We start from the raw sequence: 72089 nt of genomic DNA, 5'->3' as shown, positions 1-72089 counted from the left end.
TCACAACTAACTCCTCTTGTTATACCACAATTAAACGGTGTGTCAGAGAGGAGAAATCAGACTCTATTAGATATGGTCCGATCACTTCTCGTCCACTCAGAGTTACCTACATCCTTTTGGGGTTTCGCATTAGAGACTACGATTTACGTGCTAAACCAGGTTCCAACCAAATCCATTCCTAAGACTCTATATGTGCTAAGGACTGGTAAGAAAATCAAGTGTAAGACACCTGAAGATTTGGGGTTGTCCAGCACATGTTAAAAGAACTAGTGCTGATAAATTGGAATCCAAGACCAGTCGTTGCCTAATTATAGGTTACCCCAAAGGCTCTATAGGTTACTTGTTCTATGATCCAAAAGAGCAAAAAGTGTTTTATAGTCGAAATGCCCACTTCCTAGAAGAAGATTACATCTTGGATAATCATCATCAGGAAGTTGTTCTTGATGAGGAGAGCCCAGGAAGTTGTTCTTAATCGAGGACAAGGACATGGATGAGGTGTGGAGTCCTTACCTTGACAGAGAACCTTTCAGGACAAATTGGATAAATTTTGAAACTAGTTCTATGTAATTACAATAATGCTCCCACATTTATTGGGCAATTTTCAATTTTTATATTATCTAGATGATTAATGATGATAGTTATGTGTTAGACCAATTTAGATTACTGCATTTTTCTCTCTTTAAGGTTGTGTTTGGAAACAATGCAAATGGAGTGTAAATCCCGGTTCAGGGTAAATTTGCACTTTGGTTCACTTTTGCTTGTGTTTGGCAACATTACGTTTATGCATTGACAAATGACAGAAAACACATTTTCCAATGCATATTTATATTGATAATAAGATGTAAAAGTACATTATATTTTGTATTATTTTGTATGTATTATTTTGGAAGGAGTACAAATGCAAATATGTATAGTGCAAAACCTTATATTTTGTATGTATTTACGCTATACATATTTGCATTTGTACTGCTTCCAAACTGCCTTAATAAAAAAGGAGTAAATTTGCATTCAAGTGGGTTTTTGATAAAAAAAAGGCGTATTCTTTATTGGAATTCATGTTTGCATCCATTACAGCTAAAAGTCTGTTTGGTAAGAAGGTAAATTTGTCAGTGCAAAACTAACCCAACTTTGTAATTTATATGGACCGTTTTTACACTCTACATATTTGCATTCACGCCTATTTGCATCATTTCCAAACACAACCTAAGTAAATGTTTTTCTGAAAGCAAGTTTTTAATTAAAAAAATCAGGGATTTGAGTAAATGGAGAACCCATTGCCATGGGAGATGGTAATTCATTTTCTCCCTTACAAGAATCGGGGACAAGAATGAAAAATTACTTAGAAACTAAGGACAACGATGGGAAGAATGGTCTCCACCCTAAATGCACCCCTTTCCATTCCTAAATTCTACCATTTAGTATATTAAATCAGGGAAAATATATTATACCAAAAAGATATGGTACTAAAAGATTTTTTTACCAATCAAAGGAACCTATGAATTTTAATGAATACTGCCTAATGGGTCACCTCTTTTATGGTACTGGTTGATTGGCAATAAGTTTTCCAATATCATAGTTGAATCCATTAAATTAATAAAAAATTAGATATATAATAATAGTAAAAATTAATAATTAATAGTATATAATACCAATACATGAAGTTAGAAAAACTTAAATTTTATTATGATAAATTAGAAAAATTAAAATAAGTATTAATAATTAATACTAAAATGAGATAACGAGTAATATTTCATTAGATGTTTTGAATTAGCCAATTAAATTGAAATTATTATTTGTATGGTTAACCTATATTTAAGTTCCACTTAAAATCAATGAAAATGAACAAAATTTAATAAAAATTAGTAAAAATCAAAACAAATTTATCTATAAAATAATTAAAATTAATAAAAAATAAAATTCATTTAAATTTAGTTTAGAATAATAAAATTTAACAACATTTTATATAACCATAATAATAAATAATAAATAATAATAGAAAAAATGAATACAATGCAAGTTTATCTAATGATACATAATTCAAAAATGTCTGAGTTGGAACTAGTTTGGCTTTTCCCAATTGAAAATGTTATAAGGGTCCTTCAAGTTGGATTTTGTTTAATGGAGTCCCGTGCATCGCATGAGACCCCACTAGTATAACACATATGGGAAGGAATATTAGAAGAAAACGAAATAGAGAAAAAAAAAAGACAATTACTTGCAAACGGAACCTAGAGACACAAATAAAAAAGGCACAATAAAACAAAGGAACCTAGAGACATTCTACAAGAATTTAAGGACTTAACATGCCCCACATTGGTGAGAACCCAGATTTCCTACTCACTTTCTCTACTTGTGCCCTACCCACAATACACTACAACTGTCATCTCACAATAGAATATTGCAATGTGGCTACAATTCAAGGCGGGTAGAGTGTGGGTAGAGAGTAGTAGATACGACATCCAGTTTGCATTGTTGAGCCCATCAGCTAAGAAGTTGGTCCTCCCTGTATACATGCACGTACAAGATAGTGAGTCTAAAAACATAGCAAATTTTGTAACACTCTTCAACACCAATATGATATTCTACAGTGGTACTTCAACTTCATGCTATTCATAACCACACTCGAGTGACCTTCAATAATAATAGGATGACTTTTAAGGCTGCATTTGGCATTCCTTATTTTAAGGACTTATCTACCTTTTGTAGTCAAAAACTCAATGTTTATAGAGGCATTTTAACTACAAAAAGGAGATAAGTCCTCAAAATAAGAAATGCCAAATACAACCTAAACCTAGTAGCATCTCAATGAGCTTAATTTAAGGGCTTCCCACGCCTTTGCAACATTTGATCAAGTACGAACCATTGCTTTTATTGGTTACAAAGATTATTTTGCCCTGATGATCACGAGCAACAACACCAATTGCACAGCAATTGTCTTCTCTTCTCCATGCATCATAATTGATTGTTGTAGTATGTAGTGGAAATATAATACATTTGTGAATTAATAATAAGGGTTTGGTGGATTGGGGCCTAGTTGCTTAAGATCCTAACGCTAACCCAATCCAACCCAACCCAACTTTTTTGAGTTGGAATTAGGCTAACTGACCCAAATTATTACCCTAAGAGTGACTTGTCTTTTATCTTAACATGTTGGATAGAAAGGTTTTTACTTAGGCTCAATTTGGAAGGAGTACAAATACAAAAATGCAGAGTGCAAAAGATTGTATTTTGTATTATTTTGTATTGTACATATTTGTATTTGTACCCCTACCAAACTGAGCCTTAAGAACATGTTGCTCTCACTCAGTGGGAGAACACATGAATGATAGCTAGGGTGATCATAAAAAACCGAAAAACTGAACTAAACCGATAAGACTGAACCGAAAATTCTGATTAATCAAACTAGTCAGTTCGGTTTTGGTTAACCAACCGACCAGTATACATATATTTCTATATACTAGTACGTGTGCACATGCTTTGTACATGATAATTCTATATGATGATAATGATAGTAATAATACACCCAAAATTTTTTATAAACGTTATGTATTTTTTATTTTTTGTATTTTATTAGTAATCAGACGCAGATTGCAAAATTCAAATCTGACTACATAATCATCTCATCCAAATATGTGATAATCGGACCAAATTGTGAAGTTTCAAGTATCATTGATAAGGCTACCTGCTTGGCTAGACTTTTCTTTTTGTTAGGGGTGTTCACGGGTCAGGTTGGGTTAGTTTATTGGGGTTTTCCCAACCAACCCGACCTGGTCGGGTCACCTGAGGTGGAAACCGAAACCGACCCACTGATAGGCCAAACCGACCTGGTCGGTTTGAGTCAAGTTGGGTCGGTTTGGGTTGGTTCCGGTTTTGCTCCTGTACAAAAGGACACCTAATTGAATTCTAATTGTAATTGCCTAATGGGTTGCCTATTTGGTGTAAAAGACTAGAGAAAGTTAGAAACTAGGATAAATTGCCTATTCTAATTGTAATTGCCTAATGGGCCTTCTAGTTCTAGTAGAAGACTAGTTATAGTTAAGTAGGAAACTACTCAAACCAGGAACTACCGAACTAGTAGAAGACTAGTTCGGTTCGGGTCGGGTCGGGTTGGTTTTGGTTTTCACACAAGAAAATCGAAACCGACCTGATATATCGATTTATATATTTGCCCAACCCGAAACCGACCGGTACTGATGAAAACCCGACCGACTCGGGTTGGGTCGGTCCGGATTGGTTGGTTTGGTCGGGTTGGGCATTCTTATGAACAACTCTACTTTTTGTAATGTTTTTCCTCTTTTGTGTCTCTTCAAGAATAAGTGATATTTTTTATAGTAGTTCATTGTAAGGTTTTCAATAGTTGAAGGATCTGAAGTTGGATTTATCATATAGAAGTTAATTCTTACAAAGATGACGAGAATTCAAATAAAATTCTAATGAAGATAACAAATAAAAATTATTAATTTTATTAATAAACCATAATAAATAAAAATAATAATTTGTCATATGCAAAGAAGTATACAAATACTAGTATTTTAAAATTCCAAAAGTACTTTTCTCTTCAACACCTCTTGTCCAACCAAAACTACCCTTCTTCAGTTGCAAAACTCTCTGTCTCTCTAATAGCAACAAGAGAAGATTTTATACTACATCATACACAAGGAGTAGTACGCCCATCTCTAATAGCAACTCTCTTTGTCTCGCTTTCAGCTGCCACTAGACCTGTTCATGGGCCAGGTAGCCCGATGACCCGGCCCGGCCCAGCTTGCACCCCGGTCGGGCTTGGTCATGTAATTAGACCCGTGGGCCTGACCTCGGGCCTAACACAATAAGCCCGATTGTGTTTCAGGCCAGGCTCGGGATTTGTCAAAAAAGCCCGGCCTAGCCCGACTCAGCATTATATATTTTATAAAATACATAATATATATTTTATATATTATATAAAATATATAAATACTATAATATTTATTAAAATATATATATATATATTTATAGTTTAATATATACATTTTTTTTCTTTATAATTTATCTCTCTCTCTCTCTATTCAGCCGCTTTAGTAGTAGTAATAGCATGGGCTAAATTTCGGGCTCGGGCCTAGGCCTGGGCTTCGAGCTTTTTATAAGGGCCAGGCTTGGGCCCAAGTTTAGGCCCGATGGTCGGACCCCTGTGAGCGATGATTAGTCACTATAGCTTGGGGATACCTGTCCCTCTCTTCTTGGCAACGAAAAGAGGTACGTAGCATACTGGTATCAAAGTGGAGAGAACCAATGGGTGGAAGAATGGGAGACATGGAGGAACGAACAAGCAACATGGAGAGATCCTAGGAGGCAATTCATGCTCAGTTGGTAGATATCTTGAAAAGACTTGACTGGCTCTCACCATAGGGGTCACTATGAGAGGAAGGAAGTAGAAAGGCTCCAACCACCGGAGCGAGTCTGCGAGCAATCGAGTCTGTAGCAGCTTCTGGCAGAATCATGGATGGGATGCAGCGCTATGCAAAAATGGGTCTAACTTGATGTTGGGGAAGATGGGGACACTGTAACTTTGGAGGAGAAGCTCTGAGGCGCGTTTGAAGACACTGTCTTTAGAACGTTATTTGCCCCCACTCAGTTTTACTGAGTTTGCTGTTGGGTTATAGGCAAATTCGTTCCCAGGATACAACAGAGCCTTGGGCGAGAATCTGCAACCAGCAAAGTTGAGCAAAGTTGAAGAGTCTCCCAAGAAACCTTCTGTGAGACTATAGCAGACCGGACTGGGAGAGAGAGAGAGAGAGTGAATTTCGAAATTGTGTGTTTTGAAGTCTGATTCATGCTCCTTAAATAATTTGTAAAGAGGTATGAGGAAAAGGTAGGTGCTGGTTTAGAGAAGGCACCTTGAACAGTCACAATTTCAAACATTGTGACTGTTTAAAAAGTAGTTAACAGTTGGCGACTGTTTAACTTTGAATTGTGCCTCTTAATCACACCCAATCGAATCGTGACGGTTGATCTCATCAACGGTGATCAATGGTCATCAACGCACCAAAACCAGAGCCGTCCATCGCGAGCCACGCGGGTGCACGCAAAGTGCGCCTCTAAAGCGCCTCATTGCGCCGCACACACGCGCGCGTTGCACGGTATCGAATCCCCATACTCTCCTCTACTAATTCTAAGGAGTGTAAATCAGCTCCTATTGAAATACTGAAAACAATCCTTATAATTTTCCAATGTGGGACAAGTTCAAAACTAGGTTTTTGTAAGAGAAAAACTGATTTTTCAACTAAGTGTGCAGGTGCAATTTCTCATGTAATTGACCAATCAAACCCATTGGATTTAATCTCTTATGAGATTAAAATCCAACAATCCCCCACATTGATTGATCAATTACATAGTTCTCTCTCAATCCAAACTACTATGACACAGTTATGCATACAAAAGGTGTTTATCAACTTAAACCTCTTGTTAGTATAGTTATCTCAGAGCCTTGTCAAAGTTATTGGTGGTAAGGCCTTAAACCAATTACTCTCAAGATAGACCGGAGACACCTATACACACAAAAATGTCCAGTCTCTGCAAGAGTTTCAAGTTTTGCTCAGCACTGTTATGGCCATGTGCTTCTTTCCTGGTTTCATGAACAATTCCGAGAGCAAACCCAAACCGTCATGAGAAGCGGCACTACTTCTATGTTCACATAGGTGAAGTTCCACTATGTGCTCCGTTATTTGACACATTTCAGAACTTCATTAAGAGTTTATCTCAACCTCTCATCATAACGGACAGCACTGTTTATGTTGTGATGGGAAATTTCTCAATGTTAGTGCTAACAGTCACATTGCTGTAATTTGTTGTTACCCATTAAACCCAGTACTGATGATTTTTCAGTTCAGGTTGGGTTACCATTACAGGTGACTAAGTAAAGGGTTTTAATCTCATCTCTTTGGTTGTCATTCTTACCAATTCTCTGGCCAAGCCCTTGGTAAGAGGATCAGCCAAGTTTTTACTTGACCTCACATAGGTTATAGTGATGACACCATCTTGAATCAATTGCCTAATAAATTCATGTCTTAAACTTATATGTATGGACTTACCATTATAGGTACCACTATAGGCCCTTGACAGAATTGCCTCACTATCAATGGAAATTGGAGGCATAGGACTAGGCCAAAGTTTTATATCCAATAATAAATTCCTAATCCATTCAGCCTCTTTTCCAGCAGCCGCTAAGGCTATGAATTCGGATTCCATGGTCGAGTGAGATATACAAGTTTGTCTTTTGGATGCCCAAGAGATTGCACCCCCACCAAGGACGAAAATTCATCCAGATGTGGACTTGTTATCTCCATTACTGGTAATCCAACTTGCATCAGTGTATCCTTCTAGTACAGCTGGATAATCACAGTAAAATAAGCCAAGTTCCAATGTTCTCTTGAGATACCCAAGAACTCTCTCAATTGCCTTCTAGTGCTCTGGACCAGGATTACTTGTAAACCGATTGAGTTTACTTACTGCAAATGCAATATCAGGTCTGGTACAAAGCATAGCATACATCAAGCTTCCTATTACACTAGCATACTCAAGTTGTGCAATTGCTCTACCAGTTTTTTCTACTAGCTTTATACTAGAATCATATGGCGTGCTATATTCTTTAAACCCTAAATGCTTAAATTTCTCAAGTACTTTCTCAATATAATGTGATTGGCTTAATGCATAGCCCCTACTATGCTTTTTAACTTTTATTCCCAAGATGGTATCTACTTCTCCTAAATCTTTCATCTTGAAGACATTGGATAAATAGTTTTAGTTTCATTTATGCCAACCATATCTGTACCCACAATAAGCATATCATCAACATAAAGACATACAATTACTTCATAATTTTCAGTGAATTTGAGTAGATGCATCTATCAGCACTATTATGTTTAAAGCCAAAAGCTATGATGCAAGAATCAAATTTCTCATGCCACTGTTTAGGTGATTGTTTTAATCCATATAGTGATTTAACCAGTTTACAGACTTTCTTCTCGTTTCCAGGAAGAACAAATCCTTCTGGTTGTTCCATATAAACATCTTCATTTAAATCGCCATTTAAGAAAGCGGATTTAACATCCATTTGGTGAACAAATAAGTGATAAATGGATACTAATGCTATGAGTGTTCTAATGAAAGTTGTTCTAGCCACTGGTGCATAGGTGTCAAAGTAATCAATCTCTTTCTTTTGACTAAATCCTTTGGCTACCAATCTAGCCTTAAAAGTTTGTACAGTTCCATCAGTGTTGTATTTTCTTCTAAACATCCATTTACATTTTATTGGTTTTGATCCTGGAGGTAGGTCTACTAGTACCCATGTGTTATTTGACATTATTGAATCGATTTCATCATTTATAGCTTCCTTCCAAAAGGCAACACATCTAGAGGTCATAGCCTCACTGTAGGTTTTTGGATCATTTTCAATGTTTAAGACAATAGGTATCTTATTTAAAATCTTCTCTCTATTAGCCTCAACCAAAAATACAATTGATTGAGTAGAGATAAAATCTGAACGTAAGTGTTTCTCTGTTCTTTGTCTTTGACTTCTTCTAAGTCCTATTGTAGGTGTTACAATTGTGTCATTTCTTCTTTCAGTCTCATTATTATCAATAGGTATTGAGATCTGAGTTTCTTTGTCTTTTCCTGTAGATTCAGAGCACGGCTTATTTTCAAAGAATTCAACATCTCTAGTTTCAATTATTATATTGGACTCTAAGTCTAAAAGCCTATAGGCCTTGCTATGTTCTGCATATCCAACAAACATACATTTCTTAGCTCTGAATCCTAATTTGGTTCTTTTAGGATCTGGAACTCTATAATATGATAAGCACCCCCACACTTTTAGATATGCTAAATTAGGCCTTCTTCCTATCCATAATTCATATGGACATTTGTTATTAACTCTAGAAACAATTATGTTATGTAAATGGCAGGCTGTTAGGAGTGCTTCCCCCAACAGGTCTAAAGCGCCTCATTGCGCCGCACACACGCGCGCGTTGCGTGGTATCGAATCCCCATACTCTCCTCTACTAATTCTAAGGAGTGTAAATCAGCTCCTATTGAAATACTGAAAACAATCCTTATAATTTTTCAATGTGGGACAAGTTCAAAACTGGGTTTTTGTAAGGGAAAAACTGATTTTTCAACCAAGTGTGCAGGTGCAATTTCTCATGTAATTGACCAATCAAACCCATTGGATTTAATCTCTTATGAGATTAAAATCCAACACTTGATTCAATGGTAACAACCACAATGAAGTCCCACCAGAGAACTAGGTTGTAACAACCACAACGATGGCAAGGTCGTTGAGTGCTGCAGCTAATTTAGAGAATACCAACCTATTCAAGGAGCTCTCCTAACAGCTTAAGCTTTTAGGTTGAATGGTTCTTTAAGATGGTATCAGTCTATTAGAGCCACTTTGACCAAGTTGTCTAGTGTTCGATCCTCATTACCCCCACAATAATTAATTAAGTTTCACAAGGTATGGGTGGGCATGTGCTTGTTCACACTTCAAGTGCAATGGGCTTTCGTGTGAGGGGGCGGGTTAGAGAATATCAACCCATTCAAGGACCTCTCCTAACAGCTTAAGTTTTTAGGTTGAGTGGTTCTTTGAGACCAACCACTGCCGATGTGGTAACAATTTGTTGAGGCTCTAGATGCTAGGTTCAACGGACCTTAAGGAGGGAATCATGCCGGTCACCTGTCTAAACTCACTCAGACCAGCATGGTTCAAGAATATCTGGAGGAGTTTCAAAGTTTAGTCATGTTAAAGGCTTCACAGAAGATTATCTCATTAGGTGTTTCACTATAGGACTAAAACCATGAGTTCAAGGTTGGGGTGGAAAAACTAGAGCCAAACACCCTACTACAAACCTTTAGGTTGGCCTAGTTGGAAGAGGAGGAAACCAACATTCATCATCGAACCTAGAGCAAAGAAGTGAATTGATCTAGGCTGCCGATAATGACTATCAACCCAAATACTAAACCCACTTCTAGAGGGAACCCAATGCCTAAAATCAAGAGGCTATCGCCTACGAAAGCCAAGGAGAGATAGGAGAAGGGATTGTTTTTATAGCGATGAGCGCTACACCCCTAACACAAGTGCAAGGTGCCAAGTTGTTCTAGGTAGACGCGTCTCTTGAAGAGGAGGTTGAGGAACAGAAAGAAAGAGAACGCAACACAAAATAAAGGATGGAGGCTACTCTAGAGATCTACTTCCACACCATCATGGGATGCAACAATCCTCAAACCACAAGGATATAGGGAACCATGAATGGGCAACCAGTCACCATGTTAGTTGATAGCATGTCGACTTACAACTTCTTCAATCCCTTAGCCTTGTACTAGGCTCAAATTTTTCCTTCATACTCCAAGAAATTTGAAGTACTAGTGGCGAGAAATGAACATCTAAAAGGATTTTTGGGAAATGTGAAAGAATCAGCATCAGGTCGAAAGGAATAGATATCACCATTGACTTCCATGTGCTTTCCCTGCTCGGATATGATGCAATATTGGGAGTTAAGTGGCTCCAAACTTTGGAACCGGTCACCTAGAACTTTGCCTCCCTCACCCTCCAATACATGGACAAGGGAAAGACCCATTTACTGAAGGGGATTAAGTCAAGAGAACTGCAGATCACAAGTGCTAACAGGGTGACCAAAGGGCTTCAAAAAATGGGTGAAATCTTTATCCTGTAGTTGCATTCTTTAAGCAGTAAAATTATGAGTTTTACTATGTTGATTCCCCCATTGACTCCCTTTTAGAAGCATACAGCAAGGATGTCTTCATGGAACCACAGGGCCTTCCCCCTTCTAGGCCATCAACCACACCATTCCTTTGGCTGAAGGAGCACAACCATTTAATGTAGGACCTTACCAATATCCATTCTTTCAGAAAAATAAGATCAAAAGACAGGTCCGCTAGATGTTGAAGTAGGGAATTATCAAAATGAGAAAGAACCCTTTCTCCTCGCTTGTCTTGTCGATTAGGAAGAAAAATGGCAGTTGGATGTTGTGTATAGACTACAGAGAACTGAATCAAGTCACAATGAAGGACAGATTTCCATCACCAATGATTGACAAGCTCCTTGATAAATTGCAAGGTTCCACCATATACACCAAGTTGGATCTTAGATCAGGCTATCACCATATCCAAATTAAGGTAGAAGACATACTTATATATAGTAAGAGTTTAGAAAAACCATATATTCTGGAATTATCTCTGTAAGTTTGTTCTCGTATTCTTCAATTACATACTTATATATAGTAAGAGTTTAGAATTAGATCATATCCATGTTTTCACTATGCTAGAACTACTTCCAACTAGCAGACTCTCTATCAAGATTCAAGAGGAGCAAGTGTAGGTTCATAGAAGGAAAGGTGGAGTACCTTGTTCACCTCAACCTCATATCTACTGTAGGGGTAGAATTAGACACGATTAAAATAGTGTATGTTATGTTGCAATGGCCACCACCCCAAACATTGAAGGAGCTTAGAGGATTCCTAGGTTTAACAGGATACAACTGGAAGTTCATATGATTACGGACTAATTGCTTGACCCATGAATAATTTCCTGCACAAGGGGATGTGGAAATGGAACGAGTAAGCTAACATGGCTTTCCAGGCACTGAAGAGGGAAATGACCACTAGGGGTGTAAATGGTATTTGAAAATTCAAGTTCGAATTCAATATCCGATGTATCAATTCGAATGATGCAAACAATCAAATTCGAATATATGTTTTATACCGATGAAAAAATCGAATCGAATTTGAATACATGTCGATTCGATTTGATAATTATCCAAATTCAATTATTATAATAATATAATATAATATATACGTGTTCTAACATTCCTTTTATAAAAGAAAGATACGTGTCTTAAAAGTTATAACCTTGGTCAAGTGTCTTTAACATTTTATATTATATATTATTAAATACTCTTATTTTAATATGAAAAAAAAAAGAACTAATTGCTTCTGCCATGATAAGACCACTCGGTTCAGACTTGTTTTCATTAGTTGACAAATAACAAAAGTGCATTAATTACTTCAACCTGCTCCATCTCATCTCCCCCTCATTTCCCTCCCTTGTATCTCTCATTTTTTCATTCCCCTATAATGACTTCCTCCCCGGCATCTGGTTTTGCTAATTTTCATGGAAGAGATGTCACAAAAAATGAATAATGTATAATGAAAGCAAGGATTATGTACCAATGAAGCAAAAGAGAGTTTCACAGTAAATGAATAGCACAGTTGTAGATACCATCTACCATCCATTTGTTTTATGGTAAATGAAAAAAAACGTTGCAATCTCTCCCTCTTGTCCTCTTTCTCTCCCTCCCTTCCTCTCTTGCCTTCTCCTTGTTCTTTGTTCATCTTCTTTGTTCTTTTGTTCCAGATTTTATTAGGTTTTTTCTTTTTCTTTTCTATTTTTCCCTTGTTCATTCATTTTATTCATTTACAAAAACAATGCATATCCTTTTTTTCATTCAAAGAAAACAAGCTAAGACTTTCTCCATAATTCATTCAAAGGGAACAAGAGGGCTCATTCTTGGATTTCAATAATTAGGATGTAATCCATCGAATATTTGATTATTCGATTATCTAGTCTCGTGATTTGGTTCGAATTCGGTCCATTTAAAGGAGTGGGAGCAATCCTGGAACAAGAAGGAAGGCCCATCGCTTTCATGAGCAAAGCTCTAAAGAGAATAAATCTGGGTCGATCAACCTACAAGAAGGAACTCCTGGCAATATTGATGTCTATTAAAAAATGGAGACTGTACCTCCTCGGCCATCGGTTTTGTAACAAAAGGGACCACCAAAGCCTCTCCCACATTCTTCAATAGAGAATCACAAATCCCTTTCAACAGAAGTTATTGAGCAAACTGATTGACAGGATATGATTTTGAGGTATGGGGTGCACTAGTGGTGATAGATTGACTCTTGAAGTATGTGAACTAAATCAAGCAAAAAATAAATCATACCTGTAGATGACAACCAAAAGCTTATTTGATCGCAGTGTTTACACCCTAACTTTCTTATACCTCCAATGGATTCTTTAATTTAAATGATATACATAGAGCTGATTTGCATGCCCTACAAATAAGCCCATAAATGTCTAGCATTTATATTTAAGCTTTGTCACCCTCATTCTAAATACATTGGTCCTAGGTGACCAAGTGGTTCTAAATACATTCTTTAATTTGAATGGTTCTTTGAGATGGTATCAGAGCCACTTTGACCAAGTGATCTAGTTTTTGATGCTCATTACCCCCATTATAATTAATTAAGTTTCAGCACAAAGTATGGGTGGGCCTGTGCTTGTTCACACTTCAAGCCCAATTGGTCTTTCATCTGAAGGGGCGTGTTAGAGAATATCAACCTATTCAAGGACCTCTCCTAACAGCTTAACCTTTTAAGTTGAATGGTTCTTTTAGACCAACCACTATCGATATGGTAACAATTTGTTGGGGCTCTAGATGCTAGGTTCAATGGAACTCAATGAGGGAATCATGTCAGTCACCTGTTTAAACTCATTCAAACTAGCATGATTCAAGAATATTAAGAGGAGTTTCAAAGTCTAGCCATGTTAAAGGCCTCACAGAAGATTATCTCATTAGGTGTTTCACTATAGCACTAAAACCAAAGCTCAAGGTTGGGGTGGAAAAACTAGAGCCAAACACCTTAGTGCAAGCCTTTAGGTTGGCCAAGTTGGAAGAAGAGGAAGTCAATATTCGTTGTCGAACCTAGAGCAAAGAAGTGAGTCGACCTAGGCTGCCAACAATGACCATCAACCCAGATACTAAACCTACTTCTAGAGGGAATCCAATGCCTGAAATCAAGAGGCTATCGCCTACAGAACTACAGAATCCAAGGAGAGATAGGAGAAGGGACTTTGTTTTTACTGCAATGAGCGCTATACCCCCTAGCACAAGTAAAAGGTGCCCAATTCGTTCTGGGTGGATGCGTCTCTTGAAAAGGAGTTTGAGGAACAAAAACAAATAGAAGGTATCACAAAAGAAATGGAGGCTATTCTAGAGATCTACTTCCACACTGTCATGAGATGCAACAATCCTCAAACCATGAGGATATAAGGAACCATGAATGGGCAACCAGTCACCATGTTAGTTGACAACAGGTTGACTTACAACTTCTTCAATCCCCTGACCTTGGACTGGGCTCAATTTTTTCCTTCATACTTGAAGCAATTTGAAGTACTAGTGGCGAGAAGTGAATGTCTAAAAGGCTTTGGAAAATGTGAAAGAATCACCATCAGGTCAAAAGGAGTAGATATCACCATTGACTTCCATGTGCTTTCCTTGCTCGGATATGATGCAATATTGGGAGCTTAGTGGCTCCAAACAAGGGAAAGACCCATTTACTGAAGGGGATTTAGTCAAGAGAGCTACAACTCACAAGTGCTAACAGAGTGACCAATGGGTTTCAAAAAATGGTGAGATCTTTATCCTACATTTGCATTCTTTAAGCAGCACAATTGTGAGCTTTACTGTGTTGATTCCCCCATTAACTTCCTTTTGGAACAATACAAGGATGTCTTCATGGAACCATAGGGCCTTCCCCCTTCCAGGCCATCAACCACACCATTCCTTTGGTTGAAGGAGCACAACCAGTGAACGTGGGACCTTACCAGTATCCATTCTTCCAGAAAAACAAGATCAAAAGATAGGCCCGTTAGATGTTGAAGTAAGGAATTATCAAAATGAGCAACAACCCTTTCTCCTCGCTTGTCCTGCTAGTTAGGAAGAAAAATGGCAATTGGATGTTGTGTATAAACTACAGAGAACTGAACCAAGTCACAATGAAGGACAGATTTCCAATACCAATGATTGACAAGCTCCTTGATAAATTGCAAGGTTCCACCATATGCACCAAGTTGGATCTTAGATCAAGCTATCACCATATCCGAATTAAGGTAGAAGACATACTTATATATAGTAAGAGTTTAGAAGAACCATATATTCTTGAATTATCTCTGTAAGTTTGTTCTCGCATTCTTCAATGACATACTTATATATAGTAAGAGTTTAGAAGATCATATACACCATGTTCTCACTATGCTTGAACTACTTCCAACTAATAGACTCTCTATCAAGAGGAGCAAGTGCAGGTTCGTAGATGGAAAGGTGGAGTACCTTGTCCACCTCAACCTCATATCTGTTGTAGGGGTAGAAACAGACATGATTAAAATAGAGTATATGTTGCAATAGCCACCACCCCAAACATTGAAGGAGCTCAGAGGATTCCTGGGTTTAACAGGGTGTAAATGGTATTTGAAAATCCGAGTTCAAATTCGATATCCGATGTAATCAGTTCGAATTCAAATAATTCGAATGATGCAAACAGTTAAATTCAAATATATGATTTATACCGATTAAAAAATCAAATCGAATTCAAATACATATCGATTCGATTTGATAATTATCCGAATTTGATTATTATAATAATATAATATAATATATACAGGTTCTAACATTCCTTTTATAAAATAAAGATACATGTCTTAAAAGTTAGAACCTCCGTCAAATGTCTTTAACATTTTATATTATATATTATTATATACTATTATTTTAATATGAAAAATGAAAAAAAGAACTAATTACTTATGCCAGTATAAGACCACTTGGTTTAGACTTATTTTCATTAGTAGTTGATAGGTGATAAAAGTGCATTAATTACTTCAACCTACTCCATCCCATTTCCCTCCCTTGTATCTCTCATTTTTTTCATTCCCATGGATTGACTTCCTCCCTGGCGTCTGGTTTTGCTAATTTTCATAAAAGATATTTCAAAAAAAAAAAATGAATAGCGTATTTTGAAAGCAAAGATCATGAATCAATGAAGCAAAAGGGAGTTTCACAGAAAATGAAGAGCACAGTTGTAGCTACCATCCATTTGTTTTATGGTAAACGTAAAAAATGTTGCAGCCTCTCCCTCTTTTCCTCTTTTTCTCCCTCTCTCTCTCTTGCTTTCTCCTTGTTCTTTGTCTGTCTTTTTCGTTGTTTGTTCCAGATTTTATTAGGTTTTTGTTTTTCTTTTCTATTTTTCCCTTGTTCGTTTGTTTTCTTCGTTTACAAAAACAATGCATATCGTTTGTTCATTCAAAGAAAACAAACTAAGACTTTCTCCATAATTCATTCAAAGGGAACAAGAGGGCTCATTCTTGGATTTCAATAATTAGGATGTAATCCATCGATTTTGAATTAATCGAATATTTGATTATTCAATTATCTAGTCGAATTCGAATTTAGTTTTTAATTTTTAATATCTATCGAATTCAAATAAGCAGTTTTATAATTGAATTAGAATTCGAATACGAGATGATTTGATTCGAATTCACTCTGTTTAAAGGCCTAATGACCACTGCCCCTATTCTAGCACTACCTGACTTCACCAAATCATTTGTGATTGAGTGTGACGCCAGCGACCAAGGAGTGGAAGCAATCTTGGAACAAGAAGGAAGGCCCATTGCATTCATGAGCAAAGCTCTAAAGAGAAGAAATCTGGGTCGATCAACCTACAAGAAGGAGCTCCTGGCAGTATTGACTCTCCCACATGCTTCAATAGAGAATCACATATCCCTTTCAACAGAAGTTACTGAACAAACTGACAGGATATGATTTTGAGGTATGGGGTGCAGTACTAGTGGTATGTGATCTAAATCAAGCATAAAATAAATCATACCTGTAGAAGACAACCAAAAGCTTATTTGATCGCAGTGTTCATACCAAACTTTCTTATACCTCCAATGGATTCCTTAATTTAAATTATATACATAGAACTTATTTGCATGCCCGACAATTAAGCCCATAAATGTTTAGCAATCCTTATGTCATTAAAATTCAACATTAGAATATATGGACTTGTTTCCACTTGTACAATGTCAATGTTATGTTTCTTGCCATAATGGATTTTGGGAAATCACTGATCTCAAACCAATTTGAAATCTTGTTGTTGGCAAATTTAGGTATCCATTAGAGAAAATATAAATAAGGAGTTTTCTCTTTGAATAAAGAGAGTGGCAAATCCTATCACAATGTTCATTTGTTGGAGCCTATAACTAACTACTCCAACATACCTAGGTATTGATCCCGAAAGGATCGCACTAGTTAGTATATCAAAAGTAGAGAGATCAAAAGCTTGACACATACCATTATCAAATTAAAGGACTACAAGCAACAATCCAGAACACTCCATCAATCACAAAGTCCAAGATTGTATCGAAAGGGGTCCGGTTCATCATTTCATAAATGCCTACACTGATACTTTGTCTTACCATAATAATTAGGGGAAAATCTATGATGCAGAAAAGATATGATATGGAAAGAGTTTTGACCAATCAAAACCCACCCATGAATTTTGATAAATAACACCTTGCTTGCTACCACGTTTGTGATTTCATTTGTGATTTCAGTTTATTGGTCAGTTGTTTTCCCATATCATAGTCAAACCCGTATAGTTAAGACTAGCAAATTGCTTCTTTACACAAGGTAGTACAAGTGTGCCAACCTTAATTGGATAAATTGCCTAAATCAATCCATCGGTTGGGAACACTTAGATTGCATACCAATCATGGAAGTCTCAAATAAATTATTATAATCCTAAAATGTGAATCAAGGCCAAAACACAGAAACACAAGTAATGACACATATAAAAACCAATTTTATTCATTAATAATCCCAATATTCAACAATATTGGTCTCTAAGGGCATACACTACCCAACACCTACAACTTCCCTCATGCCTCCTCTTTCCCTCTTCCTATGAAATGAACAATGTAACAAAAAAATAATAATTTAACTATGTATATTCATGTAATAAAAGCTAATTTAGTGGAATTATCCATAACATATGATAATGTCGAACCATCTGTACTCCTTCACTATTACCAAATCTGTAAAACAAAATTCATAGAAGCATTACCTTAAAAGTCGTTCTAATAATTAATATTTTTGGTAATTATTGAGAAACTAAATTTGATAATTATTGAATAATTAATTCTTATTAAATTTTTATAATTATTGACTATGTTTTTAATTATATTCAATAATTATAAATAAATATTTATTAATTAGTTTGATAGCTATTTTTTTAGTTATGATCTATAATTATTTTTTGGTAATTATTGTTATTTTGATTATTATTAAATAATAATTGTAATTGACAATATTAATAAATGATGATTTTTAATTATAATTGACAATTTTCTATAAATTTTGAATAATTATTGATATTTTAAATTTCACAATAATTGTTAAGAATAAATATTTATTGACAATTTTTAACTATAATATTAGCAATAAATATTTTTTATAATTCTCAATTTTATAAAAATTAATTAAAGAGTTTTAAACTTCTATAAAATAATTGTTGTAAAATATGTCATCATTGTTTTCTTATCTTGAACAATACTAAAACCGGATGTTCACCCCACAGCACATCCGAACCGTGTACTGGGAACATCTCCCAATGGCAAGTATGGGAGATGTCCCTGATGTGATCTCTTCTAACTGTCAAGGACTCAAGGCTAGTTGATGTATGATGGAACAAGACTGTAGTACAATAGACCCAAAACTAAAAATTAAGGTTTTCTCAACATAGAAAGTAAATTTCACTTTGGAACTACCAGGAACTATTAGCATTTGATTAGTGTGTTCTTAGAAGGTTTTCTTCTAAGAAAATGTAAGGGGTTTTTGGTACAAGATGCAAGGATTAGAAAGGGTTAGCTGAATGGGCGTAATATTTGAGAACTACTTCAAATCCTTAGGGCTAGAAGATCTAGGAGTAGGGACAGACCCCAAAAGGACATGGATAGAAATGATTCAAGGGCTCATAGTTTAACAATGGATATGAAACTGAGGCTCCGTTTGGTTTATAGGAATAAGGATTTGGAATTGGAATTGGAATTGGAATGGGCTGTTCCGATTCCAACTGTTTAGTTGGATGGAATCGGACTGGATTGGCATTCCCCCATTTGAAGGAATTGCCATTTCCTGCTCCTTTCTTGGGAATGAAATCTCATTCCTGTTGATTCCAATTTTCATTCTCATTTCTGTATGAACCAACAGACTGAGAATAAATCATTCTGATTCCAGTGGAGTAGGATTCATATTGTTGGCCCCATATAGATGGGGGAATGCTTAGATGATGATATACATATAGAAAAGGCCATAATTAAAGAGTCCAACCTGCCAACCTGCTCCCTGGGAGCACTTAATAGGAAAGGATGGAATTCAGAGTGTATGCCTGATGTCCATTCATGTCAGACAAGCAAGAGAAGAAAAAGGAAAAGGAAACATATGTTCAAGAATCCATGAAACAGAGGAATCTGCCATGTATTGACACAGACACCTCATCTAATTTAAGAGAATCCATGAAAATTGTGAAGAGGACAAGAGTTGTTGGATGAGATATGGTGGCATAAGGCACCATGCCATGAAACTTGTGCACTGCTGCAGTAGATTTCTATGTGACTAAAGCTTTTTAGTAGGGGGGAAAGAACCAGTACGGGGGATTTCCAACTGACATAGGACCCTGAGAAGCAAAATCAGGTTAACCTTGAATCTGATTAGGTTTCTAATCCAAACACTTTGGAGCAAGTTACCTTATTGATCAGGTGGAGCTCCAGTTCAAGTTGAGATCTCAATATTCATATTGCTAGTAAAAGGCCCAATTTAGACGGCTTTTCATATCATGTCCTATTATATTTTGGATATGCTGGAAGGAGATTGTGCTTTATCGATGCCACAGATACTCCCTAGCCTTTCTTTTTAAATTAATGTTAATTGATTCAGTTATGAGTCTATACTTCCTAGTCAATACCTCTGTGTATCGTATTTAAATTAATACATATATATATATATATATATATTTATTTATTTATTTTGATTTTGATTTTAGGGCATGTTTTAACCATATTTTTTATTAAAAAAAAAGAATGATTCCCAAAACACCTTTAAATAAGTGTATTATAAAATCACCGATTCCATACGATACGCCCAATACAGTACAGTACAGGGCATATTGTATCAAAGTTTTAAACCTTGCTTCCAAGTGATCACTCTCCAAATGTGATTACCTATCAGCCCTGTCTCATCAATTGGTGACGATATAATGTTTTATTATATTCTAACTTAACAACTTCTGAAATTTTTGGCAATTTAAGAAATCTGGATTTTCCCATCTCTCATCTATTTTCAGCATTGTTTGGCTGGGCTGGGTTTGCAGTTGACCAATGCCATCGAGAACTTAACTACAAGGTATGGCTGTTGGAAACTTTTTTATGTTACAAATCCCAACGATGGAGGGCTAAATAAATGCTATGTTAATCTCTTAATTATTTCTATATTCCATTGACTTACATTGATTGCTTCTCAGGTCATTTCCAGGGTAGCTTACTTCTTGAATGATTATGATTAGAAAATTGTGCCAGAACCACCTACACAGAACAATTTCTTCAACAATCACTCCTTTTGTCCAGATTCTGGATCATCGAGGCTTCAACTTCTCTTGTTTTGTTGCAAATTTCTCTCATTAAACAAGATTGCTGGTCCCCATCATGCATGGTGAGAGAGGGAAGAATAAATAAACAGCACCCTCTCATTATTTCCTTTGGATGGATTGGACGGACCGATAAGACATATGTTGAATTGGATCAATCTAGATTGGATCCTTAGTGAATTTACATTGGATTGAGCCAATATGATAAAAGATAAAATATAAGAATATAGGTGTCAATGGACCAAGTTTGAGTAAGAATTAATCTAACTTAAAATAAATTTATAAAGATTGGACGAGATCCAGACAGTGAATTGGACCAGTACAAAATATTCATTAGATTGGATTGGATCTTGTCCTTCACATTGAACTGGATCAGATTGGACCAAATCCAGCCCAATTGAATCCAATCATGAACCCGATTGTCAAATCAATGGCTGAAATTGTTTCAATGCATTTTCCATACTAATAACAACCAAAACTCAAATCCAACAGCTAGAATCTACAAATAAACAAATCTGACGGTTCAGATTTGTTTTTCCCCTATGCAACATATCACCTAGACAAAATAATGCACAAAAATGGCAGATGGCGAGAGATGGAGAAGAAATACGGCGGTTTGAGGGAGGTGGAAGAAAGCCTAACGTTAGGGTTTTAGTGCATACCCCATTCATACACCACGAAGCGCCATAACCTTTTTTATGCAAGCCACAACATCCGCCAGATAGGATCCACGTCATTATGCCATTGGAGGCAACGCAGGAGCATTGCGGGACGTTCTCTTTTTTGAGATAAATACACCCAAATAACTCCCATTTATCAAAAATAAATGTACAGGGACCCGCACCAACCCTTGTCAGAATGGAGAAATGATTTCTGCCATCATGAACATGAACCCATAGTTGGAACTTGGAAGCGCCATTATTGGTTGCTTGATTTGTGTGAAAGTTGAAGGAATGTTTGTCTAAAACCACGGGCCAAGCCAATTGAAAATGGGCACCTCTCTTTTCAATCGTATCCACTTGAAGCTCATCTCTACAATAAGGACAAATGGGCAAATGGCATGTCAAGGGCCCCTCACTCTAACATTTCTTATTATTTCCCCGTTCCCGACAGCTATCCGGGCTCCTCAATTCATAATAATGCCCAATCCGACCAAACCGATCAACCCAAACCGACCCAATCCGAGTTGGCCGGATTTTCATCAGTACTGATCGGTTTCGGGTTGGGCAAATATATAAACCAATAGATCGGGTCGGTTTCAGTTTTCTTGTGTAAAAACCAAAACCAATCCGATCCGAACCGAACTAGTCTTCTACTACTAGTTCGGTAGTTCCTATTTTGAATAGTTTCCTACTTAACTATAACTAGTATTCTACTAGAACTATAAGGCCCATTAGGCAATTACAATTAGAATAGACAATCTATCATAGTTTCTAACTTTCTATAATCTTTTACACCAAATAAGCAACCCATTAGACAATTACAATTAGAATTCAATTAAGTGTCCTTTTGTACAGGAGCAAAACCAAAACCGACCCAAACCAACCTAAGCTGACTCAAACCGACCAAATCGGTTTAGCCTATCAGTAAATCGGTTTCAGTTTCCACCTCAGATAACCCGACTAAATCGGGTCGGTTGGGAAAACCCAAATAAACCGACCCAACCCGACCCGTGAAGACCCCTAATATAAGGAGTGTTTTAACAGGGTCAAGGTCGGGGATGGGGCTAACACGCAATCCCCCAATTGGATTTGGGGATGGGGAATGCAATTCCTGCCCCCCCCCCCCCCCCCCGGCTCCGATTAATATAATATTATATATATTATTTATATAACATTTATATTATAATAACAATTAATTAAACATTATACAAATTACAAAAACTCAAAAAGAGTAAAAAAATAAGACTAAAGGACAAAAACTTAAAAAGAACTCTCGAGTCTCTTGCCTCTTCTACTATTACTTGACAGACAAAGAAGATTAGAAGAAAGAAGCTGAAACTCAAAACCCTAGTACCCTATTCTTCTTCCGTTCTTCCTTCTTCGTCTATCATCGCCAACCACCGTTGCCCGTTCGTACTCTGTCTCTCTCTCTCAGGTGAGGCAAGGCCACAACTCGCAGGCCCACAACAGTCCTCTCCCTCTCTTTCTCTCTTTTTGAAATCTCAAATACATCTCTCTTTCTCTCTTTTTGAAATCTCAAATAGATTACAGATGTGAGATGTTACAGATCTGAATCTACTTCAGTACAGATCTGAATCTACTCACAAGCCGCAAGTTTGAAGAGTTCCTATAAAACAGATTTGAGTCTCTCTCACAATCGGGGATTCGGTCTCCATAGAAGAGAATTTTCTTCCCCGACGGAGATCAGGGACGGAGAAATTGGAATTGGGGAGGGCAATGTAATCCCCGCCCAGAAACCGCCCCATTGCCATTCCTATTCCTAAGTAGGACAAGGGACGTTGGAAGCTTGACTTCACCAACACAGCCAAAGTTAATTCATTTACTACCATCTCTTTACAACATTCACTGCACATAAAATAATCTTTGATTGGAGAAACAACAACGTTGCACTCAATCAACTGCTACAAGCATCTATACCAATGACCAGGCAATCCAAAGAATTTTTAGGCCTAAAAAGATTCAAGCACCAAGAAATCTAAATCTAACCACAAATAACCCTTAAAAGTGACACCCATGCACCTAATCTGGACTGAAGACTGGTGAAAGAGCTCCAGAAGCAAACCCCAGAGAAAAGGTTACTACATTCCTTGGATTGACATTGAACTTCCCACCTCCCAAAGATGTCATAGAAGTGGTTTGTCCCCCTAGTACTCGTTACTCAATTGTCAACAAGTAAAGGGTCTTTTAGGTTTTCCCATTCTCTCTTGTATTTTAGTATGTAAAAACAGACAAGCGAAATTCCAATTACCATGCATGGTTTCTCATACAAGGATTTTGGCTTGCCACAAGGTGGGAAAAACATACTACAGTCTCTAGCAGATTAACACCATATTAGTTAGTCTGAAAACTTCCATGTTTGTTGCCTTTGTGCTGATACTTGAACTTATCATCAGTTACCCTTTCCATAGGTGGCAAAGAAATTTGGTAGGAAGCAATCATTTCTCCACTAAAGATCAACAAGGCAAAAAGTGGCAAACTTAGCTAAGACTGCTAGAAATTAAAAATGTAAGGCACACGGTTCACTTAAGAACTAGGTCCACAAAAAGCTTCCTGAGAGAATATCACTAACTACTTCCCAAAGCAAAACAGTGCATCTACAACAGGAACTTCAGAATAGGATACCCATAATGGAACAAACTAATGTTTGTGAACCGAACCCATCGGTCATACTGCAGTAACTTAGAAACTTGAAATAGAGAGCCTCGAAAACTGCACAAGGAAAACTCACAACACCAATCCCACATCTAATCTAAATGTACCAAAAGCAAAAGGCATGATTTTTCACTTGCTCTGCCTTAGCTAGGTCTTCTACATGAGACATTGTCTCCTCACTGCCACAAGAAAGAATTCAACTAATATGATTTCTGTTCTCAACTCAAGAACCATATAATATATTCCACCATGTTGAACTTCGCTGCAATGAACATAATGTCAATTCGATTAAGCCCCTTCAAGAAGATACACCCCTCACAATCATAGTATGTCACTGAGAAACAAATTCTATACATTTTAACCTTCATCCCCTTGTACCTTAGAACAAACCATTTCTCCTCATAACCAACAGACTTCTGCCCATTCTGTGAGCTTAGAAGTTACATTCCTACTCTAGGAAAGGAAAACCCACAACTGTTCACAATTATGCTTACGAAAAATCTGATCAAAAAAGAAAAATTAACAAAAATTTTGATGGATCAACCCATACACAAGAAAAAGTTAATGAGATCAATTGTCAACGATTATTAGTAGGTTGTACATTATTCTGTAAAATCATTAGCTTCGATGCATTCAATAGCATGATATCATTCAATGAAATCCACACATGCACAAGCCCATGATGTTTAAGAACTTAAATATAAAAGGGGATCGCAGGTCTGGTCATCTGAAACTTGCTTACAATGTAAAGAAATTCAATAGAAACAAAGGCATATCATAGACAGCTTAATAGGAATTCTTGGTCAGATTCCAATTAAGAATTTAATAGACAACAGAGTTGCTTGAACCAAACATGAACGAATTCCCAACATCTGAGACTAAAGACATAATCTTCACAACACAGATGAGACAAAGAACCACGAAACATCCACACCCACATACAACTCTCTTCCAATTAGTCACTGATAGAGAAAAAACCAAATCTGATCCAAGCATCTAACCCCCCCCCCCCCCTTTTCTTCCCTCTATAATCAATCTGCTGTTATTTCTTGTTGCTGCTTTTACCTTTAGTGTCCCCTCCTCCGGCAGCAGCCTGTGAAGCTTTCTTCGCTGCCTTCTCTTGCAGCGCCTTCGCATCCCTGCTCATAAAATATTTAGAGCAAAAAAAAATCAAAACAAATTCCTGATCGGAACCAATACCCAGGAAAGAAAAGAAAAAATAAATCACAAACTAGGAAAAAAAAAAGAATAAAGAACACGAACCTCTCACGGCGTTGTTCAGGGGTCAACCCATCGTCTTTTGATTTCGCCTTCGAGCCAGTCCTGGCAAGAGCCCTTTCACGATCCCGATCTCTCTGGTTACCACGTTAGATCGAATTAAGGTCAAACAAGATCAAGAAGTAACCCAGAAATTATAAACAAAAATGATCAAACTAAACCACGTACTCCCAGAAAAATGAAACGAAGAAGACAGTAAAAGAACTCAAAAAAAAAGGTTTCAGATAAGGAAAAAAAAAAAAAAACACAAAATCTGCAGATTAAGGATATGGGTCATTCTCGAACAGCCCAAAGAAGACCTCCCTTCAAAGATACACTGCAAAATACGCCATTAAAGCACCATCAGCAACCAAAAAAACGGGAAAAAAAAAAAACAGAGAAGCGACGCATATGGGAGAAAGAAAGAAGCAGATTGCAAAAGAGAGGGAGACAGACCTGATGGAGGGCTTCCGAATGGATGGCTGGATCTGTTGAGTCGGTCTTAAACCTTTACTAAATTCAGCAAGAGAAAATGGGAGGGAGTAAGAAATTATTTATAGCTCAAAAGTCTCCGAAGTCCGCCGATTTTCCGAAGAGTCTAGAAGTCGTGCAATCGCCAATCGTGTTTTGTTATATAAAAGTCTACCAAAACTAAAAGAGTTCCATGATTCAACCATGTTCTTGTCCACTGAAATTATGTAAGGCTGTTTGGTGGGTTTAGGTAGTTTCTGATTTCTTTTTTTTTTTTTTCCTGATGTTGATGATAGAGTTCTTCTCGAATAAATTTTAATTTTAGTGGTGCAACATGGTCGGATCTAACCGGAGATCAGCCTAATTCAATCCCCAATTTTGGATGGGTTGGGCTTGAATTTAAATTCAGGCTAGGGCTGGATTCGGCCCAAGTCCAATCTGACTTTATTTCAATTCATCAACGGACCGGTTTTGGATTGTACTCCGTCCAGTCTAAAATCAATTAGGACGAATTGGACGGACCAACAAGACATATTGGATTAGACCATTTTAGTCCACAATATTTATTTGATTGGATTAGACCTCATCCGTTCATAATAAATTTATATTGAATTGAGTTGGATTAAGCCAATATCTGGTCCATTGATCTAAGATAAGAATATAGGTGTAAATTGATCAAATTTGGGTTGAAACCAATCCAAATCGAAACGAATTTGAACAGATTTGATTGTCTAGACATTGAATTGGACAGGTCCAAAATATTCATTAGATCGGATTGGACCTAATCCATTTATAATGGATTCACATTGGAGTGGATCGGATTGAACCAAATCCAATCCAATTGACACCCCTACCTGGGTAGGCTCGAGTTGGGCTTTTGTCAAAATTTAATGGGCTCTGCTCAAAGGTGTCCAAATAGCGTAAAATACTAATTCGGCCAATCCGAATTACGAGCCCACTAATTAAAGACATGATTAAATAAATGGAAAAATCTATGATGCGGAAAAGATATGGTATGGGAAGAGTTTTGACCAATCAAAACCCACCCATGAATTTTGAAAAATAACACCTGATTGGCTACCACCTTTATGATTCCAGTTGACTGGTCAGAAGTTTTTTCAGATATCATATATTTTCCATATCATAGTGGAACCCTAAATAAATATATTTATAACACATATTTGCATGTGCATATACATATGTAAAATTCTAGTGCATATTGATTAACTAACCTATGGGCTTGGGTTGGGTAGATTGAGCTTAACCTCATGTTTGGGCCTAAGTTGTGAATCTCATGTATTTCCAAGTTTGTATTTGATCGGACATTACTTGTGTAATGTAGTAAGTGTTCTTAATAGATATCAAAGCATCCTTGGAGAAAGTCTTGAGATTTTTTGCAAAGGATTAAGGACTTAATGGATGCATAAAGTAGATCTCATACCCTTAACATAATTGGGCATTCAAATTCGGATTATTCTGGTCGTTTAGATGATAAGGAAGTCAACATTTAGTTATGTGTTCATGTTGGCATGGAAGTTGTACCTTTGTAGAAGAGTGTTAAGCAATTATTCACAACATTTTAATAAGCCATCTAGCTATAAAAGTTTTATCTCAAGGTTTTGGGTCAGTAATATTTCCAAAACATCAAGGAATTACTATGATAATTGTACAGTTATTTTCTTCTCAATGAATAAAAACAGTTTAGTGCATCTAAACACATGGAGATATAGCTTTCTTGTTATAAGAAAGAAAGTTCAAGAATAGAAAATTGTTGTGAAGCACATCAATACTACTACCATGATTGTTGATCAACTGACCAAGGCTTTAGATGATAATTATTTATGAAACATGCAACCCACATGGGTATTGTAGGATCATTTAATTCGCTTGATTATTGGGGTGTCATTTTGTTAGCATATTGTTTTGGCATTGCTATTATTCACATAAAGGGCAATGTGCTTCATTTGTTTGTGTTTTTCTTTGTTATAAGGCTTTGAATGCATTATAAACACGGTCCAAAGTATCAAAAAAACAAGGTGTATCGAAAAAGTAATTTTAAGATATGTATTAGAATTACACCTTGGATACAAATAAATATGGATGAAAAATCAAGATACATGTGGATACGTTAAAAAATCTAAAAAAATCCACAAAATTATATTAATAACAATAAAAGCGAGTTTTATATGATTATAACTAGTTTACTTAAACATAAAAAAAACCATACTTTACTGGTTTTTATAAAGTACCGGGACACAATTGGTAACCATTGAAAAATAATAGAAGAATTAAAATGTGTGTGTATACTAATATTTATTAGTTAGTATTTTTTACGCCATTTATTAGTTAATATTTATTATGTATATAAGTTAATATATATATATATATATATATATATATATATACCTTAAGTTTTAGTAAATAAATAAAATTTGTATTAATATTTATTAGTATATAAATTTTAATAATCAAATTTTAGCATTTATTGAGTAACATCCACTAAGAGAAGGAAGATTACTTAAGATTCAAATTGCATATTATTAAGATAAGCAATTAAGCTATGGCATAGAGGTGGATTAATGGTTGTTATAAATGAATAACAAAGGTTTAAAACTTCCTACCTTCAACTTATTGTTTTAAGTTTTAACAAGTTATTTTGGTGGTGTATTAAATTTTATTGGCTTAATTAGCATTTAATGACGTCTCAAATTCAATGGCTTAATTAAAAGTGATATAAATGAGAGATGAGAGAGGGAAATAGAAATTAAATTTGAATCTGAATTTGAAAAGTGGAAAGAGTGGGAGATTAAAATATAGATGGTATCAGCTAATACATACTATATACCGTTTCATTTATTGTATCAACCAATACAAACCTAAAAAGATCCAATATGAGGTCGATATGAGCCCATCTCAGTCCAATATGAATGAAAAATGTGAAACTATGTAATTCTATATATTCATGTATTGGACCCCTCTCACAATAATACATATCAACCCGTATTGATTGATACATTGCAAAATTTTAAACCTTGATTACAAATAAGAAGGGTTTAAGAGATCATAAACGGATAAAAGATGTAATTGATCACCACATCATACAAGTTATTTCACATTAACATTCTAGACTATGGAGAATGAAAGTGTTGATACAGTGACCAAGGAATCACACTATGCCGTAAATAAGATATAGTGACTTTGATGATCTTGCATTGATAATTTTGTATGTATCAGTTTAGTTTTATGTGTCATAAAGAGTGAAAATAGGGTGAGTTTTTCTTAAGTGTAGCCATGTGTCAAAATTGTTTTCTTTTTAAGGATGATTGCAAGGAATGACCATTAATGTTTTGTAACTAGCAAGCCCATCATTGGCATTTAACGCAATTATCGAATAGTCACCATGCATGGTGGGCAAGTGAACCGTCGGTGAATCCTCTAGTTAAGGAGGCCCCCACCCTCAAGCTATCGATTCCACACACCTTGTACTCCTATAGTTGCTTGATAGTAGACCTATTCATGGGTTGGGCTTAGGTTCAAGTTTTTCTGAATTTTGAAGGGGCCTGGCCCAAAGCTCAAGCCCAAAGCAATGTAAATTTAAGCCCAATATGCTGCCCATGAATAGGTCTACTTAGGTGTGCAACTCGAGTAGGTTGGGTTGTGTTGAAGGTGCAAACCATAGGCTCAGGCCAAGCCCATCCCAAGGTTAAGCCCAAGTTTATCAACCCAAATCTCAACACTTAATTTTTGCTCGGTCCCTTCACCCTACCTCTTTGTACCCTACTTTTAAGCCCCAAAATTTGGGAATACAACCAAATCAAATTGAGATTTTACAAAGCCAAATTTTCCTCTTTCGACACAATATACAAGATAAATGAAAACCTTGAAATCAACATCAACATCCAATCAAATATGCCCTACAAACTTAGGAAACTATAAATTAATCACACATCTACTATTCATCATGTCAATTTCCATTCTAACGGCCCCAGTTTACCCAAATTTTAACTCCCAAAATCAAAACCAACACATCCATTGCCTCAAAATCACTAGGACACAATCAACTAGCAAAATCCTACCACAAATATATGACAATCAACCATAAAAAACACCAAGGTCCCATTTTTATGGCCCTGAACAATTACCAATGTCAACTATTTCGTTTTTATATCATAACCATCCACTTGACTTCTCACCTTAATCTGTGTCTACCCACCAAAATTCCCCCATTTGACCCACCACCAAGTCTACATCCTATTTTAACAAACCTTATTGATTAGAGCTTATCATCCATCATCCCACCTTCATTTGACCAATCAAACCTCACCACAGTGTTCGAAAACTCAAACAAAAACCAATACGTCAAATTTCACGACCAAACTCCTTCATTTGACTATTGAAAAGTGAGATTTTATTTTGGGCCCTCTCGTTGATCTAAATATGTTAATCTACTCCTCTGTTCAAAGATCCATATCTTCCATCAGATTCAAGATGTTCAAAAGTGTCTAACCACCAAATTTCATCACAAAATTCCCCCATTTAACCCTGCATCAAACAAAGTTTCTATTTTAGCAAACCTCGTTAGATATGAACTTATCAACCATAGATCTCCATCATTTCATCTTCATTTGACTAATTAGACCTCACAACGGTGTTCAGAAACCCAAAAAAAAAAAAACCAATACATCAAATTTCATTACCTATTTCACTCGTTTGATCATTAAAGTAGAAATATGCCATTTTGACACACCAGATTAAATCACAATGTCATCTGTCCCAACTTGAAACCTCTAAAGGGGTGATGTCTGATGTCAATTCATCCTTAACTTGTTCAAACACTTGGACCAATAGACTCAAAAATCCCTAAAACCCAAAGATACCCCCACTTAAGACCAAGAAAAGAAAAAATAGCATTTTTAAGTGAGTCAAATTTACATTTTCTACCACTGACAGCCCCAAATACGAGATTGTCATGACAGGCATGTCCTAAGCTCTCATTGGATGTACAAAACCTATGAAAACCATCCCCAAATCAAAGAAAACTTTTCATCAAAGAAGAAAGCTTGATTGGGCACCATTTTCTTTGAAAAATTTTTGCCCATTTTTTGTGAAAGAAGATATTTTCAAATCCAGGTCATCTGATTAGACGAATTTTGAAACTCCTTCCCTCCTTTTTTCTATAAATACAGACTCAACTCAATCTCTAGAAGGACCAGGGGCAAGCTGGAGAGAGGAGAGAAAAAGTAGAAACCTCAGAAGCACTCCCCAACCCTTGAAGAATCCCCATTCCCAATGCAATCCCCATCTGTCCACCATGTTTCAAATCTGAAATTTACACAAAATATCCAAGCATTCAATCATTTCAAAACTCTATTGAGCCCATCCAACTACTCTTTTGATCAGTTTGATTGTTGGAATATCATTAACAAGGTTACATACAAGAGGTAAGGTTTTCATCCCATCTGTAGTTCGAATTTGTATTTGATGGGTTGCTTGAAGTTATAAAGCCTTGGAGAACTTGCATTCTCATTTTTTTCTAAACTGATAATAAAGGCAGAGAGGCGAGGAGCTTAGGGAAATTAGTACCTAAGGCCCAATAACATCACCTCAAAATCAGTCTCAAGAGAAGTTGAGAGCATATTTCTCCATATTTCAAAAATTCCAATAACCATTTATGTTGTCTTTTGTAAGAAATAAATCCTAGATAACTCCCATATTGGGATGCTATAGCAATTTGGAGAGAGGGGTGCCTAATAAGCCCTCTCCCAATCCTTAGGACCTAAATTCTCTCGATTGTGTGCTTTTTGTGGAGAACGGAGTCACTATCAAAGAAATAAATCAATTTTTTTAATCTGAAAATGAGTGTCCATTTCCTCTGAAAATGGGTGGTGACTCCACTTCTTTAGTTAGCCATGAGCTCCGTAGAGCTCAAAGCTGGCAACTCTACTAAGGATAGGTTGTTACCCCTATCGAGGGTCATCTAGGCTCAATTTCATGCCTTTTTGCGGCATGCTATTAAGACTAAGGTTGCTAGAATGTGATTTAAAATCGGATCTTAGAAAGGTTGGGCACAGTAGATTTGCCTTGGTCAGTTTGAAATCGTGTTTTAGTGTTGCTTGGCTTGGTAGATCTCTCCCTCATACATTGAAATCGCACCTCTCTTTAGCTCCATCGCAACCTAAAACTTCAAAATCGCACCTCCATTCAGCTTCATCGCAACCTAGAACTTCAAAATCGCACTTCCCTTAAACTCCATCACAACCCAAAATATCAAAATCACACCTCTCTATAGCTCCATCGCAACCCATAAGTCCAACATTGCACCTTAGAAAGCCTCCATCACACCTTAGAAAGCCTTCATTGCAACGTAGAAAGCTTTCATCACACCTTAGAATGCTTCCATCGCACCTTAGAAAACTTTCATCGCACCTCAGAACATGCTCATTGCACCTTAAAACCTCTCCATTCTAATTTGAAACCAATTATGAACAATAATATTTGAATTCAATTTGAAAACTGAGGGACATCAAATATTTAAGTTCGAATTCGATTTCGATTATCAAATCAAATATTCATTTTGATTCGAATTCGACCAATAACTTGACTTTTCGAATATGAATATGATTCAATTAACTGTTTTGCAACAAATAAATTTTACAATTTAGCTGGTTCTAAACTTCTAATTTTCCTCTAATACATGGTTCTAGTTTTCTTGTTTATTTATAACTATTAAAGAAAGATGTATGAATTTTGAAATTCGACCCCACTGACATATACATTAGTTAATTAAACCCCACAAAATTCCTTAGAGCTCTCTCAACTTCCTGCTTATTTCTTATTTTCTATCAAAACAAACACAACCATATAATCCTTTCTTTTCCTGTTTTTGAAAATATATACACCAAATCCTACTGAAAGAGAAATGATATCAAAAGCATTCAAGTTGTTTAGTTTTGCTAACTCTTGCTTTGCCTCAGTAGCAGTATGACTTTTCTCAAAAGAATCACAAGGTGCATCAGCATTTATAGGAGTTGATTCCTTGCTTGATGTTGATTTTGAGCTCAGCCCTTTCTTGAACCAAGAATTCTCCATAATCTTCATAATGGATATCCTAGTATATGGATTTGGGTCCAAGATCTTTGACAGCAGCCTTCGTATTTCAGATGAAAACCAAGATGGGCATTTAAACTCTTCTCTACCAATTTTCCTATACATCTCCATAAGCTTTGGATCATGGAATGGAAGATATCCGGCCAATAGAGCAAATAGGGTCACCCCACAAGACCAAATGTCAGCTTTTGGAAATGGGAATTTAGGAAACTCCGAAATTTTTCAGAAAAAACAATTTTGCTTTCTTAGTGACTCATTTCCCAAAAGGGAGGAGATTCTAAGGGTTCAGGGATCAAAGTACGGTGTGGGAAGGTGTTAGGCACCCCGCACGCACCCGGTTAAACCGGCCTCTACTTAACCAATTTTTCAAGGAAAATTTTATAAGTTTTGAGCTTCAAGTAAAACACACAATGGGGCAAAGCAATGAAATTAAAATAACTAAACAATCAATTTCTTATGAAATGAACAAGAACTTTTATGGCTCCATTTGAAAGGAGTACAAATACAAATATGTAGAGCACAAAACCTTATATTTTTGTATGAATTTGTATTATACATACTCCTTCCAAATTAAGCTATGTGAAATTAATAAAAACATTAATACAAAAAACTAGTGAAATAGCAAAAAACTAACCAGGGCTAAGCTAAATAATGAAATCACCTACTACTATGCAATTTAATTAATGTGTAACTTGATCACTCTTGTGAACAGTTATCATGAAATACTAGAAATTTATAGTGTAGGAATTAAAGAAATAAAAGAAGATGTGCATAAAATTGGTAGTACACAAAGACCACGGGACAATGTCAAGAGGCCTTTTAAGAGACCTTTCAATTAAGAGGACTGAATCACCAATGAGAACCACCGAATTAATGAAGGTTGACCATTAAATGATGAAATTGGAAAGACAACATGGAACCACCGATCAACTAATTAAGTGAAATACATGAATGGCATATTTGAGAAATTGTGCTGTTAAACCACAAGATTTTGACATTCAAAGACTACGATGGAATCATGGAACCCACTTCGAGGCTTAATTACTCTACTGCAATCTATCACAAAAACCTAACAAAACAAATCCAAAGCAACGATGATGCATGAAATAAGAAATTTAAGACACCAATTGTTATATTTGTTGGGAAAGCAACCCATTGGAACGTTATGGAGAAATTCCTAGTGATATTCAGAAATAAAAAAAAAAAAGAGCTAGATTTAAAAATTGAGGACGAAGCCAAATAAAAGAAACCTATCTACTAATTATACTCAATAAAAAAGAAAGAAAAATTCTGTAAAGAAATTTCATCTTCGGATGGCAAGAACGCCAATCCCACTCAACTACTTAAAAAGAAAAAAAATTAATAGAAATCATGCTCTAGTGTTACTAACGGGTGTATTTTTGCAAGAATTTAGTATGTGTTTGGTTCTGTTTTACGTGCTATTGACCTGGCTGACACCTCCGAGGAGGCTCCGAGTAATGTTGACAAGCCTTAAGGGTAGTTGTGTGCTCTTTGTATTCCGGGCCTGCGGGCTTAGTTTTACTTTCTCCTTTTCTTGATTTTTTGTACTGGGGTTTCTGTAATGAAAGCACAATTATGTAATGAGAGTACATATTTTGTTAAGTGTCTGTGTAGTTCTCTTTTGCCGAAGTGCATGTCTTATCCGAGCTGTTGAGTTAATGAATTTAGCTCTTGGGGTGGGTGACCCTTTACCGCTGTCACCCCGAACTGTTTTCTCGTACTTAGGGTGACCATAAGTTTTTAGCAACGTACGCGGAGGTAGGCATAGTAAGGCGCATGCCCGACCTGCCTACTTGGCCATTTAGGTTGGTGTTTACCCCTAGCAGCGTATACCGAGGTAGGCTAAGAGTCAGAGAGTCCGTACTCTAGACGCCTTTAGTCCTTGGTATGCTAAGCCTATGCTAGCAAGGCGGTAAAGTTATGCACAGCGTCGAGGTCTTCAGTTAGCTTGGTGACTTGGTCCTTTGGCACTAGGAGCGACCCGTGGTCTACTCAATTCGGTACTTTATGGGTAATGTTGTCGTAGTAAGACAACGTAAGGCAAAGTAGGGCATAGTAGTGCATATGCCCGAACCGTCTTCTGGTTGCATGTCGAGGTGAGCTAGTGCATAGCCCCTTAAATTTATCCGCGCCACAGAAGTGGTCCGCTCTGGAGTTTTACTGTGCCAAGGTCTTTGTTAAATCGGCATTTTTGCCCTTTAGCTCTGAGAGTGACTCGTAGTCCATTTTCCTAAAGTTTGCCTCTACCGAGGGGGTGACTGGGGCTTGTGTTGCCAAAGTCGCTAGCTCGGCGAATTGACCCTTAGGCTATAGGAGCGACTCGCGGTCTACCCAGTTCGGTGGTTTATGGGTAATATTGTCTTAGGTTGACAATATTCCACGCCCGAGGTACTTGTTTCCCTTCTAGGGTTTCGAGTTCATAAGTTCCTTCCCCAAGTACTCGCTTTACTCGGTAGGGTCCTTCCCAATTCGGACCGAGCTTGCCAATGCCGGGCTCAGGCACCATAATCTTGCGAAGAACCAGGTCACCGACACGAAGAGTCCACTTTTTGACCTTGGCGTTATAATACCGAGCTATCCTTTGCTGGTAAGCCGCGGTCCTGATGTATGCGAGGTCCCGTAATTCATCTAGCAGGTCGAGTTTGGTACGTAGCTCATCTTCATTTGCTTTGTCTTCATATGCTTCTAATCTCAGCGAGGGGACTTCAATCTTAGCTGGGATGACTGCTTCTGTGCCGTATGTAAGGTTAAAGGGGGTTTCTCCTATGGCAATCTTTTCCATGGTACGGTAGGCCCATAGTACACTGGGCAGCTCCTCCGTCCACAATTCCTTAGCTCGGTCCAGGCGCGCTTTTAATCCTCGAAGGATAGCCCTGTTCGTAACTTCCGTTTGGCCATTTGCCTAAGGGTGCGCCACCGAGGTGAAGTTCTGCGGAATTCCCATGTCTTGGCACCGGCTTTGGAACTTGATGTCTTCGAACTGCTTACCATTGTCGAATATCAGTACTCGAGGTAATTCGAAACGACACACTATGTTCTTCCAAAAGAAGTTCTGGATGTTCCGAGCCGTGATTGTTGTGAGAGGTTCAGCTTCAACCCACTTTGTGAAATAGTCCACTGCCACCACTAGGAACCTTCTTTGTCCTGTTACTGGCGGGAATGGCCCGAGTAGGTCAATCCCCCATTGTACAAATGGCCATGGGCAAGTGAGGTATTTCAAGTCGGCGGCAGGCGGGTGGTGGATGTTAGCGTGCTTTTGGCACTTGTCGCATTTTTTGACAAGCTCGGTCGCATCTGCTTTCATGGTTGGCCAGTAATACCCCTGTCGTAGTGCTTTCCGAGCGAGGGCCCTGCCCCCCAAGTGTCCACCGCACAGGCCTTCATGAGTGTCGCGGAGGACGAGCTCGGCTTCCGAGGGTCGTAGGCAGCGCAGGTAGGGGAGCGTGTAGGATCTTCGATACAGCCGTCCGTCTATCATGACTAGACCTGTTCATGGGCCGGGCTGGGCTTTGACTCTTTATTAACAGAAAACTATTAGGCCCGAGCCCGAGCCCGGCCCGACCAATGGGCCTACAACTTGGGCCCGAGCCCGACCCTGATGAAAAGCCCGAAGCCCGACCTAATAAAAGAAATTCAAAATTTTCTGATATTTTCTATTTTAATTTAAATGTTTTTTTCCCTTATTTAAATGAACAATGGGTCTACAAGTGAATCAATGACCTCAAATCAAAAAATTTATTCAAATAAACATCACATAGGGTTTTTACTTAGGTTTAACTATAGGTCGGGCCAGGTTTACTTAAGTTTAACTATAAGTCGGGCCGGGCTGGGCTCGGGCCGGGCTATTTTGGCAAAGCCCGAGCCCGGCTCGAATTTTATGCGGGCCGGGCTTTTTGGCCCGAGGTTAAGCCCGCAGGCCAAAAATCCTGTTCAAGCCCGTCCGAGGGTCGGGCCAGGCCGGGCCGGCCCATGAACAGGTCTAATCATGACGTATTTGGCTGCCTGGCGCTCTACCCTCCTGGCGGCATTACGATTTGCGGGGAGGGCCCCGTGTAGCAGAAAGCTCATGAGCGGATCAATCCAGCTCGGCTCTGCTTGGACGATTGGAGCGACCCCCTCTGCCCCCCTGAGAATGCTAGGTCGAGGTAAGTTTTCTATATACACAGTCCTCATGGTGTTATCTCCCGTGCTGGCTAACCGCAACATGGCATCGGCCTCAGCGTTCTCTGATCTCGGGATTTGCTGGATGAAGTGTGACCGGAAGTTGAGCAGAGTCTCTCTTACTTTGGCTAAGTATGCTACCATAGTTGGTTCACGAGTTTCGTACTCATCCAGAACCTGATTTACCACAAGCTGGGAGTTACTGCAGACGACGATGTGATTGGCTTTCACTTCCCTTGCGAGGTCCAACCCGGCTAGCAGCGCCTCGAATTCTGCTTCGTTGTTGGATGCCTCGAACTCAAAGCGTAGCGCATACTCCAGTTTCACACCGTTTGGTCCATACAGAACGATCCCAGCTCCGTTGCCCTGCCGATTTGACGAGCCATTAACGTGAAGGATCCAGGGTTCTTCATCCCAGTTCGGGATTAGCCTAACTAGGAGAGATGTCGTGCAGGTTGCTACTTCACGGCGATCGAGTTCAACTAGCCCAGGAACTCCGAGCTCTCACATACTAGGGGCCTCGTGTTCTACCGGCCTGGGGACTTCGGAGCTAAAGGTGCATTCTGCGACGAAGTCTGCCAAGGCTTGGGCCTTGATAGCAGTTCGCGGTTTATATTGGAGTTTGTACTCGCTAAGCTCGATGGCCCACTTAGTCAACCTTCCTGAGACCTCGGGCTTGAGCAAAACTTGCCTCAGAGGTTTATTGGTAAGGACAATGATGGCTAACTTTTCTATCTCCGGGTACTTCATAAGAAATCTATGCAAGATTTCAAAGACTGGGTGTAAATCTTGTATTAGTTCCTGTGAAAATTGGGTTTTGACGACCATGTCGTTTACATAACACTCTACTTTTGTGCTAACAAGTGGCTCGAACAATTTATTTACAAGTCTTTGAGAAGTAGCCTCAGCGTTCTTCAGCCCGAAGGGCATGACCTTGTAGCAGTACAGGCTGAACTCAGTTATGAAGGTGGTTTTCTCCTCATCAGTTGGGTCCATATAGCTCAGCAACTCATGCCCCGAGGTCGCATCAACTAGACGATCGATCCAGGGAAGTGGGAAGCAATCCTTTGGTCATGCTCGGTTCAGGTCGGTGTAGTCGACGCACATGCGCCACTTACCGTTAGCCTTTTTCACCAGAACGGGGTTGGCCACCCAGCTCAGGTAATGGACTTCCCTGATAAAATCGGCTGCAAGGAGTTTCCCGACCTCATCGTCGACTGCCCTCCATCGCTCTGGGGCTAGGTTGCATTTCTTCTATCTAACGGGTTTAACTACAGGATCAGTATTAAGTCTGTGAGTGATAATGTTGGGGTCTATGTCGGGCATTTCTGCTGCTGACCATGCAAAAATGTCTAACTTTTCGAGTAAGAAGCTTACTAGTTGAGACCGCAGGGGCTCCTCGATAGAAGCGCTGGTCTAAAGTACTCGAGCTGGATCATCTGTCAAAGCCGGGATGGGGATGGTCTCCGCGGTAGGCATAGCTCGCTCCGCGAGCTACTCTGCCGGTCGTCCTAGCTCGAGGTCGTCAACTACCATGGCCTTTCCTTTAAGGGCGGCAACGTAGCACTTGCGAGATTCGAGCTGATCGCCTCGTGCCACTCCGACTCCAAAGTCTGTAGGGAACTTCATCGCTAGGTGGTAGGTGGAGACTACCGCTCGTAGGACGTGGGTTATGGGCCGTCCAACTATCGCGTTGTATGGAGAGGGGGTTGCGACCACCAGGAACTCTTGATTGAGTTTTACCACATTGGGCCAGGTACCGACCTCCACCGGCACAGTGACTTTCCCCAAAGGCCTGACCTCCTCGCCGCTGAATCCCACCAGTGGAGTGCTTGTGGGCTTCAAGTCGCTTTCTGGGAGCTGAAGTTGATCGAAGGCAGCCTTGAAGAGGATATCCGCCGAACTGCCCGAGTCTACTAGGACGCGCTTGACTACGAAGTCATTGATCCGAATCTTGATGACAAGCGCGTCATCATGGGGGTAGTGGACCCCTCGCGCATCGTCTTCAATGAAGAAGATCGGATCCTCCACCCTTGGCCACTTTGGGGGGTTTAGTTCTTCTCTGGCAGCTTCGCGGGCCGATGACTGGGCTGCTGCCGAAGTGTAGCCTGCGACAATCGATCCTCTGACGATTACGTGGATGGTTCCCCGGACTGGCCTCTCATCTGGAGGCTGCCTCTGCGGCTGCTCTACCTGTCTGCTAGACTCGGGGGCTTCTTTATTCTGCTCCCCGTGCTGACCTGCCTTATTATTATTATTGCTATGTTGTACAAAATTCCTCAAATATCCGCAATGGATGAGCTCTTCTATCTCATCGTGGAGACTCTTACAACTTTCGGTACTATGACCATTATCTCTGTGGAAACTACAATACAAGTTTTTGTTCCTAACATTAGGATCGGCCTTGAGCCGAGGTGGCCACTTTACATACAAGGCATCCTTGATCACCATGAGGATCTCGGCCCGTTTTGTGTTGAGGGGCGTAAACGCCCTTTCTGTTATTGGAGCTCGGAAAGGCTGGACTGGCTTTGCCTTCCGAGCTTGACTCTTCTTATTCTTGTAGTCACTTGGAGCCGGGGGTTCTGGCTCCCTTTTTCTTTTTTCGAGGGCATGCTCGCCCTTCTGGTTGATCTCCTCCACTGTCCCTATGAACCGATCTGCGAGCTCGAGGAACTTGGTCACGGTCTTGGGTTGGTTGACGACCACGTGCCATTTAAACTCTTAGTGAGTGATGCCCCGTTTGGCCGCAGTGAGCCGAACTGTAGGGTCCAGGTCGGGTATCTGCAGGCAAGCGTCATTAAACCACTTGATGTAGTTCTGGATGGACTCCCCATCTCTCTGGACTATGCTGAGGAGGTTTTCTTGAGTCCTCGGGCATCTCTTACTGGTGACGAAGTGGGAGGTGAAGACCTTAACGAACTGCGCCCCAACTCCTTATTAAGCCCGGCGAGAGGTTTCGGTACCAGGTGCGGGCCACTCCTTTGAATGTAGTGGAGAAGGCCACGCACATGCAAGATTCACTCGCCCTGGCCAGATGCATCTGGGACTAGAAGGCGCCGACGTGGTCGTTTGGGTCGAAGGACCCGTCGTATTTGTCCAACGGTGGGACCTTGAAATCCCTAGACATGGGGACTGTGAGGAGCTCCAGAGACAGAGGAGAGGGGACTGAGAGAAGTGATGCGGCTCTTACCTCTTCCAACCTTATTTCTATTTTACCCTTGAGCTCGGGCAGATTGTGGACGGCGGTAGTTCGGCGAGCCCGGTGGCGTCTCCGCTACTTCTTGGTCGGCTCAACGTTGGTGTTGTTGGCCTCTGTGTTGCTGAGCTCGATGGGCCTAGGGGGAGGTAGGGATGGCTGTCGGTAGCTACGGACAGAAGGACCTTGTTCCAGGTCGTCGGCTAGCACTTCAAACCTGTTTTCCACAAGCAGAGGCTCGAACTGCAAGTGTTGAGGTGACGCCGGCCTAACCGGCTGGGAAGCCCCCGACCTGATTGCGGGCCGTGTGGCAGGGGTAGGGAGTCTTCCCTTCCTTCCATGAGATGATGCCGAAGTCTCTCCCCGGCGGGAAGGGAGTTCACTACGGCGCTGTGGTTTAGTTGGCTGTGCAGCCGGATGTCGGGGAGGGAGTGAAGGGAATTGTTGCTAGTATTGGTATTGGTATACTTGGTGTAGCACTTGCTGTTGGTGAAACTGGAGTTGTTGAAACTGCTGCATCTGGGCCTGCATGGCCCGCATGCACTACATCAAGTCTTCAAGTTGGCCTTGGCAGGCCATCGGAGGGAGAATGGTGGGTTCGGCAAAGGTCGTCCCGACTGCAGGGGACGACGGAACAGATACGGGTGCCACCGTTGCAGGCGCGTTCAGGCTAGAAATCTCGTCCGCAGAGGGGGGGACGGTGAACTGCCCGATGCAAACGATGGGCAGTTGGAGTTGCTCCTCTGGGGTGTTCCGGCATTCGGAGTTGCTAGAAGAAGCCATGGATGTTGGTGGTGCTGGTGAGTAAAAGAGAGAGAAGTTTCGCAGAGATCGGAGGGAAGCTTTTGGAAGCATTTTCCCACAGACGGCGCCAAATGATGCTACACAATCTGGGCACTCCTAGCTGGCTGTGACTTGGCTTCTGGCTGGAGCGGACGACATTTGAGAGGAAGGAGAAGGTGAAGGGTTCCCGGGGAGTTCTCCCGGTGGGAACACTCCGATGGCTAAGTTAGAACTGGAGAAATCTCAAAAAAAGAATAGAGAGTAAGAGTGTTGAAAGTGCTTAAGCTTCAATACCTTTGCTTCATGAGAGTTGGAGTTCTTTTATGTCGGAGCTCGGCCATACCTGGCATAATCGCCACTGCCCTAGCCGTTATTGCCAGGGCAGGTGTGGCAGGCGCAGGTTGCTGCTACAGAGTACTATCGCCCGGTACGAACTTGACTGACGTGCCATGCTTTTCAGAGACGGAAAATAGAACGCCGCCTGGCAAGGGATTAGAGACCTGCCACTGGGTCCGACAGGTATGGATTTCAGGCAGGCCTCCCCACAGCCTGCCGATCTATTGTACGTCGGACTACCTGGGGCAGGTTTGTCTTGGTACCGAGGTGCCGAGGTGCCTGCGTTGGAGGCGGTGCTGCCCTGAGGTGCTTCTCCCTCAGGATACTTAGCCGAAAACCGGGGTGCTCCCTTCTTAGGAAGGGAGAGCTCAGAGCCCCTTAGGAAGAGCTCGGGCCTCAAGGGGAGCTCGAGACCTCCCACACTTGGTGAGAGTCAAGGTTAGCCGGGTGTTAGTCCTTGGCGAGTCGCTTAACCCACCGAGTGGATAACGTTGGACTCGGCGTGTCTCTCCCGTCGAGTTGCGGTTGTGCTGTCAGGCTGAGCTGTTCATTGAGCCAGGTCACACACATGTGTCCCCGTGCTACGAGGTCGGGCCAAATCACCCTCCATCAATATCATTTAGGAATTAGGAAAAAAATTCAACATAACTGCTATCTACATGACTGTAAATCTGTAATCTAGCATCTCTAAAGTTGGAAATTTTAACTACAATATCATTTAGGGATTAGGATTAAGAAAAAAATGTGTAATCTAAGCATCTCTACACCTGAAAAATCTAAGAGGTGCTTCTCATTACTAAGAATCAATAAACCAATAAACCATTTAGGAATGATATTATCTAGCTCATAACCAGAAACCAATAAACCATTATCTAGATTAAATGATATTAGGATTAGGATAAAAAATATATAGCATGACCATAAACCAATAAACCCTTATCTAAATCAAATGATGTTAGGATTAGCATAAAAAAATCTGTAGCATACTAACCGTAAACCATAAAATCATTACCTAAATCACTATCAATCTGTAATCTATTCTATAGGAAAATGAGCATTCTTCATCAGCATTAAAAAATCAATTTCTTCCATTAAAAGACATTAACACACCTTAAAAATTGTCAAAGGTAACACCTAAGCTCAAATTTCCAATACCAAGCAAACTTCAGCATGTCAAAATCCTAAAATAAAAAAATCAAATTTACCCCCTTCATCTAAAATAAAACTCCAATAAAAGAAATCTCAATGTATGAATTCGGATCAAAATCAAACGTACAACTCTCAAAACTCAAAACCCCAACTAAACTACTTAAAGAACCCATCTTCCTACTTAAGGTTATTGTTCCCCGCCTTGAATAAGTAGATTAATGACTCTATCAGTTCAGCTCTTGATAAGTAACATCAAAAGGTTATTTTTTACCCCTTCTATTTCTTATCTTGTGTCTATCTCTTGGCTAAGTAGATACGTGACTCTATGAGCTTGCTCTTGAGAAGTAACATTAAAAGACCATTTTTTACCTCATTTATTCTTTATCTTATATCTGTCCCAAAGTTAAGCAAATGCATGACTCAATGAGTTCATTTCTTGAGAGATAGCGTAAAAAAGGCCATCTTAGCCCTCTTATTTTCCTAGAGTATCTAGTAGGTACATACATGGCAAGGGCCTAACCCTCCCCTTGATCAATATCGAAAGATACTTCATCCCTTGATTATTTAGTTAGATGCCCAAGGCCAAGTAGATGTCTGGCTTTATGAATCATTCTTGAAAAACAGCTTGGACCTTAATACCTTCAAAGCCCTATGAAGTCCAATGGGTACACACATGGTGTAGGGATTAATACTCCCTTAGTATCACAAAGATATTCTCATGGCCCTTCCAACTCATATTTCTTTCTGCTCTTCTCCAATCCAAGCTGAGTATATGCTTAACCCAATGGGTTTTCTCTTGGGGAGCAACATCAAAAGATTATTGTTTTATCTATCTAAGGGTGTCTAGTAAATAGACATGGTCAGGGGACTAGTCTTAACCTTTTTCTAAAACCTAAAAGTTTTTTTTCTCTAAAACTCAAAAGCCTTTTCTAAATCAGAACTTGATCCAAACTACACCACTAGTTTCTCAAGTCCCAAAATTAATAATAAAAAGGAAAGGAAGAGAACAAAGGTACCAAATAACATCACATCCTAACACCTAACCCATAATAAAAATCTAATTCCAGAATGGTCCAATATGTAAATCTATCAAATCAACAAAAGCACAATAAAGATAAAGCACATCAAATGAAGTCAAATAAAATTGTCAAAGTCTAAGGTAGTAATAATTTCAAGTCATATATAGTCATTCGCAAAAATCAACCTTCCGTAAACTTTATTAAAAATCAAAATCTATGAATACTCTTTCAAAACCGACAAAGTTAATAAATTTTGCTCAAACCCCAATTTTGCAGGATAACCTTGGTTTCCATCTTCAAGTTCAACCTTGTTTTTCAATTTCTAAATGTTTTCCCAATTTTTTTCAAAGGTCCACTAATTTAAGACATTCCCCTTGCTTAACTTAGTCTAGTTTCCCATAGATCCCTGCACATCCTTGCTAGGTTCTCTTGATCCACTCTAGGGAAAACCTATCTAATCACCTAAAAAGCTAGTCATTTTAGGACCCTTTCAATCAGTAGCCACACCCACCATAGGATCAGCACCTCCGTTTCGATCAACACCTATGTAGTCACTTCAACTCTAGCACTTTACCCCAAGTCGATTACCTCAACCTCATCCATGGCATCCTAAACCCTTGCCAACTCAAGTTTAATCTCAACACTCTCTTACCTAAAATCCAAGCAAGTTCACCAATCCATAGCAACCTCGATAGCTCTAGGTGCATACTAGGGCAAGTTGATTTTATCATGGTTTTTTGTTGTTTTTGCCTAAACTTCATCATTTGCATGATCATATTGCATGTCATCACATGTTGCATCACTAGAACCAATCCTTAGTCCACATTAATCTATTCCCATATGTTAGATGCCTATAACCTAGATTGATACCCTCATAGAACCATCAACATAGACCCTTGAGACAACTAACTTTTAGGCTAGCCTAACTCTGATAGAATAAAACAAAGCAGCATAACACCAATCAAATGTATTTAATGTAATAATAGTTCAAACTACTCTTAACTCAAAAGAACCCTTCCAGAATTGTAAGGGAGCAAATCACTCATCAACCTCCCACCGAGCAAGACTTGTCGATTATTCTCTACCAAGAAGAGTTAGCCAAGATGAGGGAGGACATGAAGGATGTACAAGCATTCCAACCAGGAGAGACAATTGAGTTTAGTACTTTGTGCCCAAATCCCAACCATGACCTTTCTAAAAAGTTGTTTTACCAAGAACATAAAAGAAGCCACTTTGGATTGGTATACCCAGCTCAACCTAGACACCAGAAGGACGTGGAGCAATTTGGCGGAGCAATTTATCAGGAGCTTTATTTTCCACCCATCATCAACATAGGGTGATCTAGAACACCTTACTCAAGGATTGGATGAAAATTTCACCAAGTATTTGAAACAATGGAAGATTGTGTCTATCAAAGTGAAGAGGATGTTGTGATTAGGTTTTCATCAAGTCACTCAACGAACCTTTCTATTCATTAATGATAGGACGAGCTTTCCAAGACTTTCATCCATTGTAAGAGGTTGGTGCATGCATTGAATGGGGAATTTAGCACAAGAAAATCCACCAACCATCCAAAAATCCACTAGTTAAGATCAAAGAACCTATTGTAGTTGCCACCATACATGAACATTCCTCTTCAACACAGAATGTCGAACTGTAACTGATCCTTTCAAAAGAAGAGTCAAGAGAAGACTCACTCACTCCCTCTATAGTCTCAATTGCTTCCTCAACTAATCAAGAGTGGATATCTAACATCTTTGTCACCAAAACTAATTCCTAAGCCCTTACTGAAAAGCTTCAAGTTAGACGAGTATTGTGCTTATCTTCAAGGACTGGGGCACTCAACAAACAATTGTATAGTTCTCAAAGTAAACATCCAAAATCTCATCGACACTAGACAGAATTGCTAAATTATGTAGTTAAATTTGTAATTTTTCCAAGAGCTATGACTAGTCTAATTCCTCACGAAGGGTACGTAGGCAGCCTCAACAATGGCGTTTGGGTGCGACTCGAGTAATTAAATAAAAGTAAAACCTTAGGACTCTCAAACAAACACCTTTTAGCATCATCTCCTAAAACCCTAGTGTTTCTACCCAGACACTCTCTAGGTACCAACCCATATAGTTTATCATTGATTGCATCATCTTTACATTATATGCACACACATTATATATAAACGTCACCAATATTCATTCCATGCATGTTTGCATCCCATCTAAAGTCCAATGCTCTTAACAGGAAAGATGACCACACCTACCAAAGTTCATTTCAAAATCCTACAAGAGATCGAAGAACTTCGAAGAGTAGTGAACTTGTTAAGTTTTAAGGTTGATTGGATAATCTCTCACATAGGGGCAACACAACTAGTTTTTGTCTCAAATCCTATGCCACCGCCTCAACTGTCCAAGAAAGAAATGAAGTTCAGCCCGTTACCTTACCAACCTTCTCAACTTTTTTCCATCTTGGTCGAAAAAGGATACCTTCATTTATTGTCTTGGAAACCTCTTATGGACCCAAATAACTTCAACCAGAAGGCTTATTATGCTTACCATCAAGGACCAGGACATGCGACCAATGAATGTTGGCAATTGAAATATGCTATCCAACGCCTCATTGATGATGTCTAATACAACCCTGAGCTTGAGCTTGTGGACAAGTTGTCGACTAAAGCACCTTTGCATTGAACTTTGTTTTGTTAGTCTTTTACGCCTTAAAGCTCAATGTACTCAGTTTATTTACTTAATAAAATTTTGTCTTTTTTGAGTCTTTTGTAAATCTATGTTTGTATCCTAGTGCTTACTCCCAACAAAACAACAAACTCAACTGGGTCCAATTTATCCTTCTAGTATATCTAAATTTGATGATCAAAAATTTACAACAAGTCACATCGATATGTTCTTAAGAAAAGTTGGTTGTCAAGTGGAAATTCAAAGAAAGAAATATTCAAAAAATGGGACAGACGTCAGGTAGCACAAACACTAAAGGCATAAGGGCAATTGAGTCAACTTTGTAGTAACTACTCCTAAGTTAGCATAAATTAAAGGTATTGAAACCAATATCAATTATTGATCGATCAAAGAAAGGACCGGAGGCCATCAATGGTCAATTAATCCCTTTTGTCCCTCATCATTCATTCAGATGTAGACCTATTCATGGGTTGGGTCGGGCTGGGCTCGAGCCGGGCTTTTACTCTTCATTAACAAAAATATGTTAGGCTCGAGCCCGAGCCCGAAGCCCAACCTAATAAAAAAATTAGAAATTTTCCCTATTCATTAATCAATATAAATCAGAATTTATTTATATTAAAAATATATATAAATTCAAAATTTATTTATATTAAAAAAAGAATATAAAGAAGGGAAAGAGGATGTGGAGAAGAAGAATTCAGTTGGAAAAAGAAGGGAAAGAGGTGAAAAAAAGAGGGGTATTCAACTAGGGTTTTTAGGTTTAGTTATATGTCGGGTCGGGCCGGGCTATTATGACAAATCCCGAGCCTAGCTCAAATTTATTGTGGGTCGGGCTTTTTGGCTTGAGCTTAAGCCCACGGGCCTATGTACCTGTTCAAGCCCGTCCGGGGGTCGGGCCGGGCCGGGCCGGCCCGTCAGGCCACCGGCCCATGAACGGGTCTATTCAGATGATAGTCAGCTCATTTGAGCCTTTCATCAAAACATTTCTTTAACAAAACCCACAAGTTTCCAAGGATGCATAAATTGGAGACAAAGAACTAGGGGCAAACTCACTAAAGGGCTCCAACATTTTTCAAAGAATAATAATTCTCCCTTTAGTGGTCAATTGGACACAAGCTTAACATATACTTCATTTCATGAGTCATGCATACAATCAAGAGGTGACAAGATGCCATATACTGTTCATTTTACCCTGGTTTTGATCTACTAACCAACCCTTTGAGCCTCTTCTTTGACTAAATCCTTATCTAAAGAGACAGATGTCAAATGTTTGAATGACCTTATACCAAGTCAAAAAAAAGGAAATAACGCCAAAAGGAAAAACTAGGTCAACAAAATGCGATTTTGTTAAGCTAGTAAGGCTAAACATCAATTCTCTTATTTCATTTTGCCCCCACCTCATTCTTCACCACAACGTAAATTCCTCATGGATCAAGAAAAATGTATGACTCATGGAATTGAAAGAAATGGAAAGCATTTCTCATTCAAAGGGAATAAAAATCACAAAATGTGCTAAGTGCCCTCTTTGCCATCTGAAATCCAAGTCAAAAGAATATTGTCTCTTCTCTTTTGATTTTGAACCTTGTCATAAGCCATGTTTTGTCCCATCTCATAAGACCTCCTTGATCTTTGAGAGATTAGCAAATTAACCTTGGATAAACCTATTTTCTACTGACAATGAAGGAATCAAGTACATGCACCCCAAAGGATAAAAAAAAAAGAGAGAAAAGAGAAAAAAGAGAAAAAAGAAGAAGAAAAGAGGAAGAAAAAAGCCAAACTTGGAAACACTAAACTAGGGGTAAAAGATGCAAATAAAAAAATAATAAAAAATAGATACATTCCAAATTTGGGGTGAGCATGTCAGAACACATGAAGTTCATTTCAACATTCAAACCAATTGCATGGAGCAAGGAAAGGCAATACTTTTTTTAGGAAGTCATTAGGATTCAATCTTTACGTAGAAGGGGTAGCTACCTCTTGCTCGAATATTTCCCGATATGACTTTCCAGTTAGCATCCAATATTTCTAAGAAATATATCTCTAAAACCAACATTGCTTTTGTTGCCAAATCCCACACCCCATTAAGGGTAGGCAAGGGCTTTTGAGTGTCATTGTTTTGTCGGAAGTAAGCTCTAACCACCAAACTAATCCAAAATTCATCGAATTCTCTCACTTCGTGTGAGCATAATCCAAAATTCCTCAAAATCTCTCGCTTTGTGAGATCTGCCTTCAAGCATAATCCAAAATTCATCGAATTCTCTTGCTACTTTTGGGCATAATACAAAATTCAGCGAAATTCATCGATTCTCTCGCTTCATGCGAGAATAATCCAAAATTCATTCTCTTGCTTCATGTGGGCATAATACAAAGTTCATCGGATTCTCTTGCTTCGTGCGAGCATAATCCAAAATTCATTGAATTTTCTCGCCTCGTGCAGGAATAATCCAAAAATCATCGAATTCCCTCGCTTTATACAGGCATAATCCAAAATTCATTGAATTCTCTTGCTTTAAGTGAACATAATACAAAATTCATCGAAATTCATCAAATTCTCTTGCTTCATGCGAGCATAATCCAAAATTCATCGAATCCTCTCGCTTCATGTGGGCATAATCCAATATTCATTGGCTTCTCTCGTTTCATGTGAGCATGATCCAAAATTCACAAATTCTCTTGCTTCGTATGAGCATAATCCAAAATTCATTAAATTCTCTTGCTTCGTGTGGGCATAATCCAAAATTCATCGAATTCTCTCGCTTTGTGCAGGCATAATCCAAAATTCATCAAATTCTCTCGCTTCGTGTGAGAATAGTCTAAAATTCATCAAAATATCTCACTTTATGCGATCTGCCTTCGGGCATAATCCAAAATTCATCGAATTCTCTCACTTTATGCGGGCATAATCCAAAATTAATCAAAATCTCACTTTTTGTAATCTACCTTCGAGCAAAATCCAAAATTCATCAAGTTCTCTCGCTTCGTGCAGGCATAATCCAAACTTCATCGAAATTCATCAAAATCTTTCACTTTGTGCAATCTACCTTCAGGCATCATCCAAAATTCATTGAAATTCATAGAAATCTCTTTCTTCATTTAATCTACCTTCAGGCATAATAAAAAATCTACCAAAATTAATCAAAATATTTTGCTCCATTGATCCACCTTTGGGCATAATCCAAAATCCATCAAAATATCTCGCTTCATGCGACTCACCTTTGGGCATAATCTTGAGATCAATCAAAAGTATTATCGTGCATGATACTAAAAAGAAAAGAAAAAGAAGAAGAAAAAATATCATAGATAACCAATTATTTGACATAATCCAAAAATCAAAATTTAGAAAAATGTAAAAATCTTTTCACCCCGTGTAAGCTACCTTCAGGTAAATCAATCAATAGCTTTCCAACTCGTACATAATCATAAATAAGAAAAAATCTTTCAGTTCAGGCACATTTCTCAAATCAATTATAAAGTTCAAAAATCATTTCTTCTTAGTGTGTGATAGTATGTCTAGAATTTTACAAAGTTTGATAACTTGTAATCAGACCACCCCGTACTCAAACCACGCTCATGTAGTCCAAACCATTACTTGGGGCACTACACTTACTTCAACACCATACACTTTGCACCATACAACTCTCATCATCTGATTTATTGAAGTTTTAACATGTAGGCTACTCTCATCTAAAGGACTTTGGTACTTATTAGAAAGACAATATGCGCTATAGCAATCATATGACCTCTATTAAATTTTCAAAATGGTTTTCTAAATGTTTTCAAAATCAAGCATTAAAAATCAAAACCCGTAAAAACTCAAATCAAAAAATAAAAATCCATATTAACTTAGTAAACTTCCATCAAATAGTGAAATCAAATAACTAATTTGAACTTCATAACGTCACTATCAAAATCTATAAACTTTCATTAAATAACAAATTCAAGCTTCAACATCAACCATCAAAATTGAAAATCCATATAAACTTAACAATCTTAGAGATCTAAATCAACAAGCCAAAAAAATCAAAACCCATATAAACTCAATAAGCTTTGTCGAAATCAAAATCCATAGGCTTTCAGCAAATAACAAATTTGAACATCACAACATCAACTACCAAAAATCAAAATCCATAAAAACTTATCACCAAATAACAAATTTGTAAATTCTATCAAATCCTTCAAATTGATAAATCAATCACTAATGCAAGTATTAATTAAAAATCAAAATAAAACATCCATAATACTAGCTATTTCTATGATGGAACCACTGTGTTTTTCTCATGTTTGTATGAATAGCTGCATTCGCCTCCCAGAGCTTGGGATGGTACTACACCTTCCAAGCAAAGGCTTTGTACTACATTAACTTCAACCTTGACTGAAAATTCAGCAGCAAAATTTCTTCTTCCAACCTATTATCTCTTACAAAAATCTCAGTGTGCTTCTTTTTCTTAGTTGTTCAGCAACTTGCTACCTCCAACAAAAATGGACAGCTGTCAGTACCCAATTTTTTCTCTGTTCCTTCACCCTACCTCTTTGTAGCCTACTTTTAAGCCCCAAAACTTGGGAACATGACTAAATCAAATTGAGACTTTACAAAGTCAAAATTCCATCATTTGACACAATACACAGGACAAATGAAAACATTGAGATCAACTTCAATGTCTAATCAAATATGGCCTACAAATTTAGGAAACTATAAATCACGCATTCACCATTTATCATGCCGACTTCCTTTGTAACAGCCCCAATTTATCCAAATTCTAATTCCCCAAATCAAATTCAATACACCCATCGCCTCAAGATCACTAGGATACAATCAAGTAGCAAATCCCATCATAAATTTATGATAATCAACCATAAAAACACTAAGGTCCCATTTTGATGGCCCTAAACAATTACCAAGATCAACCATTTCTTTCTCGAATCAGAACCATCCACTTGACTCCTCACCTTAATTTGTTCATACCCACAAAATTTTAGCTCAAAATTCGCATGTTTGACCCGCCATCAAGCCTAGATCCTATTTCAGCAAATCTCATTGATTAGAGCATATCATTCATCATACCAACTTCATTTGACCAATCAAACATCACTACTGTGTTCAGAAACCCAAAAAACCCAAGCACATCAAATTTCACAGTCGAACTCCTCCATTTGATTGTTGAAAAAGTGATATTCCATTTTGGGCCCTCTTGTTGATCTAAATCTGTTAATCCACTCCTCTAGTCAAAGATCCATAGCTTCCACCACATTTAGGACGTTCAAAAGTACAAATTGGGGTTGAAAAAGTGATATCCCATTTTTTTGGCACAATCCCAACCCATACAAAATCTTGGATTGGATCAGGTTGGACTTGAATTGGACCCGCCCAAGTTACCCCTAGGTCTACTCAATAGGAATTTGTCAATTTGTGAAATCAACTACATAGGTCTTCACCAACCAAGCAATAATAATAATAATGATAATAATAATAATAATAATAATAATAATAATAATAATAATAATAATAATAATCATAATCATAATCATAATCATAATCATAATCATAATAATAATAATAATAATAATAATAATAATAATAATAATAATGAGAAGAAGAAGAATAAGTGTTGGGCAACTCAATTTGAATTGGATTGTTGAAATGTTTATATTGAAAATTAACAAATATTGGGATGCTCAACAATGTAAATGGTAAATCGAACACAAGTACCACATTAACAAAATACATTCTTTCTAAGTTAGGTTGGTTTGAGGTCAATCCTAATCCAAATTCTCAATCCTAGCTAAACATAACATTGGGTTGAGTTCAAATTGGCCCTGTTTTTTTTTTTTTTTCAAATGTTCCTATCTTGTATTTGGGATTATCCAATTTTGTTAAACTTAAACTTATTAATACATATATAATAATATTTATATATACAATTTTGTTAAACCAATTTTTAAGGATCATTTACTAAGACAACCACTTTAGTTTGCACCATCTTACTTAATACTATTTTTCTTTAATGGAAAACTAGTGGGTAGCCCGTGCAATAATGGGCTTTTGATAGAAAGGAATCATATAACAATTTTAAGAGACTTATCCACTTGTATCGTGCCCAACTATGACACTGCCATGATTGGCAAAACCACAAAAAAAAAGTAATAGTGAGAAACAATTCACCTCATTTTGAATTGATCACCCATAACTTCAAATCGCTTCAAGGGTTTTGCCATAGTGGTTTTTTAGTGTTGCTGCTTCTCTCTGGTTTTGGGGCATTGTGGTTTCTCTCTTTACGATTTGTTTTGGGTTCTCTCTAGCTTCAAATCGCCTCAAGGACTTTGCAAGGGCTATTTCTGATTTGTGGTGTGCAGAGACTGTTGGTGGTATTTCTTTTCTTAGAGAATATCTTTACCTTTGGTCGGAGTTCTTTACAATGGTTGATCATCATTTGTTGGGAATGGAGATGGAAGGCTGGTTTGTGGTTTTTCTTTCAGGTCGGGTTTGATTGGATGTCTATTGTACCCAGCCAAGATGGGTGTTTGCACATGCAGTTTGGTGTTTCTGTTTCTTTTTTTTTTTTCCGATAAGGATTGGAAACTATGAAGGCAAGAAATGAAAAGAGAACAAAATGCCCTATTTCCGCCTCTAGTATGCATGCCAAGGAAAACATGAAGAAGCTACCGAAGTAACAAATGGAACACCCAACTGAGGGGTGATTAACCATTTGTGTCTATTGAATCCAATGAACCACTCCCCTACTTTTGACTGTCTCTTTAACCCCTTTGGCAATGCTGCCTCCACCATCATAAACATAAAAAAGTGACCTCAAGGGAAGCCAAAAATGGCAACCCATTAACTCCAAGTATCCAACCATAAAATTAGTTCCTGGAACAAATCATTCATAGAGGCATACTCGCTTTCCATTGAGTAATAACAATAGAGTTGCCTTAAATCTATTGAGAAACTTTTCCTACCACTCGTTTACTAGAGAAGTGGAAGGCTTAGGTAGAACTATGGTCCTATTAATAGTCGCAACTTGTTATACTAAATTGCTAAAAAGTCTAAGCAAGGGTCCTCCATTGCACTCCCTCAAAGTGGCCATCAGTATTCAAGACTTCTTAAAACATCTCATTAACCATCGATAGAGTAGTGAAAGCCATGCCAATGCGGATCTCATAGAGTTGGAGCTGTAATGACATTAGTGGAAATCCAAGTTGTCACGAGGATAGTCGACGAGGCATTATGTATTACTTGAAAGAGTCGAGTAAGCCTATGGAAGAAAGAAATAACACATGAAAGGCAGCAAAGAAGATACATAAATTAGGGGCCCTCAAAAAAGAGGATGTTAAGCTTTTCGGGTGCTGATAGAAGAATACATCAAAATGAAAAATCATACTGATGATTACAATAATACAATTAACAATCCCCAACATACAAAATACATACATTGCCCCTCTCAAGACACATAAGATGGCACAAAGATGGCATGCTAGTGGAGTGGTCAATGAATTTAATTGTGATAGTCTCCCCCATTCAATTTGATCTCGTCTTCGAAGATTTGACTTTGACTTGATCACTAGTTCTACTAATGAGAGAGGAGGATTCTTCAGTTGCTCCACAAACAAGCGCTTTCCCAAGGCTTGGGTTGAGGCATAGGTAGCTGGTTTGAAAGTTCTTAATATGTTGGGGTATCCTATGGCTATGGTTTGGATTAAATCCTTTGCTAGTAGCTTCAAGGTAGTTCATGTGTGGCCCAAGTTGGTTCGAGGTGCCAGCTAGGGTAGTTTTGGTATCAGTAGGCAAGTTTGGATTTTGAGGGCTTAAGTTCTTGTTTAATGTTCCCCAAGGTTGACTCCTCACAAGTCTACTATAGGTGTTGGGTTGAGGACATGTAGGGGTGTGATCTGCAATTGGAGTGGGTGGTACTCACTCTTCTCAAATAACATGGTAGTAGGTTGGGTTGCTGTTGGAGACAACCTTAGGTCTTCTCTTTTGCTCTTTAGTCGATGATAGGCAAGTCTTCTACTGCTTTTGTGATAGTGGTGGGGGTAGCTTCTTATAAATGGCATCTTGATCACTCTTGGATGTTGTTATCACTCCTACAAGAGCGGTCTTCAAAACTATGTCCCAAGTTGGCCTTGGACTTGTTGTTGTGGCAATGTAAGTAGGGGTCTTCTCTACTACGCACTTGTTGTAGTCTTCAAACATGGATTCACCTTCATAGAGTTACAATGCTCATACTTGCTTTCCATTAACCCTAGCGGAGGTCATAATTGGTACCACAAAAGGGGAACACTTGTACAAAATGCCTAGTGAGTGAATGTATGGCATGAGGACTGCTTTTGCCTGCATTAAGAAATCCATCCCCTAGACAACTTGGAAATCATCCAAGGTATAACATATAGGTAAATCTTTCTTGTCCAAGGCCCAACTTGGAGATCAACCTCAATGGTCATGCCTTCAATAGTCTTAACACCAAAGTTTATGGCCTTGAGACACCCTATTCCCTTAGAAATGGGTATATTGAGTTACCTTGCCTCAGTAACCAAAATGAAGTTGTGCAAGGTAATCTGTGGTCAAATGCATATTTCAGCCCCCTATGGGCTTTATTGGGTCGTCTAGGTGTGACCTCTTTCTTTACCATTGCATTAAACAATTGTAGGGCACCCACTCTCAGCATTCAATTTGTAGGGCATCTATGTAGGTTTCTCCTCATTACTTTCTTCATCATCATTTGTCATTAAGCCTAGAAATGAGGGCATTCAATTTCTTTCTTGCAAGGCAATCTATGGTCATATGCATCTCCCTACATATGAAGCAAGGTTGTGGAGGGGCATTGGGCCTCTTGTTATACTTGTAGTTGTAGGAGCTCGTATTTCCTTGTGGCTTCTTTCTTCTTTGATACTTAGCTAGCTTGTTGTGGTAAGGTTGTTTTCCCCACTCAAGCTTGAAGCATGCGAGCTTGAAGGTTTGCTTGCCGCATCACCCAACAATCTCATGTCGGTGAGCTATTTGATGGCGACCATGGTCATAGTGAGATCTTGATGAATACCTCATTGTTGAAAAGTAAATTATTTTTAACATGTCAGAGATTTCAAGAGTTAGGATAAAAAACTCCTTCACATACTTATGGAGTGAACTGCTGTGCCAAATCCATTTTCACTGGACGGAATTGTTTTTTTGTCCTGTGCTTGAACTCAGCTTAGGTGTTGATAACACACATACCCCGTTCAATGTCTAAGGATCACATGTGCCACCACAACACAAACATTAGTTAAATACATGGTTGTAGTACATATTTGGGTCTTTTCATTGTCAAGGTTCACTACAAAAAAGTATCGTTCCATTTGCCACAAGAAATTATCAAGCTCTTTATCATCATGAATGCCTGAAAATGGAGGAGGTTCACAAATCTTGATGCACGGAAGTGGCAGAGTGGCTGAGGTACTAGTAAGGCTAGCCATTGTTTTCTTCACGAGTGCCAATTCCCCTCTCATGTCATCAAGTTGTGTTTCGATGTTGGAGGTAGTCACTATGGTAGCCTTCATGGTCAACCACTCCTCTTTGATCTCTTACAGTTATGCTTGAGTGGTAACAATGATGCTAATTGGATTGGACTCGGTCCAACCTGATCCAATCCAATGTGAGTCCACTTACAAATGGGCTGGACCCAATCCAATACAAACCAAATCCAATCCAATCCATTAAAATGTAAATGGATTGGATTGGATCCCATTCAAACCGAATGAAATATCAAAAATTATATAAAAAATAATCACATAAAAAATCACAAAATATATTAAATTGAAGAAAATTTGAAAATTACAAAAATATACCCTTTCGGCATTGAAAAAGTGCTTTTGTAAAAGTACTTTCGTAGAAGTGCTTTTGTAAAAGTTCTTTTGTAGAAGTGCTTTCGTAAAAGTGCTTTTATAAAAGTACTTCCGTAAAAGTGCTTTTATAAAAGTACTCTCATAAAAGTTCTTTTGTAAAAATGCTTTCATGTAAAAGTACTTTTATAAAAGTGCTTTCATAAAAGTGCTTTGATAAAACTACTTCTATAAAAGTGCTTTCATAAAAGTATTTTTATAAAAGTGCTTTCGTAAAAGTGATTTTATGCTAGCTCGAGTTCTGATCAGTTTCAAATTGGACAAGGATCTGGCCTCATGATCGGATTATTGGAAATTTGGTTTAGGTCTGATTCAAACCAATAAGAATATGGACCAATTTATTTTGGATTGGCCCAATCCAATAATTATAACTAACCATCCAAATCTGATTTGGTAATATTTGGATCGGATTGAATCCAATCACCAAAACCGGTCAATTGACACCCCTAAATGATAGTGGATGTGGGCATGGCTCTATTCCATGTTGCCTACTCAGCTTTCAATTTATCAGCTTGGTCTTGAATGGTAGATTGTGAGAAGCTCCCTTCTTACCAAGAAACAACCCCAAGAACTTCCTTGAAGGTGTCATTCAAGATGTCTTGGACCTTATTTATGACTCCATTAAAGCGGTTTTCCATTTCCACTACCACACTTTCAATGGATTCGATGTTGAGGTGGATTTCTTCCACTCGATCACAAGTTTTACTAATTGTGGCCTCACATTGGAGGATGTGAGCATTGAAGGCTACTAGCTTGTCAACTGCTTTGTTGCACCTGCTAGATTTAGATATTCGGCCTTTGGGGCTGTCTTTAAGGGTTTCATCGTCAAGTGCCTCATCAATCTCATGGCCATGGAAAAGCTTAAGTTGTATCTCTTTGGCGATATTTCGATTACTCTTCATTATGCTACAAGCATTGTTACTACTTGAGGGTCGGAATGTGTTAATGAGCTCTTGGCTCCGATACCAACTATAATAGTAGTTGGCTAATGTGCTTTGATACCAACTACGGCACTAGTTGGCTAATGGGCTCTGATACCAACTATCACAAGACTAGTCATTGATGCCTCGTGTGACACTGGGAAGGGTTGAGTAAGCCTACAAAAGAAAGCAACAACATACGAAAGACAATAAACAAGGCACACAAATTAGTAAAAAAGCACTTTATATTGCATTAACAAGGTAAGTATAGGCACACAATTTATGTCACGGGGATCTCTTGCTTAACCTTTACACCTTAGTTCCCTTCTAACTACTCACCTCCCCCCTAAAGAGGATGCTAAGATTTTTGGTTTTTAACAAATGGACACATCAAAATGGTGAAAAAATCAAACTATAATTACAATAATACCATTGACAATCCCCCAGATACAAAATACATACATTGTCCCACCCAACACATATAAGATGGCATGCTAGCTGTGCAGTCTATGAATTCAATTGTGACAAAGTAGCAGGTGCATCATTTTTTAGTGTTAATGAATTGTTAATTATAATGTGGGTGATAAATGCTTAGACAAACATCAATTCCACAATCCATGTGACATTGATAGTACTATGCAACAACCAATGGAGTTGATGATGAGAGATTTTCTAAGGCTAGAATCCAATGAACAACGTTTAAAAAATGAAGTTGGGAGGCCAAGTTTGGGATTGCTTATTCAATAAGTGCTTGTTTTGGGATTGCTCAAATAAGCACTTATTTTGGGTCGTGACCACACCAATAAGTGCTTATAGGTGTTTGGAAAATAAGCTTGAATAAGTGCTTATTCAAGTAGCCCAAAATTTAGACATATTTAATAAGTGCATATTTGATTTTTGGGTTCAGAAATAGCCCCTAATGTTTTTTAAAAGTCAAGATTACTCTCTATTCATAGAAGATAAGGTTTTCTTATATTCGGTGATGTTTCTTCTATTCTCTTCTTCTCACTTCATAAACTCCATAGCAGCGGTGACACCACTCTAGAATCAAACTAAAAGCTCGTGCATTCCAGGTTTGTTTTCTTCGTCCTTCCTCTTTTTTCTTTGTTTTCTCATCCTCAACTTCTCTATATTGACCTTATATGTTTTAACAACTCATTGATAGTACTAGTGGTGTAGTTAAGTGTGCAATCTTTAATAAGCCTTTCTATGCCAAGAACGTATTAAAGTTAGAATGCTACCAAAGATGAAGTGAAAACTTTGTTAAGTTGGATATTGCTTATGCTTTAAACATGTCTACACCATCACAACATCTCTCCAAATGAGAAACCTCCAAGTAATTCAAGGATATTGAAGAATTTAAATATTTTTAGATTTGTTCTAACGAAACTGCTACAACATCTCACTGAGGAGAATACAACATCAAACTATACTCAAATTGTATTTATCATTAAGGATACTGATATAATTAGTTGCATGATGTACTCTCTAGATGCTCAATAAGACTGAACCTAATATAATCAACCTTAGAAACCATCAACTAGAATAGATTTGGTTCTAAGGCTTTCTTGAGCTTAAACAAGAGATTATAAGCAAAAAAATACATTATGAAAGCCAATAGAAAGGATCTCAAACCTTTGGATTAGAATTTCCATTGTTTCTAAGTGTTGGGATGTTTGTTAAGCAACATTAGCCTAATCGTGAAACAAAGTTAGCAATCTCAGACAGCACAGTCAATTAACCGTAATAGCCAAGGCATAAAATGCTAGGACTGTGAATTATAATCAACTACCCCTAAAAGTTTAGTCGACTAATTAAGGCATGAAATACAACTTGTGTGAGAAGACTGTTACATAATGTATGCCCTTAGCTCCAATCAGATTGATGTACAAATCCATTTATTGTAAATGAGTGAAAGTACATAATTGATTCATGTTATATTTGGTATTTTCTGTGTAATTACCCTTATATTTTGTTTTTTTTGGTATTTTGTGTTTTGGCTTTTTTCGGCTTTTAATATGTTATCATTATTTTATTATTTTGAACTTTTATCCTATTTTTATTTTATTTATTTTTTTGAATTTTGATTCTATTATAACTTTTTTTATTTTGTTCTTTCTTTTATTTTTAATTTCATGTTATTGCTTTGCACAATCCCACATTTTACCATCTATTTATCTATTATCATTTTTTGTGGCTCCTTGATTGATCCAAGGTGATTTTTTTTTAATTTCTGGTTTTTACTTTTTAAAATTTTTTTGTTTTTGTTTTTGAAAATTTTTGTTTTTGTTTTTTATTTTTTTTCCTCTCTTTAGATCTATAATTCTTGTTTTTTTTATTTTTTATATATTTGTGCTATAATTAACTTTCTTAATTGTCCTAAAGAAATATTCAGGATTTCTCTTATTTAAATGGTCTTGCTTTTTTTTTGTTTTTTTTCTTATTCATTATTTTCTTATTTCTTTTTCTTCCTTCATTTTTACATTTTTTTCTTTCTTCTTTTTTTTATTTTTGTTCCTTATTCCTTCTTTTTATTTCTATTTTTACTAATTTTTTAATTTCTTATTTGATTTTTTTGTTTTTCCAAATATTTTAATATTTTATTTCTTTTTTTTTTACATTCACTTTAATTTGGTATTATTCAGAAATTTATTTTTCTATGCTTTTTTTCTTTACTTTTTCACTTTTTTAAGACTTCACCTTTAATTTTTCTATTTTTTCTTTTTTGGATTTATTATTATCTTTTTATGTTTTTAAATTTTTTAATTGAATTCTTTTACGAAGATATTTTTATTTAATTTTTTCTCTTTACTTTTTTTTCTCTTTTACCCCTCTTTTATTTTGATTGTATTTCTATTTTTTTCTGAATTTTTGAACTCGTTATTTCATTATTATTTTGATTTTTCATATATTCATATGTTTAAAATTTTTGACTTTTTAATTATTTATTTTTTTAATAGATTATTTTGGATTTCAAGAAGTTTGTTATTTTACTCCTTTTTTTATTTTTTTATATTATCTCTTTTTCTACTTTTTTTTCTTTTTCCTCCTAAAAAAAACCTTGCCCTTTAATTTTTCTCTCTTTCAATTTTTTTATTTGGTTTACTGTTATATTTTTTTTACTCTTTTTTTATTTGATCTTTTAATGGGAATCTTGTTTATTTTAATAATTTTCTTTTTATTTTACCTCTTTTTTCATTTTTTCTATTTCAAATTTTTTGAAGATTTTGGATTTTTTTTAATTTGTTTCCTTGTTTTTTTTTTTATTTACTTTTATGTGTACTTGGGCTTAACTAAACCTTACTACCCCTTTTTTATTTCAATCAATTTTTCTTTTACTTTTTTTTTTTTGCTTTACCCTTTTTTTTCTCCTCTCTTCTCTTTTTTTTCTTTTTCTACTTTTCTTTATTTTTTATTTTTCTTTAATCTTGCCCTTTATGGTTGTTTTTTATTATTTTTTCTCTCTGTTGTTTTTTTATTTATGGTTTTATATTGTTTTTTACTTTTTATTTGACTTTTATTTATTATTATATTTTTTGGATATTTTGATTGTTTTACATAATTATGTTTAATTTTTTTTCTTTTTCTTTTCTCTTTTTTATTTTTTTTTATTTTCTTATAAATGTACTTGTATCTAACCTTTCTACTCTTTTTGATTTTTTTCTTTTATAATTTTTTTAACTTTTGATTTTATTATTTATTTTTTCAGTTTTTTATCTGCATACATTTTATCCTATTATTCTATTCCTACTTTACTTTTATTGGACTCTTGACATTTTATCTATTTTTTGTTTTCTGTTTATATTTTTATTTTGTTATTTTTTTATATGGACCCCACAAGGGGTATGCAAGCAAACAAACTAGGTGACTAACATCCTAAATGACTAGGTTGACACATGGAGCATGATGCATGAGGGGAGGGTTGACGCCTAGACTCAAGGCTCCAACAAGATTGCCGGTCTTCAAACCTCTACCCATTGGACAAATGGGCTTCTTTGGTTAATGACCGGTTTGGGCATTCCGTGCGACTATTGGGATCAAGGCCCCAATGACCTACCACCTAGGACCCATCTTAATACAACATGGGATACTAAAACTAATGCAAAATGGTGTGGGGAGAGTGTGAATGAACATATAAGCAATAATAGACATAAAGCTGTAAACAAATATTTAATATCAGAAAAATGAACAGTTATTACTAAAATAAAAAGAGATAGCACATAACCACGCATGTATACAAGAAAAGGCAATCAAGCCAAATGGACCCCATGTGGGCCCCACCTATGGTCCAAAAAGTCCCCAGCGGAGTCGCCGATATGTGAGCATTGAAAAATGGGCTCACTTACCATTTGGGCTGGAAATGGAATCGCCACCCATCAATTAAGGAAATGGAGGTGATGGGACCTCCAAGAATGACATCAAAATCATTTTGGTTCGATAGCGACTCCAATAGACCGAGGCACTGGCTAATCAGCCTGGGTAAAACTTTGATGAAAAAGGAAAGGGGTTAGACACCTCTCTCCCAAATCCAATAGGTGGAACCCACATGGTGATACCAAACACGTACAATTAATTATTTACTAAAACTAACATCAACAAAGCATACTATAAAAATGTACCATAACAGAAGTAGAAAGCGTTTTCAAATGAAAAAACAAAATCATCAGGCCCTAAGTGTCTAAATTAATAACATGCATTCTTCATAATAAATATTCAAAATATCCATGGAGAATCAAGAACTAAGTGAGCTAATTACAGGAAGAGAAAAAACTGGATAACACACCTTCTAATCCTAAGTATACGATAAAAAATAAGGAAAACGCAAATATTATTAAGGAAGGAAATAAAGAAAAACATTGCAAATCCGGGATGATACCTAGAGGTACTAGAGCTGGAACAATCCATTCCCCCTACTCTCAGCCCAAGGGTTGTTCATAATAAGACCTAAACCGATCAAACCGATCAATCTGGTCCGATCCAATCCGAGTTGGCCGATTTTTCTTCAGCACCGATTAGTTTTTGGTTACAAAAAAACATAAATCGATGGTTCGATTCGATTTCGGTTTTCATGTGTGAAAACCGAAACCGAACTGACCCAAACCAACTTAGATATATATTATATATAATATATTTCAGATATTAAATATAAAATTTCTGATTTATAAAATATCAGTTTTAATCCATCAAATCATTTTTAATTTTTAGGCATCCAGGCTTTGCTTTCTTAGACTTGAATCCTTTATCGTTGGTGTTCACACCGAGAGAATCATTCACAAAACCGACCCAACCCGATTCAAACCAACCAAGTCAATTTTACTTAGTACTGGGTCGGTTTCGGTTTTATTTCTAGGTAAACCGACCATATCGGGTCGGTTGGAAAAATGCCAATAAACCGACCCAACCCGACCCGTGAACAGTACGGACCAAGCCAATTATTCAACTTCGTACATACAGAATGGGGGAGAGCGTTACCTGAGAGGAATATTGCCTGATAATGATCTCGGCACAGTGTAATCAGACGGTCTTCGCAATCAGACGAGCTTCGGTTCGATTCGAGATTTCGGCCGGTGACAGGAACTCCGATGATGATTAGGGAGATCCTGCTCTGATAATACTTATCTGGAATACAGATTGAATGGGATTTTAGTCCCCTAGCCACCGATGGAGTACAAACGATGACTGCTACGGCCAGATCTGTTCCGCCAGGCGAATGAGAACCAGCGAGAGGAATCCAACGCTGCAACTCCCGAGTCAGATTGGGATTTCGGCCTGGCAATGATCGATGAATAGAGGGGAGCCAACCTGCTACGGTTTTGGATTGTTCGTCCTTCAATAGTGATGTCCTAGGCTGAAGTTTAGCCTGAGATTTTGGATGCTGCAAGGGATTGAACCAACGATCCAGAATGATAGTAAAGGCGATGAAGTGAGGGGAGAGAAAGAGAACGATGGACTGAAACTATGGTTTATCAGATTTGACGGGAGATACAGGGGATCTCTGCCGTTGGAAAACAAGCGAAACAGAATACGGTGGGAAGAAGAGGAAAGGAAGAGGGTTTTCGAAAAGTGTAAGAAGAAGAAGGAAGGGAAGCAGAGAGAGAGAGAAAAAGAGAGATATGGAAAGAGTGATGGAGGACGGGTCATATCTATCGCCGCTGCAAGTCGCAGCGGCGGTGACGGAACAGAAGGAAAGAGAAAAATGGCATGAAGGAGAAGAAGAAGAGGGAAGAAAGTAGAAGGAAGAGATAGAGTGAGGGAGAGAGAGAATGGCAGGAGATTTGGGAGGAGATCGCCGTTTGCTGGTTTCGTTCGAACAGGGGAGAGAAGAGGAATCGTCGATGGGAGGAAGAGAGTGAATAGTGTCTCCTCTTTAATTAGGAAGTTAAGTCTATTTATAGGAATAATGGCATTTTCGTAATTTTAGGGACTTCGAATGGCACTTTTGTAATTTTGCAAAAGCCTGGTCAAACCGTGTCAAAGAGTGGTCAAACTGAGGTTCTGGATGGAGGGATGAAATTTTGGGTAAAAAATGGAGGGTTGAGATGGTCTAAACACAGAGGGGTTTGCTAGTGTAAACCAGCGGGATTGATCGAAATAGAATTTTTTCATATGAAAGGGTAAATGTAGGTATTTTTGGTTAAAATTTGATAAGGTGGGGTTTTCGGGGATTCTGGGTTGGTTAGTGGTATTAGATTGGGCCAAATGGGCCCGGATCAGGCAGATCTGAAAAATGCTTGGTTCAGCTAATCTGGAGCTTCGGAATGGAATCTATGCTCGATGAAGGGGTAAACGAAAGTAGTTTCGAGTGAAATTTTACAGGGTAGGGTTTTTTGGCAGTCTGATTTGATTGGTAAGTTTAAATTGGGTCAACTGGGCATGAATCAGACGGATTTGGAATCTGGTCAATCTGGAGCCTTAAAATAGAATCTTGGTGCGATGGAGAGGTAAGCAAAGGTTTTTTGGGGTAAAATTTACAAGTGGGTATTTGGAGGTATGTGGGATCTGATTAAGAGGTCTGGTTTGTCTTAGATGGTCAAGATCATAGGAATTTGGGTCAATAGCTTGCTTCGGAGTGGAATCTTGGTTTGATAGAGGGACGAATGAGGGAATATAGGGCTGAAACTTCATGAGCAGGTGATTTGGTGTGTCCATAGTCTAAAGGTGTAGTCTGATCAGTTCGAGTGTGTCAAGATCAAGGTAATCTGATCTCTGAGTATTTAGGCTAATGAGGGAGGTCGAAATGGAATCTTCATTTGATAAGGGGGTAAATAGGAGAATCTTGAGTTGAAATTTTACAGGTAGGTGTTTTGAGAGATCCTGGGTCTGATGGTTATGTCAGATCTAGTGGTTGAGGTGTAAGTAGGGGTCGATTGGGGCCATCGGATTGGTATCGGACAGGTTTAGCGGTGGATCTGAGAGCTCTCGAGGTGAATTTTGGGTTTTTTAGGTTATTAGGTGTTTTATAGAAGGGTCTAATCGGGTGTTTGGGGTGAGTTGGAGGTTCAGGCAGTGGACCAAGCAAAATGGGTGTTGACACTACACTTTGCTCTCTCAAAAACATAGTGTCTTTACATTTGTTTTGTTTTTTTTTTTTTTTTCTTCAGGTCATCCCATTCCACCCTCATCTCTTTCCTTTTCTCTTAGGGCCTGTTCTCTTTTTTTTTTTTGGATTTTGAGAGGGGGAAAGGTGGTCAATGGGATTTTGGTTCCCATTGACCAAAGTACACATATTCATTTTTATAGTTTTATGTGGTGTTTGTAGAAAAATTATTTTCCCTAGGTATTAGGGGTAAGTAACTTTCCCACTTGGGCCTCGTTCGTTTACTGCTATCTTGCTTACTTGGGTAAATTCACTTACCCAAGTAAGTTTATTTACCCATGTTCTTTATGTTGAAATTTACCTAGGTAAATGCGACACTTCAACTTACTCATGCTCTTTTGTCTCACCAACTTTCTTGGGTAAGAGACTAATTTTTTACACTATTTCCAACATTACCCTTTTGTCTCTCCTCAATTCTCTTTGTTGATTGCGTAGAAGGGAGAGAGAGAGAGAGGAGGAGGAGAAGGAGGCCGTGGAAGAATGGAGCTGTGAGATGCTTCAGCAAGTGAATCTCCGCTGCTGGGAGGAGGAGGAGATATGGTACAAGGGATGGTGGATTATAAAGGTTGTCGGGTTAGTAGATCCAAGAGTGGCAGCTGGAGATCTGCATCGTTCATCATATGTGAGTTCTTTTCAAAATTAATTTTCTTTTTTGGTTTGCTTAATTGTTAATAGGGGTATTTTCGACTAACAAAATCACCCCACAATGATAAAGTAACTTATCCACCTCTGAGGTGGGTAAGGTTTTCCCAGGTAAATGGCCAAAATACTTATTCGGGGGAATCTATATTTTATATAGGTCTCACATGTATTTGTAAAAGAACATGGGAATTTTGGTCAATTTTTCCATTGACCAACTTTCACCCCAATACAGCAGTAAATGAATGGGGCTTTGGGGAAAAGTTAATGACACTTGGATGGGACAAAATTACCCTTTTTAATCATGGGTTTTTTATGACTTAAATGGTCATTTCTTATTTCCCAAAAAATAAAAGAACATTGATTGATGCACATACCCGAATAAATGTCTTCCGAACAGCAAAGGAGGCCTTAAGAGTGGGAGGTACTTTTGTTTTTTCCATTAGATTCTTTACTTGAGCACTATCTCCACATTTGCTGCCATGTTCTTGTTTTTAAAATAGTCTTTCGGTCTTTAGGGGAGTATATGCATATTGTTTGGGACGGGGTGGGTATGAGCGGTTCGGGTTCGGATTGATCCATGTCCCTACCGAAAACTATGAATCCTTCTTATAATCAAACAAGCAACCCTAAGACTAAAACGGCCATCATGCCCTTTCAGGATGGACGTATAAACAAAATTGGTTGACGCGATCGTCATTTCATGCGAGACCGAACAAGGTTCAAAACCCTCTTAACCGATTAATTGCTAGGGTTTCTTCTCATTCTTCGTTCGTTGCGCGTTAGCTTTGCGCGAGCGGCCCTCAACTTCTTCTCTTTGAACTTTGCGTTCTCCAATCCGAGCACAGGTGCGAAGTTAGTTCTTTCCTTTCTTTCCTGCTTTCTCACTAGTGCTATACTTCGAAGCATGATTAGATCTACTGGTTCAATTTTTTTATCGCTTGGAAGCTTTGTGTTGTATCTGAGAATGGTGCTCGACACAGAATACGATGTTGTGTTGTGTGTGGATTAGATAGACAATGGTGGATCTGGTGTTCTTTTCTGAATCATATGTCTTGACTTGGCAAGGGGATCTGATTCGTGTGGTTTTTAATATGCTATCTTTCATGTATCTTCTCATAAGGTCCAAGGGGTTGCAGGGGCAAAGATGATGAGTAGCATGTGAATCACCTAGGCTGCTTTTATCTGTTAGTTCTCCAACAGAAAGGGGTCCTGGTAGGGGTTATTGTCAATGGATCTCAGACAAGGTTTTCGAATCTTGATAGCTTTTTACCAGTAAATAGTGATAATGGTTTGCATCTAATGTCTCTAGGTACTGGAGTGCAAACAAACCATTTATGAATACTTTTGGGTACTTGAGATTGAAAATATACTTTAATCTTCATCGTATCATAATGAGAAATGCATCCTGCTTAGTTTATTATTTATCTGAAGGGTAATAAAGCCACAAGATATTGATGATATATTTTTTTTGTTTGGTACCAAGCATGATTGACAAGTTTTTACCAATTACATTATGGGTGTCATTGTCTTTGTTGATATATATGAAGATTTGGCCAATGGATTTTAACTGTCTGTGTTGGACCCTCTGACTCGTCAGGGCTCTTCTCAACACGGCTCCCCTTGCTTTTTTTTTTTTTTCTCTCTCAAGTGAACAATCAATCTAAATGTCGTTTTCCTACAGAGTGTTACTTAACAAAAGTAAACTTCTAGATCTTTTATCTATTGGTACATGATTTCAGAATTCAAAACAACAGAATAATATCAATAGTATTAAAATTTTTAGTATGTATGAATCCTTTTTTTCATATGTAGACTCTAGTATTCTTGTAAGATTCTGAATTTTCTCCATGCGCATTCCGCACTACCTATCTGTGTCACAAGACATATTAAGACTTTATGTTCTAGCCATTCTATATATGGACACCATGCTGAAACTTGCTTGTTGGCAACCAGGCGTGATGCTTGTCTGATAGTGTTTAGCAACTTTTTTATAAGAGGTTTAGCACGTGGTACTCTTAGACAATGACTCTGGCAAAATGCACCCCATAAGTTATCTAGATATTCATATTCCAACATTTTATTGGATGCTTTGTGTGTTCCATCATAGAAGGAGTGGGATTTTTTAATGAGTATTTTTTGGTTTCATGAATGGACTGCTTGTCAATACTAAATAGCAGTAAGACTAGAAAATTCTATTTGGTGTTTGTGGTCGCAAGGAAGTTGATGAGAGATTGAGAAACGAGTAGTATTTCAAGTCCTGTTTCAATGCCCCAGGAATCCTTATTTGATTTATGCTTGGAACGTGCCATTTGTGAATTGATTCATCCTTTGGAATGAAGTTCTTCATACTATGGGGTTGTTTATCTTTGTATGGTTCATGGTTGTCTCCTGGCTGCCCTTTCTGATTAATACCGCCTTGCCACTGCACATGGGTAATCCCTCATTTTTTGATAATTGCACTGCAAATTGCTAATCTTTTACCAGACTGAGTTCAGCGAAGCTTATTGTCTTAGTTTGTTGTTAATGCTGTGGTTGCTATGTTGTTATTTGTTCAATTGGGTTGACTTTGGTTGATTTGTCAACTTATTTCAGAATCATCTGTGACCTGACATTATTCATCAGCAGGTGTTCTCAAAGGTTGTTTACCACACTGATCCTAGGCATCCTGGAATATATGAATTAACACAATAATTTTCCTTCTACCCTTGTGGTTATCTTCCAGTACACCTAGTAACAGAGATTGGTGGTTATTGGTTAATTTCAATTCAGGCTGCTGTGGTAGAACTATTATAACTTAAATTATTTCTGGTAAACAAAGGTTGTTTACCACACTGACCATAGGGACCCTGGAATATATATAACATAATAATTTTTCTGTTACCCTTGTTATCTTCCAGTACCCCTAGTAACAGAGATTAGTGGTTAATGATCCAGCATTTTATATTTGAGACTACCTGACCTTGTGATTTCTGTTCATTCCCCTGATGTGCATGCTGCTGTTTTTGTGAGTTGGGCTGATGGTTCCTTGCTAAGCTATTCAATTGTAGGTTCGAACTTGTCTTATCCGGCTGCTTTTCAAGTAACTGTGCTTCACTTTTGTGACTTCCTTGCAGGATGGATTCTCAGGTGAAGCTTGCAGTCGTGGTGAAGGTAATGGGACGAACTGGGTCAAGGGGACAGGTGACTCAGGTCAGGGTCAAATTTCTGGATGACCAGAACAGGCTTATCATGAGGAACGTGAAGGGACCTGTCAGGGAGGGTGATATCCTCACCTTGCTTGAGTCTGAAAGGGAAGCCAGGAGATTGCGCTGAGGGCCTGTTACATTTTCAAAGGTTTCTTCTGTTAGGTTTTATCTTTTTTATGTTTTAATGGGAATCCTCGATTGAAGTCATACACCTAGTTTCAAAATGGATTGGGTTTTGATGAATTCCTAAATTTTGCTTGTGTTTGTGATCTGGAAACAAGGATTTGTTTAGGAAGGTTATTATCTTTCATCTACGTTGCCTTTAATTCTTCAATGCTAGTTTAGTGACTTACATTTGTTACATACCAATTTTTTTTTTTCTTTTCGTTTTTTTTTTTTGATATAGCTATTCCTTTGTTGTAACATACAGAGTTGGTTGATGCTGGCCGGCTTAGGGTAATTACTGATTGGAAAATTTAGGATTTTAGACTATTATTAAACGTCTATTGGCTTTGTTTTGTTAAACGATTCATTGCATGTTGTGGTTGAAGCCCCTAGGCTGAAGCACAAGGACCCGGTTGAAGTGGCTGAGCTGAAGATAAGCTTTGGTTCAGCTGCATAAATGACACAAGATAAGCTTCGGAGAAATGAGATATGGCTTTCGGTTCTCAGGGTTGGAATTGGAATCAGAATCCAAATTCATTGGAATCGAATTGAAATGGTCTGTTCCTCCAATCGAATTGGAGTGATCTTTTCCTCCTATCTAATGGAGGAATGCCATTTCACCAGGAATGGGAATATGGAATTTAAATTCTATCCAATCAAATAATTGGAATTGATGTGGATTAGTCCAAAACTCCAAATTTAGATCCCATCCAGAGGTTAATTAGAATAAATCCATCTGTAATTAAATTAAAAAAAATTCGTTCCAACAAATTCAACAGTAAAGTTGAAATTAAAGAAAATTAAAAGGGTTGAATCAAGGTTTTTAGGGTTTGGCTCTCTGAAATGGAGTTTGAATCAGAATAAAAAATCATTGGAATCGAATGTGAATATCCTTTTCCTCGTATCTGTTTGGTTCGAATCGGAATTAATTAGAATGGGTTCACTCCCAAGGAGGTGTTGGGATTAGCCATTTATTGAAAACCAGTTGAAACCAAACAAGTTGCTGTTTGAGAGGGCTGAAGTGAAGTGGAGTGTCTCTTAAGGTCTAACTTTTCCGGGGCTTTACGGTCTACACTGACGGTCTTTTTTAATGCAGAGGTCAAATTGTTTAGTTGGGACCCGTGTGATGTATGGGTTTTATTAATAAAAATTGTGAAAGAGATTTATGACATTTCCAATTGAAGTGTTTATTTGGTTGAGTGTTATGACATTTTCAATTGATTAGGTCAAAATCCGTAGTTCAACCATTAACCCATTTGATCTAGTGTTCATTTTTTTTCGATAACTTTTCATAATCTTTGCAACCCTATTATACCAAAAAAAAACTCATTTTTGTGGTGTTAAATCCCAATTTTTGTCTCTTTTATTTATAAAAGTTAAAAATTAAAACAAAAGTATAAATTGAACCTAAAATAATATATACACACACAAAATGTAATTGTACATATACATATGGATGATGTGTTATGGTTTGATTTATCCAACTTGGACAATTGAACTGTTGACCCGTGACCTAGAGGCAAAACCTATTCGGCCTCCAAGTCGATTTTTAAAACACTAGTTTCATTGTTGAGTGAATTAAATAATAATTTTTCTAAAATATAAATTACTTAATTAATTAATTGAAAAATTATTTATCTTTTAAATTGACTTAAATTATTTACCATTATAATACATCATCGAATATCTCTATTTCAATATAATTATTTTTATTGATATGGAGTAATGAAGAGGAGAGAGAATTAATGGCATGAGTTATTGAAGGGGAGAGAGAGAAAGAGTTAATGGCATATTAATGAGAAGAAATAATTAAAGGAGTTAATGAGAAAGAGGAGAGGGAGTTAATGATGAGTTACTAAGAGGAGATAAATGTATTAACACTTTTATTGGCCACTTGAGTTATTTTGTCCAATTTTAAAATGAGAAAATTTCAAAAAAAAAAAACCCAAAAAAGATAAGTAATCAAAATTAACTAGAAAAAGATAAATGTTTCCTAAAAATAACAAAAAATCAGGAAATTTAATATATAGATATAGATTGGGTTTTGGTTTTAGCATCTTTAGAAAGCTTATTTTGAGCTCTTCAAAGTTCGAAGTAGTTGAACCAGTTTAGTTGAAAGTTCAGCTCAACCCTCCTAATTAGGGGTGGATTCGGGCCGAGCCGAGCCGAGCCGAATAGTACCAGGCTCGAGCTTGGCTCGAGACTGTTCTACAAGGCTCGAGCTTGAGTTTGAGCTCAGTTCGAGCCAGAACCTTGAGCTCAAGCACGGTTCGAGTAAAAAATTCATAAACTCGAGCTCGATTTTGAGAAAAAATATTTTATAAAAATAAAAAATTATATAGAAAAATAGTTTTGTTTGATATTTAAAAAATTAAGAATTATAATATTTTTATTATATATATTATTTTCTATAATTTTATTATATATATTTGAGCCGGCTTGCGAGCCTCACAAGCTGAGCTCTAATAGTCTCGTCGAGACCAGGTGCCGGACCAGTTTGGTCCATCCGTCATGACACAGAAGAGGCTTCAACACCTCATCCAACAATTCAACCTACCCCAGGAGTACTCGTACAGTCTTCCCACTGGCAACTTCCCTTGGGAGCACGGTCCAGATGAGATCGTGATCTTCAAGGAACAACTAGTTGGCGGGCTTCGTCTCCCGCTCCACCACCTTATTCCCAAGGTGTTGAGGCGCTTCAGCATCATGCTGGACCAACTCCACCCCAATTCTATTCGGAACCAGGTCGGGACTATCTCACTCTGTTCCGAGCAAAACTTTTCTCTGGACACAAATATCCTCAGCTCCATCCTGCTAATAAAAAAGAGTGCCTCTGGTGCTCCACCCGAGCACGGGCAAACCTACTACTTGTCCCCTCGCTCGGGTTTCAAAATACTACACAAGTTCCCAAGCAAGGTCTCGGCCTGGAAGCAGGACTACTTTGTAGTCCGGAGCCGCACAGAGTGGCCATTCCTTACCAACTAGAGGGTGGCCACTCAAGCTCCCAGCATTGCTCTTAACCGGAAGACGTGGCAGACCTTTCATTCATGGGCTCAGGCCGGGTTCGATCACAGGGACTACATTGCTGAAGAAAAGCTCATTCAGGCCGGTTTGAGCCTGGGTAGGTCGATTTCCACCTTAGCGTTTTTTTCAATCCGCCTAGTGTCTTCGAATTTTATTGGCGCTGAGCTCTGTTGCAGGTCCTATGGAGGAAGAGAGGATTACTAGTCCGAGGCTCCTCCGTCAGATGAAGAAGAGGAAGAAGTGGGCTACCAAGAAGGCGCACGTGGAACCCTCAAGGACCCCTACCCCTGAACCCGATCTCCCGCAAGTCCCCTCCTCAGGGCCCGAGCTCCCTAATGCCCCTCCCATGATAGACTTGGAGGGGGACTTACCACCTCGGGGGCCTAAAACGGCGGCAGAGTCGATCGCTGAGCCAGTCGGGGCGGCCGCTGAAGTCCCAAATCCCGCCGGGGCTGCTGCCGAGGTTTCCGAGGGATCGACCCATCGTGCCGCGGATACGGCGTCATCCAGATCGGGAACTAAGGAGGAGGCAGGGAGCATTATGAATCCCGATATCAGCCTTGAAAGAAGTAAGGGGGCTGTTATCACTGCGGAGGTTGTAGATTGGGCTGAACTATCTCCTGGTCAGCTCGGGGCCCGCGTTGC

The 72089-nt window shown here is 38.0% G+C and overlaps 1 protein-coding gene and 1 long non-coding RNA gene across 5 annotated transcripts; one reads left to right on the top strand and one right to left on the bottom strand.

Annotated features, from left to right (window-relative positions):
* Positions 1-53318: 53318 nt before the first annotated feature.
* Positions 53319-65552, bottom strand: LOC148803291 (uncharacterized). The gene is made up of 2 exons (XR_016081470.1): positions 62304-65552; positions 53319-57008 (listed from the first exon to the last, which is right to left on the bottom strand). It is a non-coding gene; the product is annotated as an uncharacterized LOC148803291 (long non-coding RNA).
* A 182-nt stretch (positions 65553-65734) lies between these two features.
* On the top strand, positions 65735-68569 carry LOC104586005 (small ribosomal subunit protein eS28). Of its 4 annotated transcripts, XM_088896842.1 has the most exons (4): positions 65735-65915; positions 67287-67502; positions 67663-67707; positions 68184-68569. In XM_088896842.1, the coding sequence occupies exon 4, from the start codon at positions 68185-68187 to the stop codon at positions 68380-68382; it is 198 nt and encodes a 65-aa protein (XP_088752968.1). In that variant the 5' UTR covers positions 65735-65915; positions 67287-67502; positions 67663-67707; position 68184; the 3' UTR covers positions 68383-68569. The 4 variants fall into 4 exon arrangements, with proteins under 4 accessions (XP_088752968.1, XP_010241388.1, XP_088752969.1 ...); XM_010243086.3 differs by lacking the exon at positions 67287-67502; XM_088896843.1 differs by lacking the exon at positions 67663-67707.
* Positions 68570-72089: the final 3520 nt, after the last annotated feature.

Source organism: Nelumbo nucifera, chromosome 1 (genome assembly GCF_055504915.1).
Source record: "Nelumbo nucifera cultivar China Antique chromosome 1, China Antique-T2T, whole genome shotgun sequence".
Taxonomy (NCBI): Eukaryota; Viridiplantae; Streptophyta; class Magnoliopsida; order Proteales; family Nelumbonaceae; genus Nelumbo; species Nelumbo nucifera.
Note: the sequence above shows the minus strand (reverse complement) of the source record. Positions and strands in the feature narration are given on the sequence as shown.

Coding starts and splice junctions, on each gene's coding strand:
- LOC104586005 (XM_010243086.3), top strand. CDS start 68,185: ATGGATTCTCAGGTGAAGCTTGCAGTCGTGGTGAAGGTAATGGGACGA.